Raw genomic sequence first — 72,089 nt, 5'->3', positions numbered from 1 at the left:
AAACAGACGACGCCGGACGAAGGACGCAAAGTGAGCTAAAAAGACATCTTATACGGTCAGGTATTTCACATCCAATCTTTTATGGTAATATTCTTTACAAAGCACAAAAATGACAGTATTCACCTCAAAAGCTAACAAAACCTTTAAACAGATTTATTAGGAAGGGATATAGTTACGATATTGTTGTCAGGTCATTAAAGATTGCATATTTTGGCTTTAATATTGATTCACTTTAGTTTCTTTGCATCGGAATTAAACACATTTATTCTAAAACCAGTTGTTGGCATGACAGGGGTTATGTTCTTCTCATATATTCCATGATGGTATAATATTAACCACTAACAGGAGGGATAGTGCCTGATATTCATATGATGAAAGACATACTCTTTCAATCATTTCAATTGAAGTCTGGAGCTGGCATGTCAGTAACTGCTAGTAGTCTGTTGTTATTTATGTATTATTGTCATTTTGTATATCTTTTTGTTTCATATTCTGACATCGGATTCGGACTTCTCTTTAAATGAGTTTTACTATGCGTATTGTTGTGCGTTTAATTTTCTGCATTGATTAGAGGTATAGGGAAGTGTTGAGATGTCAAAAACATGTTTAACCCCGCGGCAATTTTGCGCCTGTCCTTAATCAGGAGCCTCTGGTTTTTGCTATTGTTGTATGATTTTTAATTTCAGATTCTTGTGTATTGTTCGGAGTTTAATATGACGTCCATTATCAGTGAACTAGTATACATATTTGTTTAGGGGCCAGCTGAAGGACGCTTCCGGGTGCGGGAGTTTCTTGCTACACTGAAGACCCATTGATAGCCTTCGGCCGTTGTCTGATCTATGGTAGGGTTGTTGTCGCTTTGACACATTCCTCATTTCCATTCTCAATTTTATTGATTAATTTATATTTAAACACATTTTAACATGTATTTCTATTATTTTTTTTAACTAAGTAAACGATAATTATTTGTTATTTGATGAGTTTGTATTTAGTTCTGACAGGATATTTATTCATATCTAAATTTACAGAAAATATTTCACGGATAAAGAAGATTTAAACAACCCATATAACTATTATAGTTAATATAGGATTATAGTTATGAAGAATACATCCGGTGCATCATAAAGTAGATTCAAACAATATTGACATCTCATATCAACAAGTTTGTTTTGGAACACAAGAAAAAGACATATCCCTAACTACAACAATCAAAACCAGCAATTAATCGGATTTCTTGGAATAATTCCATTAAATTGTAATGTGCTAGAACTCAGGGACAAGTTTGAGTCAAAAACAAATATAAAAATTTCAAATATACACCAATTGAGGTATTGGGACACCAAAATTTGTATGCCAATCGAAAAAATTAAGTTCAGATCAGAATGTGATTTACAAAAAACAATAAAGCTAGGATTATTCAAGCTTGTTGATGAAAAGAAAGAAGTTGTTGAAGGTAGGTACACTCGATTTGGATCTTCCATCGTCTGTGAATATTTATGCAGTTTGCTAAAATTATAATCTGATAATGAGGGTCAATATTTCTGGAACTTTATTTGTGCAAGTGTAAATGTGCATAAAGGATAATGTTCTTTTCAACCTGGTATGACTTAGTTGTTCTAGTTGTTCAGACAACTCTAATGATCGTTTTGCTATACTTTTCGTAGCTAATAGAGACAATCTACTCAGCAACAAGAATGCTGAAAGCACCAAAGCAGTCACGACTATTTATGATTATTGCATGACAGCGATGAGTTACCAGACGACAGTGGCCATTGACCTGCTACCCGACATAAATTTTGATGAACTGCGTGCAAAAGTCTATCCATCACTGCGGAACAAAAATGGAGAAAAATATGCAAAAATATTTAAAGCTTGAGGTCAATACGGGCCGGCATTTAAAGGTAGGTACATTCGAGTTGCATCTTCCATAGTCTGAATAGTTTGACAAAATTATAATCTGATAAGAAGTGTAAAATGTGTTTGAAGTGTTATAGGTATGTTTATAATTTTAAATATTCGTGCATTTTGAACCAGAATCAATTTGTTTACATGTTCCGAACTTAGACATAAGGCAGAGACCATTTGATTTTCTGTAAGCCTGGGTTTTTTTAACAGCTCAAATTGAATAACTTGTTTAATTTATGTACATTTTTTTAATATTCTATGAACATGATAAATGTACAAAACATAGCAATTTGAATATGTATTTATAGGTGCACTTAATTTTTCGGGTACGTCACTGTACCGCCACGTAGACGGGAGATCAAAACCATCAGCGGCGAAATACCCGTAGTAAGGCTATGTTCGAGATTGTTTGTGTAGACCTGAACAAACAGTGGTCTTGATGATGTAACCCACACACCTGTGATAAACAATGAAGATATGGAAAAGATATGTCACTATTTCAAAACTTAGAAAAAACAGATCCAGTATACCTAACGCAAAAGGTTTGGTTTGATCTCATGATTGTTTGCTGCCGTAGAAGAAAGGGAAGGGCTGAGAAAAACTTCATATGCTGTTGATTTAGTCGGATTAGGTCAGCGAGTTGTGTCCAGTTGGATTTTACACTTTTGTTTTTGGAAATTTAACCCTATCTGTGATGTACTTTTTCAGCGTCCGCCAACGAATTACAAAAATAGAGGATGAGACATGTTGATAACAAACCATTTGGAAAAAATACTGTAGGTGTATTAAAAGTGGAAATCTCTAGTTGTGCGGGATTATCAAAAGTATACGCATATCACTAAGTAAGATCTACATCTACCACAACTCTGACTGAGAGTGGTTTCGAGAACAAAAAAATCAAAACTGTATCATAGCACAATCTACTTCAAAGTATTAACAGCTACTCAAGGGACTCTTCACTCCCTTAAAAGAAAAAGATGTCCAAAAGCTCTTGCGTTGTTATTATATAATACTAAGGCATAGATACATGTACCGTCTACAAATCTAAAACAATGCAATAAGTACTGTCAATAAAATTTCTCCATTAGAGCAACAACAATCGTTGCAGTACCAAAAACTATTCAAGACATAAAGTGTCTTGTACATGTTTGCAACTTGAAGACATTGTTTTCTTAATGACAGTTTCTTTAATGAATCCACAGAATTTGTTAAAGTACTAAAAGAAATAAGTGCATCACAAAACAATGTTCAAAACAATATTCAAGAAAAGAGTCGATGTGCAACAGAAATGACCAAAAGGTATCGGGTGGAGTGTTCAATTTCTATGTTTCTAAAGACTACATTTATACATGACTTTGTATAACTATGTGGATTTTTTCCAGTTAAACATTTTCCTGGTTTAATTTCTATATTGCAGTTGTTTATCAGATTTCTTTGTTAATTATAAAATTATAGAAAACTTCATTTAGTATTCAAATACTGGTAAATTGCACTTAAATGAATGGCAGGGACTTAACAGTTATCAATATGACTGGTCTTCACTCTTTCCTATTGCAATCGTACACTAACTCGAGTTTAATTTGAACAATTTGAAATTTTTGAATTTGTTTAAAACCATGGTTCCTCAATGAAATACACATAATTATGATAATAGCTAATGAAGAACTGGTCAGTCATTATCGCTGTCTCAGTCAATACTACTGACTGTCCTGTAGACAGTCCATATATCACGATAATGACCAGTTTTTCAATAACCATTATGTAAATAGTGTTTGATAGAGTAAAAACCAGAGTCTAAAGAAAGTAACAGTTAAACAGATTCTTCATAAATTTATCTTTTTTCCCCCAAAAAAATTGGGAAACACTTCCCAAATCTTTTAATAATAAAAGTATAAATTTTATTTAAAAATATACTTGAAATGTCTGAAAATTGGTTTCATTTAACTTGAGGTATATTGTCTCATTAACACTTCCCTCACTTTTATTACAGGGCCGTAACTACATTGAGACAAATGCCTCAGTAGAAAATTTCAAACCAAACGCTTGTCTCCATATTAAATTGTGCTCACCGTGAGTGCCTTGCAAGAAGCAAGTTCTGTTCTCTCTCAGACGTAGCCCTTGATTTTCCGGGATCAATGTTTCTTATTTATTTGTCTTTTGTTCATTGATTGCTCTTCTGTATTCTGTTATTCATTTTGTAATATAGTTATTTAGTTATTAACTTGATTATGAGTTAAAAAAAAAAACGGCAGCCACAGACTTAACTCTTTGAATTATATTTTTACTTTATCATGCATATTGGTCTTTTGATGTTGTCCCTAGAAACTTAAGTCTTACACTGAATCTATACATTTTGCTTTGAGATCAAAATATTGTCAAAACATTATTAACACAGAACTTGTATTTTCAGATTAAGAAAGGATCTTGGGAACACCCAGAAGCATAATTTTGCATCATTTGTTCTATAGCTTCTTGGGCCTTCAGCAGTTCCAAAACCCTTCAAAAACAATTTGCCTCGTTCCGCTCGCCGTAACATGTTTGCCAATACTTTTAAAATAGCTTAGTTACAACTAAACTTTAATACTGTGTATGTATGCAATACATGTATGTGTTGTGGGGGATTAATTATTATATGGAAGATTCATTTCTGCAGAGGATGATGATTAATTCGGATTAAATGGTACCTTATGCCTGACTATACATGTATTATTTATAATAAACAAATATTTAAAAATTGTATGTTTTCGAATATTATAAATATAGTTATAAATAAAATAATCAGTCCCTTGCTTTAATGAAAATGAAAAATCTTGCTTCAACAGTGCAGAAAATAGATAACCTGTCCTCTTAGTTTACACAAATAAATAACTGATCCAAAACAAATCCTCCTGTGCACCCCCCCCCCCCCCCAGAATATCAAATGGTCGTCCCCTTATTTAAATTTGTAAAAAAAAAGGAAAAATCCCCAAAATACTGAACTCCGATGAAAATTCAAAACGGAAAGTCCCTAATTAAATGGCAAAATCAAAAGCTCAAACACATCAAACGAAAGGATAACAACTGTCATATTCAATACATTATTAAAGCATACACGTTCCAATTGAATATTTTGATTCAACCTGATATTCGTGATGTTGTTTATTTTAATCATCCGTTTACTTTTTATCTCAAACTGTCTTGCATACGTACAGAATCTACTTTCAACAAGAAATTTTAATCTTTAAATTATTTCAAATTCAAATGTTACATAGCTTTTGAAGTGACACAATTGACTGGAGCATTTTGTTGTATGCCTCAGTACTATTAGATATATACTGAAATTTATATATTGTAGATCATTGGAGCTTTTGAAGTGACGACAATTGACTGGAGCATTTTGTTGTATGCCTCAGTACTATTAGATATATACTGAAATTTATATATTGTAGATCATTGGATAAAGTGTATATCAGTTTCTTTTGATGCATTATCAAAAATCATTGCATTAATTTCACAACATATATCCGTTATCTTTGACGGCATCGCATTAAGTCATGAAAATGCATCAACAGTAAACTGATCTTTACTTAATATAATTGCATAACAACAGACTATGATTGTAGATTGTTCGTATATCAAACAGATTAAAAAAAAACATTTATTTCTATTAAAAATTAAAGTTTACAATAAAACATACGAATGTGAAGACGTTGTATGGAATTCACTAAATTAAAGTTCATAATATATAATGTTACGGCCAGAAATCGCCTTTAAATTGTAGCCAACAAAAGACACAAATCAATAATAAAATTTAACAATATTTATTATACAAAAATTTACAAGAAGTATTACACAAATATTACTGTCAACTTAACTGTCAAAATATGAGTCCAATCTTTTATCTTTATCTGTATCCGGATATCTTTCGGAATCCAATCTGAATATTACGGTCACAATCCAGTATGATGTTGTTTGTAGAATAAAAGTGTCAATCCAAAGGCTATGAATATTAATGTCTATCGATGTCTAAGTCCAAATCCAAGAGTAAGTCCTTCAGTGAGTTTAACTTTAGTGTCTGTATATATATATATTTGTCATGGAAGATTCTAGAACAGTCTATAATGGAACATCCTAGAAAGTTACAACAGAAGTTTCTAGTAAAATGTAGAAGTTTATATAATGCATCTTTTATTAGGATCATTCTGGAAAGTTCCAATCATTCTGTAATTGTTCCAGTGATTTCTAAACTGCACAATTCTAAAATTATTCTGTAAACAACTATCAGGCCACACAATACAAATCAGGCCAACATAAATAAATACAATAATTACAATATCATAACACCTCCCCCCTTAAAAGAAGTTTTAGTGTAACAAAAACTTATCATGAATAAAATGAACAAAAATACATAGTATATACAAAGTGTTTTAATAAGCTCTAGATAAAGCATCTGCTATTACATTATCTTTACCCTTAATATGTTTTACAATTACATCATATTCCTGTAACAATAAACTCCACCTAGTCAACCTCTGATTCTTGTTTCTCATTTTATGTATGAAGGTGAGAGGATTATGATCAGTACAAACAAGAATAGGATATACAGTGGGATTCAAATTTACATCAAAATGTTGAAGTGCTGACAACATTGCAAAACACTCTTTTTCAATAGTTGAATAATTTTTCTGATGTTTATCTAATTTCTTGGAAAAATATGATATAGGTTTCTCAACATTATCACCTGTCTCTTGGTATAAAACAGCTCCAATTCCTACATCGCTTGCATCAACGGCAAGTTTAAAGTGTTTTTCAAAGTCTGGAGTAATCAGAACTGGACTATTAATTAAAAGTGATTTGCTATTTTCAAAAGCGTTTTGACAATTTTCACTCCAGATAAATTTAGAATCTTTTCGTAAAAGATGAGTCAATGGTTGAACCACAGTAGCAAAATTTGAACAAAATTTTCTGTAAAATCCAATCATGCCTAAATATCTCATAAGTTGTTTTCTATTTGTAGGAGGAGGAAATTTGGAAATGGCTTCCACTTTAGCCATAATAGGTTTCACTTGACCTTGGCCAACTGTATGCCCTAAATAATCAACAGTGGCCTGACAAAATTCACTTTTACCAAGATTAATAGTCAAATTTGATTGTGACAATCTATCAAAAGTATCATACAAATGTGTTAAATGCTGTTCCCAGCTATCACTACATACAATTAGATCATCAATATAAGCATAACAACAGTTTAAATCTTTTATAACATTATTGATCATTCTTTGAAATGTAGATGGTGCACTTTTCATGCCAAATGGCATTACAGTATATTGAAATAAGCCATCTGGTGTAACAAAAGCTGATATTTCACGAGCTCTCTGTGTCAATGGAACTTGCCAATAACCTTTCAACAAATCAAATTTGCTCACAAATTTTGCTTGACCAATGTTGTCAATACAATCGTCTATCCTTGGAATCGGATAGGAATCAGATTTTGAGACTGAATTTACTTTTCTGAAATCAGTCACGAAACGAAAGGTTTTATCTGGTTTTGGCACAAGAAGACAAGGAGAGCTCCATTCACTGTTACTCGGATCAATAATATCATTGTCAAGCATATATTTAATTTCTTTTCTCATAGATTCAAGTTTGAGTGGATTAAGCCGGTAAGGATGTTGCCTAATTGGAGAAGCATCTCCTATATCAACGTCATGACAAACAGCAGTGGTTTTGTTTGGCAAATCTGGAAAAAGATTTTTAAAAGAAAATACCAAATTTTTTATTTCTTCTCTACGATCAAAAGACAGATGTGCAAGTTTTGAGTCTAAATTTGACAAAATTTCTGAATTTTTCAATCTAACTGTCTCTTCCAAAGTTTTAGAACTAAAAGGTGGTTCCATTACATCTGGTTTGTCATGATTGTTATCAAATTTAACCATGCCTAAAGTGGCAGCTGGTTTACTCTCACATTCATTAGTACGCTCAAAGTATGGTTTTAACATATTAATATGACACACTCTGTTTTGTTTACGCCGACCTGGAGTTTTTACAATATAATTCAAATCATTGATTTTACTCTCTATTGTATAAGGACCACAATATTTAGCCTGTAAAGGATGTCCAGGGACTGGCAAAAATACAAGTACCCTATCACCAGGCTCAAAAACTCTGTCCCTGGCATCTTTATCATACCATATTTTCATCTTGTTCTGTACATTTTTTAAGTTTTTCTGAGCAATTTGACAAGCAGTATACAATTTTTCTTTAAATCTAGATACATAGTCTAAAAGATTCAAGTCAGGATGTTCAGTAAGCCACTTTTCCTTAATCAATTTTAACGGTCCCCTTACAGTATGGCCAAATACCAACTCAAAGGGACTAAATCCCAGGGATTCTTGAACAGCCTCTCGAACTGCAAAAAGTAGAAAGTGAACTCCATCATCCCAGTCTCTGTCAAATTGAAGACAAAAAGTTCTAATCATGTTCTTCAATGTTTGATGAAAACGTTCTAAGGCACCTTAAAGATTCTGGATGGTACGCACTTGATCTATACTGAGCAATCCCTAACTGGTACACGACTTGCTGAAATAAACCTGACATGAAATTTGATCCCTGGTCGGACTGTACAGACTTAGGAAGTCCTACTAATGTGAAAAATTTGATAAGTGCTTTGACAATAGTAGGTGTCCTGATATTTCTTAGCGGAATAGCCTCAGGAAAGCGAGTGGATGTACACATGATTGTCAATAAATATGCATTTCCAGTTTTGGTCTTTGGTAAAGGTCCAACGCAGTCAATTAGAACTCTGCTGAAAGGTTCGTCAAAGGCTGGAATAGGCAGAAGTGGTGCTGGTGGTATTTTCTGGTTAGGCTTACCAACAACCTGGCATATATGACAGGATTTGCAGTATTCTGCAACATCATTTCTAAGTCTTGGCCAGTAGAAATGCTGCAAGATCTTAAGGCAAGTCTTTCTTATACCTAAGTGTCCAGCCAAGGGGGTGTCATGGGCAAGACCAATAATTTCTTGCCTATAAACTTTAGGCATCACCACTTGGTATACCACTCTCCATTTCTCTTCTGGGGTAGCATCAGGAGGTCTCCACTTCCTCATTAAAATGCCGTCCTGATGGTAATAGCGTTCGGCCACTTTGTCTGCTTCCTCCTGTGGTTGAGCCCGCTGGTTGAGCTGAAGAACCTCAGGGTGTTTATGTTGTTCTTCGAATAAATTCTTTTGGTCTAATGAATGGCTGTTTACGTTTGGCCATGGCATAATAACATTCTTGTTAACACTAGGTGGTCTTATTATGGCCTTTTCTGAGCTACCAGGACCTTCAATGTCGGCTAGGAAAGTGTCAGAAAGGTTCATGTAATCAAACTGGTCTTCTTGCAAATTCTCATCTTGTTGTTTTCTAGCCATCGCCCTAGTAACAACACAAGCTGGATACAATTCAGCATCATCTTCAGGTTATTTAACATCCACCACTGGTTCACTGGTAACAATTGGTTCAGCAACCACTTTGTTCCTAGCTAGATCATTTCCTAGCAATAATGTAACACCCTCAACAGGGAGATTAGGACGAACACCCACAACAACTGGTCCAGTTATCAAATCTGACTTCAGATAAATACGATGGAGAGGAACATCTATACAACCTAACTCTACACCTTGTAACAAAACGGAGGCACCAACAGAAGTCTTCTCGGACAAAGGCAACACACCTTCTAACAATAAAGACTGAGAAGCTCCAGCACTAGTAACCCGAATTTAGCTTGAACGGACAAAAACGTGTTAACGCTATTTAAATGAGATTAATTGTTATTTGATAAAGATTGACAAAAATTAAAAAATATTTTTACTTCATTTCAATTCATTTCAATTCATTTTAACGCCAGTCAAATAGATTTCTTTGCGGTGAATCAATTGAAATCAAGTTGCTGGTAATGTACGTCCAACTATTAGGCCACGCCCCCGTTAAACTATTTCAAACAGGCATCAATTCGTTTTAAACATCGTTGAGACCCGAGCTTTGTACAGGTAAATCACTCAAGCAAGACAAACTTTATTTATGTATCGGGTTTTTTTTTCATCCAATTTTATCGAATTCAGTTAAATGTGTGTATTCTTAGTAAAGTCGCATGCTTCACAATTGTTAACAAATGAATGAACAATAGATGTGACATTTTTAAAAGAAATTTAAATAAAAACATTAAAATATTGATGCACGGTTTAAAAAATGTGATTCTGTTGAAAATAAAATAGTAAACTTGCAAACTTTCAATCCATTTGTTCTCATCGAGGTCCGCATTCATGTTTCAATGCGATACGTAACATGAAAGTCCAATATGTTACAAATGTATAGACTCTACGATGTCCGAGTTCTGTCCGAAATAAATAATTGATAGCACTTATAAGACATAATGTTGGAATATTTGTCTTTTGTTGAAGTCGACACGTCTCCCTTTAGATGGCTTTCGGTTATTTCCGTAGTTCGGTTGCTGTCTCATTGGCGTATATCTTACATCTCCTTTTTTTCGTGCATCACTTATCTATCATGTGCACTGATGGCTGAAAAAAATCTGATCATATACCTCGATAGCACTGCCTGTCACGTTTCTTTTGCATCAAATAGAGCGGTTTAATTTGGATTTAAATGGTTTTACTAAACGTCTAGTGGCAAATATTTCACCCATAATACAGCCATTATGTCAGTGGCACATCTGACGAAAATTCAAACCACAGATTACAAATTGCATTTTTTTTCTGAAGTTTATTAACGAATGATATGCTGCCTTATACTCTAATATCAGTTACCCATTCGTGAACGTAATGGACGTATGATGAATGAAGTTCCATGTTTTATCTTTTATATAAAATTTAAAAGGTTCAACCGGGTTGAATTATTACATTTACAAAAAAACATCATTTTATTTTTTTTTTTAAATAAATTTCAACAACAATATAAGTATATTTTAAAAATTTAATTGACAGTTTATATTGACCATTATATACATATAAAGACCGATGTCGATAACTCCATTGATCTTTTTTATCGTTATATTTTAGCAGGAGTTAATCATATCATAGAAAAAATACCAAACAACGTTAGTTAAGACACGATGGATAAAATCTAATGGTTTATATTTCAGTTTCGAATCAGATTTTTTTAGGCACAAGTGCTACTACTCATTTTGATAAACAGTGAGACGCTTACTTGTAATTCGGAATTGACGAATAAACGTAGCGAAATTACCGTACTTATAGATTATACTTTTGTTTTCCATCTTAATTGTATTGTCATTTTAGGGACCGTTATAGCTTGCTGTTCAATGAGGACCAAAGCTCCGTGTTGAGGCCGTACTTTTGACCTCTAATTAAATAATACCATGTGACTTGACGGAGACTTGTTTCATTGGCACACATACCACATCTTCTTATTTATATTAAACGGGAGCAGTTTATTACATTTTCATTTAGATAAAAAAAAATATAAAAATTCAGTGAATCAAATGAATTTGTAGCAAATTGTTACATTCAAAAGTATTTAATTTTGATTGATAGTATACATTATTTTTATTGCATTGGTCCACAAATAATGCCCAGTGTCAAATATTACACATCGATGACCACTTAGATTAGTTACTTTAATTAAACTCATTTCCTTGGCTGGTAGTACACGCTTGTATTTTGTCCTTTAAAGTTAGTCTGTCGGTTTAATCATGGAAGTAATATTAAATATTAATGAATCACAGTTTAAGGAGAATTCTTCATCATTTGCAAATAGATAAAAAAAAAAGTATGAAAATTTGCTTACGACTGAATTCAGGCCGATAGAAATATGTTTTGTTTTATTTCAGATTACGATTGAATTCAGGCCGAGAGAAATATGTTTTGTTTTATTTCAGATTATTTAGTACATATACAAAAATATTCTTAATCTTTTACAATTTACAAATAAAATTTGATAGTGCTTTTTATGCACATGGTAGATGAAACCTGTATGATCTAATTTTTTCAGAGGTTTGTGAAATATTGAAAATAGTACGTTCCGGCAGTGTTTCTGGTTCCGGAAAACACAATTCGCTATATAAAATGCTTGTAAAATTCCGTTACATGTGGTACGCTCATATTTGAATACCTTCCTATAAGAAAGTGAAAAAAACAGTTTTTAAAATTCACCTAAAAAAGATTAAACGAATAGTTTAACTTACTTTTCAAATATCGAATACACAAATAAATCTCTAATTTATCCACGCTTGAAATTTGTTTTTACTGACAGGTGTCTGCTGGTATTCGATTGGACATCAGTATCAATGTAGGCGTAACAGCCTATCATATTTATCCAATCAGCTGTCTTGTGTGCGATGACATACGGTCCACTTTGTCATTGTAATGAATTATAAATTGATTGCAATAAAAATTATTCAATACACTATAAAGCAAACAATGTCTAGCCCAAAAATGACTTACACGACGCTATACTATACATATTATACTTAATAATTATTTACAAATTAAGACAGCGTAAAAATAAAATAATAACATTAATAATAATTACTATTTAACGGTAGAGCTCTGAAATTAACGGGGACTACTATGTTATTAGTATGATAGTCCCAGCAATTTAACAAATTGATCATCAAAAGGACGGTTGTGCAATTGTGGTCCAGGGACTTGCCGGTACGTCTAAAACCCACCCAGGCCGCTTTGGTGCACTAAGCCCTAAGACATTTATGGAACACTACAGCGAACTTTCTAGACAAATTTGATATTGTCAGATAAAAATAGCCAACGCTCATATTGAAGAATAAACAAGTCATGAAAAGAAATATTACTATACATTGTACGGACATTTTGACTAATTCACTAGCTTTGATACAGCGGAAGCAAAACCATCGAGCGTAGCAAAGATAAAAAAAATAATAATGCTAAAATTCTGTATTTTCAAATCAAAGGACAAAGCGTACGCAATGTCACCCGGAATCCGAATCTGACTGACTAGCAAATTACTACAAAATTAAACCAAAAAAAAGGAACAACGTATGTTAGAATCAGGAAAAAATGGATTTAGATTAGATTTGTGATCATTGGAATTTATTAAGACTTTTTAAAATATCTATTTCTAGGAACTTTTTTTAGATCGAAATTAATAAAGTTCATATATAAGTCATGATGTGGTACAGCTCACACCGATAAATATATTACGGCATATTCATATAAATTTACAAATAAACCTTTCAATAATGAATTCTTATAAGCTGATGTTAAAGCTCATAATATTAGAGATATGGGATATAATTCAATTTGACGGCAACCAAACGACAAAAACACTATAGATAAATCAAGACCGCATGTTTAGTATTCAACAAGAAACATGTGTCTACACGAAATGCCAAGCTCTAAATCGTCATGAACTTGTAGATACAATATTCAAAAAACAACAATATTAAAGTCTAAATAATATAAATATTCATTATTCACACATATTCTAGATTTTCTAAATCGTTTGAGACACGTATGCAACGCCCATGTATTTTCCGTTCACATAATGTTTTGACGGTTTTCCTTTTTTATTTATAACGTCCTACAAACATTGCTCAGACTAGACAGCATGAAAGACTAATTTTAAAACACTTTTATAAGTCAGCGTATAGGTTTATTCCTTGAATGCCAACATCCTTTGATCTACCGACAATTTACCTATAAATAATGTTGGCTTTCGAGGAATAGGTGCAAAAAGTGATCACAACACGAGAGCATGCTTATCAAAAATGGACATTTAGAGGTATAGGGGGAGGGTTGAGATCTCACAAACATGTTTAACCCCGCCGCATTTTTGCGCCTGTCCCAAGTCAGGAGCCTCTGGCCTTTCTTAGTCTTGTATTATTTTATTTTAGTTTCTTGTGTACAATTTGGAAATTAGTATGGCGTTCATTATCACTGAACTAGTATATATTTGTTTAGGAGCCAGCTGAAGGACGCCTCCGGTGCGGGAATTTCTCGCTACATTGAAGACCTGTTGGTGACCTTTTGCTGTTTGCTGTTTTTTTATTTGGTCGGGTTGTTGTCTCTTTGAATGCGAATCGAATTCGCTAATCGCGTACATACACGCTTCTTTTTTATTCGAACTAAATGTCCGTGTGAACGAGGCATAATTAAATTAAATCTAATTCATGTTTGTTACGTTGTTGAATTTTTTTTCTGATGATACTACTTGAACGAATATGGATTCTCTTAAAATGAAACTTTGAAAAGTGTTGCATCACATGTGCATATTGTGAGAAATTCCAGTTTACACAAATGTGAAGCCTCTTTGGACTTTGAAGGTTTTTTTCAATATTTCTATAGTTGTGTGTGCTGTAACATCCTACCATATTACTTGATTAAATTTCTTGAAACTTTGTATCACGTGTTAGAATACTATTGATGTATTATGTTCAGTTTGTTCAGGATATTTTTCTTGGTAATATTACTACACACTTTTTTGCAAGTGATTCATAAAATGATACTGGTAAGTAACCCGAATAATTCAGTCGTTATATTCCGCTTACTACATTAGTAGGAGAGATCGATAACGGGGAGGGACTGAATTATTCGGGTTAACTGGTAAGGGGTTTATCGTGTTCGCAAATCATCGGTGTTCTTATAAAACAAAGTAATGTAGTTTGATTGGAATTGAGACAAATTTCCACAAGAGACCAAATGACACAGAAATTCACAAGTATAGGCCACCGTACAGTCTTCAACTATGAGCAAAGCCCATACCACATAGTGGAACTAACTATACACATCAGATGAAACCGGTTTAACTTATCAGATGTAAATAAATAGAAATACTACACAGAATTGACGTGGTCAGGTTCTTGTATATCCAAACAAACAAAAAACACTTGTAAAGTACATCCTCTGAGAAAACTTGCAGTTACTGGCAGCTAGTTCAAAGCCACAAACAACTAAAAAAATCAATCCGCTATAGACTAAATTCTTGTTACCCTATTTTATGGTTAATTGTTTAATTAAAATATTCATATAATTCATGTATATATACGTAACAAATAAATATTTATAATAATATGGAACAAAATAAATCTGTAATATCCTCTTTTAGTTTGAAATAATTATATTTAACTAAATATAAATGTTATATTTATATATATGTCTTATGTTAATAAAACTTGTTCATTCCCAAATTTATTTATTTTTTAATAAATAGTAACAAAAATCATTTTCTTTCTATCTTTATATTCATAATTATCATGATTATTTAACCCTTAAATTTTGCTACTTTTCTTATCAAAATGGGATAAAATGTTACAATTTCATCAAGTTCACTAATTATTTTTTTAAAGTTAAATACTTATAAAAACAGAAATATTTGTGTTGGCATTCAAGGAATAGGTAACATATAAAATGTTGGCATTCGAGGAAGACACCAGCGTAAACACGGTGTTTTTTTTTAACAAATCGATAATTTCGTTGCCCAGGGATATGAATTTGACATTAAAAGTCCCTCAAACCTTTACAATACCCGGCCGTGTCATTTCTGTTTTAATAGATCGAGAACACGACCTTTTAGGATATGCATGAATTACCATACGTATGTCCGAGCATCTGTTATAATGTATTAACGTGTGACGTAATTTATTTTGAACTCTTTTTTGGGGGGCGCTTTTTTTACCAATCCACTAAACAAGAAACAATGCATGATGGGCTACAACATGTTTACAATCAAACGAAAACAAGTGTTATTTACTGAAATACAACACATTTATTCATGCTTTGCGGTATTATCAATTTCGCTTAGATTTTTTTTTGTATCCATATTTATATCTTGTGATATGAAGTATTCTTTCAATGCTCAGATTAACGAAGAATTATTTCTATGCAAAGAACAGAGTATTAAATAACCAAATAACCCGATATAAAGTCATTTCTGTATGATTGCTGATGACACAGAGATTTCGGGTATTCGTCCGCAAGACAGCAACGTAACGACAGTTTTAACACAAAGCCAATTATCTTTAAGACAAACTTACTAGTGTAAAGCTAACAGTCGGTGCTAACTTTCATAAAGACAGTTAAAAAAATTAGGGATCCTTGAATTTTGTGCTCGTAAACACAGGAAAGATTAAGAGGGGTTCAAATTTATATTGGGGTCACTAAATTTTCATCGCTTTTCACAAAATTGATTTTATGATATTGTACCCTCTTTTATGATGTAAAAAATAATTTAAATCGATAATTTATTTCTCTATAGGAAACAACAACGTATAATGATCAAGCGGGACAATTTAAAGCCGATTATACGTTATGTTTTCTTCTCATTATTGAAGGCATTGCGGTTGCCTATCATTACTTACATCCATGCACTTCATTTGAAACTTTAAAAAAATTTATTCACACAGAAATCACAGCTTATATTAGTGTGGGTGTAAGGGCAGGAAAGTTATATAAAATACAAAACTATTAAACCGTTGTTTTCCCCGTTTGAATGGTTTTACACTAGTAATCATGGGGCCCTTTATAACTTGTTGTTCGTTGCTAGCCAAGGCTCCGTGTTGAAGGCTGTACATAAGCCTACCATGGTTTACTTTCATTAATTGTAATTTGGATGGAGAATTGTCTCATTGGCACTCACACCACATCTTCCTATATCTATTTTCTATACACCTTAAGGGCGTTAGCCTGAATGTGTGCGTCTTTCTTACGCCAAAATAATGCAGAACGACAAATTGAATTATTAAGGACAGGGATTGATTGAATGATTGATTGATTGTTTGTTGCTTAACGTCCAGTGGCAAATATTTCATGCATATTCAGGACGAGAACAAGTTCACAATATATACACTATGTATGTTGATACGATAGAGGCCATCTGGGATGATGGTCAGGGAAATTTGGACTGCCACTGGAAAATGAGGATACCTTATATAGGGACAGACATTTTGTCTTGCAACAGGCCACCTACGGACCCCTCAAAAGAGTTGTTGCAAGGATTCTTAACGTGCAAAGAGCAAAGAGCGTTGCAGTCTCTTTACACGAGGCATCAGATTTCACGTCCCCCTTCTGACCGGACGTGACTGCGAACTTGATACATCCCGCACAGCCAAATGGACGCCCCATTTCGGCAAGCGTTTTACTGCCGGTCGGGAGAAGACTTGCCAAGTGACCATATTTCTATACCCCATTCACCCTAAAGGACAGGGGGTTTCAATACTAACGGATTCCCTGTTAAGAAAATGTAGGTGATCTTTCAGCAATTTGATAATATGCTATTGAAATGCATATTCAATTTATTTATCGACAACTTTATGTCAAAAAAGGTAAATCATTTTGACAGAAAACAAAGACACTTTTCCTTGCATAATTTAATCTTAAATATTTAAAAATTGTTATAATAAATGGGTATTTTTTTTAACATTTTGATCACAGCCAAATTTTGTACGGTGTGTAGAAATACCGCAAAGGACTTCTTAGTGCACTGAAGGACTATACAAATCATTGGTGCATAAAGAACAAAGTTTTTGCACTAAGGACATTAAAACGATGTTATTAGACCACAAACATGGATATGAGAAGATATAAGTATATAACTCATAAATATAAATTTGGGTATCAATATATATCATAATTTTGAAATTGACTTTCTTTTTTATCAGCGCATGCCATGTGACCGAAGGCTTATTGCAAATTCCCAAACATCAATGTTCAGTCAACCTTATCCAATAAACAATTGTCATTTGATCGTTACTAATTGATAAGTTTATGATAGTTGTAGAATAAACTTAATGATTTAGCGTAGTTTATTTTCAACTTGATGAAAGAATAATTTTATTTTATGTCCATCTTAACAACACAGGAGTTTACATTTGTACATACTTTCATAAGAGATTGATAGACATTAAGATGGGAAAATGTGGCATTCGTGGGGATCTTAAAAACCCGATTACATCATTATTATATTGTGTGGGAACGGAACTGTACGGTTTCTACATTTTCGACATTCGAAAATATATCAAGTTGCAACATGGAAAGTTTTCCAATAGTGAATCAAATGATACAATATAACGTTTCTTCTAGACATTCAAAACATTCTATATGTATATATGAACCAATCAAATAATAAACGACGTATGCATACAAACGTTTTTCGTCGAATGGAGGAGCTTTTAATATATCGATCAGAACTGTCACACAACAGCGATAAAAATGTCAATAATCATTGAAATACACATCGTTGAGTCCAGAAATTTTAAAAGTACTATTTCTGATGTATGGTCTTACCTGTCTGAAAGTTTAAAAGCCATTGCACCAGTAGAGATTCACAAATTATATTTTTTTCAATATCGGATAAATTAATTGACTGTACAATCGCTTACGAGTTTACTGTACTATCACTTGGGCCTTTCCTGTACAATCGCTTGTCCAACTTATCAAAGCTTATATTCAATAATGATGTGATATAATTTGCAATTATACAACTATCCATCAAATTAATTGGATGTACACATGTAAGCTATATTAGGCGACCATACCTTATAATCGGCTATATATATATATAAAAGGTCCCAACATAAACAAGTTTTGAACAATTAAATTCGAAAACTAACGGCATTATCTAGAAAAAACAACAATTTACAAAAACCAAAAATAAAATAATATGCCAGACATGAACCAACGGCAACCACTGAACTACAAGCCACTGACTTGGGATTTTCACAGAAAGAAGATGACGTGATAAGCATGCATGTGTGTGTACGCTCAACCTCCTAAACTGAAGTGGATATAAGCAATTATAGGCAACAATCAGGCCTTCAAAAACGAGAAAACCCCTTCCATATAGTCGACCGATCACTAAAAGGCCCCGACTGGAAAATGTGATTTTTTTTAAACTCTAACCAGAGTGCATGTTTATCAGCTTACAGAACTTGAAAACCAAAAAAATCAGTTATAAATAAAAATACGGATAAACATTTTTTTTAAGCTATCTTAATCATAAACAAGCTTCTGTCCTAGTTTATTAGAAATCCAGGATAGTGAAGAAAGTAATTTAAGTTTCAAACACTTTACCCACAGAGTAATTTTTTGTGGTTTGTAGATAGCTATTGCAACAAAAGTCGGAAGGCTCAACAAAAATGTAATAAACTATTATACTTTGCGAAATATGTGTATCTTCTATTATATCAGTATGTGTTGGTTAAAATAAAATCTCTATACATTTTTTACTATTTCAAAATATCTTTATAAAACATTTCAACAGAACTTAAAAAAGTGAACTTACGGAACAAGCAAACGAACTTAAAAGAAACAAAAATAAGAAGAAAATACACTCTTACATAGAAGTAAAAACTATAACAGTCAGAAAAGCAAAATAGATATGACAGTAATAACTATACCATAAAAAAAACAAGAACAACATGAAATAACATAATATATACATTCTTTATAAGTATACTAGTGTATTCAAAACGGGTCAAGGTTGAATGAACATGAATTTCTATATATTACTGTCAACTGAGTGTGGCGCGTGTCGATAAAATATAAAATAACTTTCTAAATGTGATTATAAAATTGTTTATTTTTAAAACGTTGACTTATATATGCAATGCCTTTTGTGTCAATTGTATCATTCCATCAGGTCCTTTAGTGCAATTTTTTGTTCTAAGTGCACTAAGGGGGACATTTGCGGTATTTTAACGGACACCCCAAAAAAGAATTAAAGGACAAAACGTTATTATGTGGATTTTTTTTCGGAAAATGTTTCATTTGTCAAATATTTGAGAACAAATCTATTCTTTTTCAATTCAATACATTTTAGGTAAACACTTAGAGTTACACATACACGACCCTACATTTTTGATAGAAAAAAATGCATTTTCAATATCGTATAATCTTTTTAACTATATTAAATTTGCGGTTTTGTGATATGTGCATGTAGTTTGAACAACGTCGTCAATAGTGTTTGAAAGAAGCTATAAAACATGATTTAAAACCTTATACACCACATACGGAGGTACATGTATGATACCATTACGAGTGAACGTATGATATAAATGTGAAATAGCCATTGTAATTGCCACGTTATTTTATGGATCGTTCATTTTATTACCTTTAGATTATTAACAAGTGCCATCGAACTTAATCTTTATAGACCGTATATTCAACGCATACATACGCTAATTTTATAGTTTAGAGGTAGAAGACGAAGAAGAATTATTTATAATAGTGCAATCTGAACAAGCAAATAAATAAATACATATTTATATTTATATTAAACAAGTTTTTTATTCAAATGAAAGATAGGATAAGCGCATTTACAAACAAATGTACATATACTCAATGCTACACTTAAATTTAGGTCATACATATGTATTGTTTAAATCTATGAGGATCTTGACGGGGTCCTTCATTTCTGTTTTTATTATAGTTTTATCACTCTCACTTCACGGCCTAAGAGCAGTTTCAGAAGCTTAGTTCAAACGGAGACACGGTTCCTTGATGCGGCCTAAAGAGGATAACGAAATTAACTATATAAATGATCTTACATATAAAATATTTGTATTTTGCGTTATTGATCGTTCCTGATGAAGTAAAATCCAGAAACGTGAATTGGACGTATGAAATTTATAAGATAAGATAAGATAAGATAATTTTATTAACCAATCAAGGTGCCCAAAATTTGAGCTATACAATCAAATGAATGAATTCCTTTTTTTTTTTTTTAAATAATATCAACGAATGATTTTATGTTTCATAATTAAAAATAATATACTTTTTTTATTTTAGCATTTATAATACAATGTATCTTCCACATAAAAGGGCGTAACTCCTAATATCATTCTGACACACTAAACGGATCTTGACCCGATCTGAAACTTTTAAACGTTACTTTTTATGATTTGTCTAGGTTTGTCCAAAACAGTCTTAACAGACTGGATTTAACGCTAGAGCATATCAAAAGGCGTAAGAGAATGCCGACTAATAGCCAGTCAAGATCGTTTAACTAAACCTACCCGTTGTTATCGCAAACTAAAATTTATCTCATATATATATACAGGATACATGTTCATTTATTACAAGAATTTTTGTACGTCAAGGTGTATGATAGCACGATAATATACGAATCGTAACAACGCTTCAATATGCTCGTCTACTATATGCTCTTCCACAATTTACGCCTGTTATGCTCCAGCGACCGGTATTACAGTTTAACATAGTTTAAAAGCTCATTGATCTGTTACTTTATTTACAATTTTGAGCAAGACTTAACTGTTTATTATCAAATTCAACAAATGTCAACATTATCTTCATCAATTTTATTATTTAACAAAACATTGTTTTTCATTACAAGCAATTTCATATATTAATATACAGCTAGTGAATATTTGTTGTCTACCGAAAATATAAGATTTAAATTATATACGCAATCAATAATTTCTGTGATGTTACTTTTATTTCCGTTACATATCTAATTTACGAGTACAAAATAGTAAAACAGAAAAATAGAAACGATAAATATTCAGGAATACCTAAAGTTTCGTAAGCAATTGCAAGGTATCACACGTTACTTAGATTCCACGAGTTTTCATAGCAATTAGCAATTTTTAAAACGAATATGTGAGATAAAGATCTACTGCATTTTGGCAAATTCAAATTATGTTATACTACTATTTTATTTTCAACAGATTCACATTTCTTAAACCGTGCATCAATATTTTAATGTGTTTATCTAAATTTCTTTTATTCATTTGTTAAAAATTGTGAAGCATGCGACTTAACTGAGAATACACGCATATAACTAAATTCGATTAAATTTGATGAAAAAAAAAGATAAATAAATGAAGTTTGTCTTGCTTGAGTGATTTACCTGTACAAAGCTCGGGTCTCAACGATGTTTAAAACGAATTGATGCCAGTTTGAAATAGTTTAACGGGGGCGTGGCCTAATAGTTTGTCGTACATTACCAGCAACTTGATTTTAATTGATTCACCGCAAAGAAATCTATTTGACTGGCGTTAAAATGAATTGAAATGAATTGAAATGAATTAAAAATATTTTTTAATTTTTGTCAATCTTTATCAAATAACAATCAATCTCATTTAAATAGCGTTAACACGTTTTTGTCCGTTCAAGCTAAATTCGGGTTACTAGTGCAGTGTCCCGTAAAATCTTAATAGGCTGAAGAGTGGTATCATCAACAATAGAAACAAACCCATCAGACATAAAGGGTTTATATTCCTCCATGTAACCGCAAAAACTGGACTTAAAAGCCTGACTCGCAGGACATTCCAACGTACTGGTAATATAAGGTGTCGTACAAGCACTGGACTTCGGCTTATTATCTCGTTCATTCTTCTTCTGGAGTCTAAAACAATCAGCCATCAGGTGACCATTTTTCTTACAATAAGCACAAGTCAGTTACTTCTTCTCAAAGGTATCAAATTTTGGACTAGACATATTATAACTGGACTGACTCTTATTCTGTGCAACAGGCTTACTATCAGTACGCTCAGTACTTTGATTTTTGTAATTTCCACTTGAAGTATTAACATTTTGACCCTTGAAACTTCTTTTATGTGAAAGGGTATAATTATCTGAAATAACAGCTGCATCATGTATTGTCCCAACAGTTTTGTCGTCTAAATGTGTTTTTAAGTCTAAATGAACACATAGTTTGAACTCTTCTAATAACATCAATTGTCTTAGGTTAGCAAAATTGTTATCTGTTTTCTTTGAAGTAAGCCATTTATCAAATAGATCTTCTTTTTCCCGAGCAAATTCCACATAGGTTTGCGAATCAAACTTTTTATAAGATCTAAATTTCTGTCTATATGCTTCTGGTACTAGCTCATAAGCTTTCAAAACTTCCTGTTTCACCATGTCATAATCGGAACTTTTTTCTGATGGAAGTGCTGAGTATATTTCAGCGGCCTTACCCTCAAAAACACTTTGTAGCATTGTAGTCCAATATGGCTTTGGCCAATTCAAATTATGAGCAATTTTCTCAAACTGTGGAAAATATTTATCGACTGTTTTTTCACAAAATCTGGGAACCAAACATATTTTTTGCTGCATCAAAATATTCTGATTTCGACTGGACTTTAGTGTTGCTTTCTTCTTTGACCATTTCAATTTTCAGTTTTTCCATCTCTAGCCTTTCTCTCATTTCAAGTTCTTTTATTTTCTCCGTCTGCTTCATTTCCAGTTCTTTTAATTTAAGTTTATGTTCTAATTCAAGCTGTTTTAATTTAAAAGCGTCAATATTTTCGACCTTAAGTTCAAGAGCCTCTTCACCTAAAATTTCTGCATCAACTAATTTGTCTATAACCAAATTTTTTATAATTTGTTTTCTCATAGATACTTTAAAATCTAATTTCAGATGTTTAGCAAGCAACACTAATTCCTCTTTCTTTAAATTATCAAACCCCTCCAGGTCTGGCGTTTTCAAAAGTTTACCGGCATCAAATGCCATTTTGTAGAATTTTGTTGGCTAGTTATAATAAAAATATTGAATAAATTTAGAATAAGATATTTTTGTTATCCCGGACGAGCCCCCAATTTCTGTTACGGCCAGAAATCGCCTTTAAATTGTAGCCAACAAAAGACACAAATCAATTATCAAATTTAACAATATTTATTATACAAAAATTTACAAAAAGTATAATTACACAAATATTACTGTCAACTTAACTGTCAAAATATGAGTCCAATCTTTTATCTTTATCTGTATCCGAATATCTTTCGGAATCCAATCTGAATATTACGGTCACTATCCAGTATGATGTTGTTTGTAGAATAAAAGTGTCAATCCAAAGGCTATGAATATTAATGTCTATCGATGTCTAAGTCCAAATCTAAGAGTAAGTCCTCCAGTGAGTTTAACTTTAGTGTCTGTATATATATATATTTGTCATGGAAGATTGTAGAACAGTCTATAATGGAACATCCTAGAAAGTTACAACAGAAGTTTCTAGTAAAATGTAGAAGTTTATATAATGCATCTTTTATTAGGATCATTCTGGAAAGTTCCAATCATTCTGTAATTGTTCCAGAGATTTCTAAACTGCACAATTCTAAAATTATTCTGTAAACAACTATCAGGCCACACAATACAAATCAGGCCAACATAATAAATACAATAATTACAATATCATAACAATAAACTTGAGAATATTATCGTTACTGGGGGACAACGGTGTCTTAAACCATTTAAAACATTTGATAAAAATATAGTCAACCTATGCATACAAAAGGTGTTGTTATAACAATTATTAATTAATAAAAGGTCAAATACTGTCAGTATGTTTAACCATTAAACATAACTCTATTAAAATTCAGAAACAAAATAAAGTATTTGCAAAATTGTGATGTAGTAAAAATGGAATTATAAAAAAAAATACAAAAAAAAAAAAAAAAATAGAACCATTATTTCTAGAAAAATTATGTTGAAATACATATTAATTTAATGATAATAAAAAAATAATCTAAAATAAACACTAAAGTATACCGGTATTTGAGAAAAAAAATGTGTAAAAAAGCTATTTCATTTGTGCAAATTTTATAATTTTTGTTCATTATTTTGTGGTATTTAATATGAAGCCTATAGCGCTACTCAACAAGCAACAAATTTTATATAAACAAACTTATGACTATCCTAAGACTATCATAAGAAACTTCTTATATAGTCCTTATGTAACGTGTTTGGCTTATGAACTATATGTTCGTATCTGTTTGCACAGAATCTGTCTGAGACACTCCAATATCAATCTTTTAATTAACTCGAAAACCTAACTACAACTTGGAGGCTTTTCTTAAAAACTACAAGACCAGTTTTTAAACTTTGAAACTTAATAAAGAATTAACACTATTTACAGAAATAACTTTATATCTACAAACTATAACCTCAATTTATCCTTGATCCTTTTACTGACTCCGAGGTTCCAACTGGTTTGACGAACAATTATATTATAACCATTTAACCACTATTAAATAAGAACAAGCTTCAAAACTCCTATAGGTTCCTGAAACACCTAGTCCTGAGACACCCAGTCTCTAAAACACCTAGTCCTGAAAGGACTAGTCTCTGAAGCACCTAGTTCCTGAGACAACTAGTTTTGAAGCACCTAGTCTCCGGAGCACCTAAGTCACCAGATTATTACAAGCTATCTGTTCGAGGGACTGCGACCATTCCCGAGGGAAATTACAGTTTCGGAACAACGCGGTAGCTTGCAATAATTGTAAAACCTAGTCTCCGAAGCACAAAAGTCACCAGACTGTAACAAACCACCTGTTCGAGGGACTGCGACCATTCCCGAGAGAAATTACAGTATCGGAACAACCCGGTAGCTTGCAACAATCGTAAAGACTTTAAAAACCGCTTGCCTCAAAAACACAACGCTTTCAACTCAACTAGGTTTACAAACTTACTTTCCAGCTTCAAATTCTAATTCTTTAATTTCTGGTTTTTCCTTTCAGAAGCGATTATTTTTCGTCGACAGCCAAATAATAAACGACAAACTTACACAATGAATCGGTGTCTTTATATACCAAGAGCGCGGACCTCGAAGAGAGCACCCTAGCAACAATTAACGCGTCTCATAACAACCAAGGATAAAAGACTGATTTTATATGTATTTTTCGTTAAAGCATTGTGCAAAGGGGTAATTAATTATAGATAATAATTCAACGATAAATTACAAACGTTGTCTTATGCCTAAACTGCATTTTTGTCACACTTACTTCATGACCAACTTTAAAAGATGTCCAATTTAAGGACAACTTTGTGAAACCAACTAAGGACTAGAATATGTCAGAAAACCACATGACACCAATTGATTGTGCAGATGCAGCATCATATCTTATAGTATAACTTTTGAGACAAGCATACTAGTGGAATTTGTCTTTTTCTTTGCATATTTTGAAATTAATAGTGAACATTAAAATTAGATATTTTACAGTTGTCAGTATTATGAAATACATGAGTTTTAATAGTGTTGTATGTCATTGTATTTTAAGGAATATATTTTATATGAAATTAAAGAAACACATGAGTTTTGATAGTGTTGTATGTCATTGTATTTGAAGGAATATATTTTATATAAAATTAAATGTTTTATCATCTACCTTTTATAATATTCATGAGAATGACTCTGATAGATATTTAATATGACTCAATGATTGTTCCTTTAATGAAAAAATATATCTTTTTTTACCATTATTTCATTACACTAATCAGTCAAGGGTCTTACTTAAATAAGTTATAAGAGAAAAATAACATACATGTGGTTATAGTAAACTAAAATAAACAAAAAAATATAATACTCATTCCATTATGAAATAGAGATCATCATCAACAACACACACACACACACACACACACACACACACACACAATTACCTACATTTTCACTTAAGCTAGTACTTGTAAAAGAAATTGTATATTGGTATACTTTAATGCTAGATTTAAACTGGTTGTGAATTGATTAGCTCCTAATTAATTTATGTTTATATAACACTTAATTATAATCTGTAACAAATTATTCAACCTATGCCAACACCAACTAGCATTGATAAATTGTATATTGAAACTAAATGGGAAAAAAAATACCCGCAAGAAGATGCAACCATAGACATGATCGAATAGTCATTTTTCGAAAAAATTTGAATAACAAACACCAGGTTATATTAGAAATTATATTATTATAATAAATTATATCAAAGTAGTAAAGTCCCACATTATAAATATGTAGGAAATCCATAATTTGTGTTTATTAAATTCTAATCTTTTTCTTCGGAATTATGTAGACTCTCCAAACTGCCGTTGAAGTGACTTGTTTTTTTTAATGATATTAACATAACGTGGCTCTGTACTTATGCATCCTGTCATTGTGTTGTTCGTATTATCTTTCATGTTTACTTTGTCCGTGAGACTTTTTGTGTTTCTTTGATACATATGACGTGGAACGGTACTTAAACATCCCGCTATTATGTCATTGTTCTATAACTATTTTTGTATTGAGGTCATTAATATTTGCTAATGCTTGGACTTTATGCCCCTTTGTGTTTCTTTATACACAATGAGGTGGCTCTTTTTTTAAAGAAGAAATACACGATAAGCATATATAGATCAGCGAAAAGAAGGAAAAGTAAAGTTCTTATTTACATTCTGCAGAGGATATACCTAAAAAAACTATATACTATATTCTTTACATACTATAAGCGACTAAATTATTTTATATCTCTACCTGTGTGACGTTTACATTCTGACGTCAAAAGCGCGATTCTACATCAGTGTTAATGTTAAGGATGTTCTTAGGTGAGGCTTAAAGAAATTAAAAATTTATAATATTGATACTATAAGTCAGAAGAGCATTTGTTATGGAACAAAATAAGCTAAAAATATTTATAGGTCATGGAGCTCCTTTTCGAGATATATGATTTTTTAAAAGCTGACTAGGACTTTTACCTTAATATATTTGCATTGGTATTATTTGGGTCTCAAATCAAAAGAATGAACATGAAAAATCTGTTTATATTTTTGCCAAATGACCCTTTATGAGCTTTTAAGTCTTGTATGAAAAGATAAATGGGTGTTATGGGGGGCAATTTTTTTAAATTGTATTGTATGGAGAGAAACCAAGGAGTCCGAACATTTGACATAAATTCCTAAACCTCATCTAAGTACATCCTTACTCGAAACATTCAGTCCCAATGCTTTTTATATTTTGAAATTGAAAAAGTGAACAAAACTGCATACGAAATTGAAATAAAACATATTATTCCACAATATGTAAATACTGATAGCTAAACGAACATTTCATTGGTTGAGACTGTCCCATGTGATTTTGAACCAACCATTTTATTCCCCTCTGAAAATCATATTCCATTATTCCCCTTATTCGAATTTCTCAAGATTATACTACAGTTATCCTTCTGATATATGTTTTGGTATTTCGCAAGATACATGTATATGTTATTACTTAGAGTTGATGTTTGGACTAATGTGAAGCTAGCCGTTGATAGCAGCCGGCATTAATATTCATGAGGCAAACCTTCAATAATATTCATGAGATGACTTGCGTTCGAAGAAGTGTTGTTAGAAACTATGAACGATCATTGTGATTAAATAACGTTCCTATTTATATTTGATATTGCTTAAAACAGGCAAGTCAATCGGTGTCTTCTTCGAGGTCCGCGTTAACTTAATCAACTTTGGGTCCTCTGCAAGGTCTGCGTCTTTAAACATCATTGTAAATGTAATAAAAACAATGTTAATGCTTCCATAAATATAAAACCAAGTCTATTAAGATACTGTGATTAGAGAAATAATGTAAACTGAAGCAATAACAAATAAAAATAAATATGATTAAATATAGAAATTTAACGGGATATACACCGAACAAATAAAGAAAAGAACAGTTCTTATAAATATTTCTGTCTTCTCAAAGTTTTTACATAAATAGCAACTTTACATGACAAACTTTAAATTACAAACTGAAATAAATAAAAAGGAATTCATTGCCATATGGGCATTCCTTAATTTGTTCGTTGTCAAATGTAGTCCCATCTCAAAATTACTTCATATCGTAAATGCTATCGATTGTCATCCATATCAAACAGACAAGACAGAAAAGAAAAAAAAAATAAAGAAAAAGTGTAAAGAAAACCCTGACAATTACTTTATTAATGGCCTTTCTTTATTTAAAACTACGGCGACTAATTGGAGTCTTAACTAAATAAAATAAACTGCCGTTCAGATGTAGTCTGTTATAATAACCCATATTAATTATTCCCTAGACCATTACGAGTGTGTCAGCAAAGGGTAAGGTGAGGACTCTTGTATATCACAAAGTCCGAATAAACTATTACCGGATGGTTAAACGAAGCGATTCTACTTTTGGGCCACTATACCAGAGGTAGAGGTAGTCATCCACTTTAAAATGGCTCATAGCACTTACGCCCTCGACCCGTACTAGTTAGTAAACAAAGGGTAAAGGGGGTACTCTAATATATTACGAAGTCGAAATAAATTATTGCCGGCTGGCCAAACTGAGCACTTCTCCGCATTATACCAGAGGTAGATGTAAATTATGCCTCGAATATGACTCATAGCACAAATGCCCTAGACCTCAACGAGTTAGTCAGTAAAGAGTAAGGTGGGTACTCTGGTATATAACAAAGTCGAAATAAGCTATAGGCGGCTGGCCAAACTAAGAAATTCTCCACATCGGCCATTATTACAGAGGTAGAGGTAGGTATCGCCTCTAAAATAGCCTATTGCACTTATGCACTAGACCTGTGCGAGTTAGTCAGGGAAGGGAAAGATGGATACCCTGGTATTACCCTGGTATATCTCAAATTCGAAATGAACTATTGCCAGCTGGCCAAACTAACAGATTCTCCACGTGATACCAGAGGTAGAGGTACTTATAGCCTTTAAAATGGTCAATAACACTTATACCCAAGACCCGTACGAGTTTGTCAGCAGAGGGTTTTAAGAGGGATGTGTTTCTTGTTTTACAACGAAGTCGAAATGAACAATTGTCGGCTGGCCAAAGTAAGAAATTCTCCACATCGGCCGTTCTACCAGAGGTAGAAGTAAGTATTGCCTCGAGTTAAAAGATTCTCCACGTGGGCAATTATACGAGAGGTAAAGGTGAGCATTGCATCTAAAATGGCCCATTGCACTTATGCCCTAGGACCGTAGTCAGCAAAGGTAAAAGGGGGGGGGGGGTACCCTGGTATATAACAAAGTCGAAATAAGATATTGAGATTCTCCACTTGGGCCATGATACCAGAGGTAAAGGTACTTATTGACTTTAAATGGACTATAGCACTTATGTCCTAGACCCGTCCGAGTTAGTGAAGAAACGGAAAGGTGGATACCCTGGTATATCCAAAATTCGAAATGAACTTTTGCCAGCTGGCCAAACTAAGCGATTCTCCACGTTGGCCATGATACCAGAGTTAGAGCTACTTATTGCCTCTAAAATGGCCTTGAGCACTTTTGCCCTAGACCCGTACGAGTTAGTCAGCAGAGAGAAAGGTAAGTACACTAGTTTATCACTTATTCGAAATAAACTATTGCCTGCTGGCCAAACTAAGAGGTTTTCCACATTGGCCATTATACCAGAGGTAGAGGTAAATATTGCCTCTAAAATGGCCCGTAGCACTTATGCCCTAGACCCGTACAAGTTATTCAGGTAAGGGTAAGGTGGGTATCCTGGTTTATCATAAATTCTAAATGAACAATTGCCGGCTGGTCAAACTAAGAGATTCTCCACGTAGGCCATCATATAGGAGGTAGAAGTACTTATTACCTTTCAAATGACCAATATTACTTATACCCTAGCCCCCTACGAGTTTGTAAGCAGAGGATTTAAAGGGGGCGTGGTATCCTGATTTACAACGAAGTCTTATGCCCTAGCACCGTAAGAGTTAGTCAGCAAAGGTAAAGGGGGATACCCTGGTATATAAGAAAGTCGAAATAAGCTATTGGTGGCTGGTCAAACTAAGAGATTCTCCACTTGAGCCATGATACCAGAGGTACAGGTACTTATTGACTTTAAATGGCCAATAACATAATACCCGTTCTAAAAAAGGGTTTAAAATGGGATGTGGTATCCTGGTTTACAACGAAGTCGTAATGAACTATTGCCGGCTGGCCAAACTAAGAGATTCTCCACATCGGCCATTATACCAGAAAACATGTAACAGCAACAAAAGACCACCACTGATTTAGAGGCTCCTGACTTGAGGCAGACATATACATACATTATGCGGCGAGTTAAACATATACGCGGGATCCCAATCCTCCTCTAACATAGGGCAGTGGTGTAACTGTACAACATAAGAACGAACTATTCTATATCTCGTTAGATGGATATAAAAAGAAATACATCTAAACAGTGTGGATGTTGCCGGGTACTTGTACATCCCATACACAAAACGACACTAAGTACAGATATGAGAGTATTCGCAGTTAATGACAGCTATTTCACAGACAATAACAACTAATATAATAAATCCAGCATCTATGATAAAAGCAGTTATCATACACATCAAACATCCAATGGATTTAGTGTAAAGACGTCATAAACTCTCGGACAACAACATGACCATGTGCAATGCCAATTATTCTTTTTGATCTATCTATTTTCAATTGATATTTCATAGTGTGTCATATTCCCAGTGAAGGCAAATGGTGATTCCCATAGTAAAGGCAAGTATAGAACGAACTCCAGTTTTGAATAGATATCAGTAAATAAGCAAATTCAAGCTTTACAAAATAAAGCAAACAAAGGCAATTTGATGTAATTTGAAGAGTCTAAGCGACATAATTGAAAGCGTTAATACTAACAAAAAAATCGCTCTTTTTCCCCGTTTTTTTTTTTTTTTTTTTTTTTGGCAGTATGCATTTTTAAAGGTTTTTCTTTTACGTTATCAAGGAACTTAATTTTAAACAAATATATCAATGCAAGTATAAAAATCGATAGAATAAAACGCACATATCATTTAATTAATCTTCATACACGTTAAAAGATGTATATATATATATATATATCTTTATTCTCATAAACCAAAGTACAATGGTATAGAGACATATACAAATAAATTAACATAGTATAAACTTTAAATACAAACGTAAAATAGAGACATAAAGTGATTACCCAGAAGATTCTAGGCATTTACTTGCACAGATTGTTTAGCTCAGACGGGTTGCTACTATTCATTAGATCTTGAAATTTTAAAATATTTGGTCTGTTTACAAAATGATGCTTTAGTAGCAGTTGTCTACTATCGCCTATTGCCGAGCATTCTAAAATATAGTGGAATTCGTCGCCAATGTCACCGGAATTGCACAAAGTACAAATACGATTTTCTCTCTGAATGTTTTGCCATCTACCAATTTCGATAGGAATTTTTGTGTTCAACGTTCTAAATCTACAAAAAAAGAAGCAATGTTTTTGTCATCTAAAATATCAAAGTAGGTTTCGAAATTTATACTATTTTTGAATAATTTATAATTTAAAGCTTTTGGAGAATTCTGTACAGTAGCATACCATGTCTGTCTGAACTGGTCAGTTAATCTTAATTTAACAGTATCATACAACCAGTTTTTATTACTTATAAAATATTAAGAGTTCCATATATTTGATAGTCCACAATTATCAAGCACAGATTTTACATGCTTACACCAAGCTATATCTCCATTATAACTATCAGTAACAAGATTGTATAGAATAACAGGAAGTTTCTTATTTTCCCCAGTTACAAGCTTTTCCCAATAATTAATAGTACGTAATTTAATAAATATATCCACTGGGAATCGGCCAAGTTCCCCATATATCATATAATCAGGCGTAGATTTTTTAAGATTAAGCAGTAATTTACAAAATTTTAGATGAACACGTTCTATAACAGAGGTGTCCTTCTTTCTTTTGGTATCAACATCAAAGAAAACGAAGAAAACTTGCCATCATTATACTGGATACCTAAATTACACAAAACTCCATATAAAGAACGATACATAGCTGGGTCTTCAAAATGTTCGACTAAACATCTTTCTAAAGTACTGACTACTATTATTTCTACAGTTAAAGATGGGCTTCAAAAATATTGTGAGGAGATATATTCTACCAGTGGTGTTAACCAGATTTGGATTCTCAAAAATTCGAAAGATCTACTGCTTAACCTTCGATCACAATCTTTGCAATTTTGCAGCAACATAAAAACCTTTGATTTTTCTACGCTATATACTACTATTCCCCATGCTCAGTTGAAAGATCGACTTCACCATCTCATAAAACAGAGCTTTTTCTATAAAAATGGGAACCGTAGATACAAATTTCTTGTTTTGGGTTACAATAATTCATATTTTGTGAAGAATCACACTGAATCTTCCAGAAAATATACTGAAGATGATATTATCAACATGCTGGACTTTTTGATCGACAATATATTTGTTGAGTTTGGAGGATTTATATTTCAACAGACAGTCGGTATTCCAATGGGTACTAATTGTGCACCCCTGCTTGCTGGTTTGTTTTTGTACTCGTATGAAGCAGAATTCATTCAGAACCTTCTAAAAGACAAAAAAGAAAAAGCACCTTGCAAAATTCTTTAATTTTACTTTCCGATATATTGATGATGTTCTATCATTGAATAACCCATATTTCAGCCAATACCTACATCTCATATATCCCAGTGAACTTGAAATGAAGGATACTACTGATACTAGAAGGACTGCTTCATACCTTGATCTTTTTCTCAATATTGACGTAGATGGACGACTTCACACGAAAATCTATGATAAACGGGACGATTTCAACTTCCCAATTATCAATTTCCCATTTCTCAGCAGTAACATACCCTCTGCCCCTTCGTTTGGTGTTTACATATCACAATTGATACGTTATTCTCGTGCTTGTTCACACTATACGGACTTTATATACAGGAGTGTGCTCCTTACGCAGAAACTGCTCCAACAAAGTTATGAGAACAGATTAAAATTGACACTCCGTAAATTTTATGGACACCATCACGAATTGGTAGATCCATACGATGTGTCTTTCACCAAACTAGCTAAGGACATTTTTACCACATGGTAGATTGTGGTTTGTCATTATGTCGTCTAATCTTTTAATTACCGAACGTGACTTATTCCCGATTGTGACTGTTTTGCTGAGTGTGAATTCGCATTACTATAAGACGTGTTACGGTACTTGTCTATCCCAAATTCATGTATTTAGTTTAAATGTTTAATGTTATATTTGTAATTCTCATCGGATTTTGTCAAATGTGTTGACGTCTTTTCTATTATATTTATGTGTTATGGTTTAAAACAAATTTATCACCGCATTCATTCATTTATAGATTTCATTTTGTTCAACGTAATCAGTACGATATTTTACGTTTGAAGTTAGATCCAAAACAAACCGGACATAGCTTTATAATAAAGTTAATTGCTACCTTAGTTTGCTATTAATAAGTATTAAAATGTGCATTGTTATTATTAAAATGCTATATCAGTATTTAGTTCAAATATGATCTTAAATCAATCCTAATTCTATCTTATTCATTCTAATGTGACGTCATTGTTCATTTTTTGATGATTTGTTTTACAAATTCAAATGACGTCATTTTTTTGTCATTTTTAACCGGATTTTTATGACAAAAATGTCGGTTATTGATTTGGGGATGTACGGCGGGCGGCCGGCAATCAAATGTTGTCCGTGCATTAACTCATGAACCGTTCAACCAAAGCTTTTAAAATATGTTATTACTGACAACTATACGAAGGTCAAGTTCAATAATGGCGATTTTGACTTTTACCGTTCAGGAGTTATGGTTCTTGAAAGATTGAAAAATGGAGTTTTCAGTCGTGTCCGTGCATTTACGCATGAACTGTTCTACCAAAGCTTCCCAAATTTCAATATGTTGCTACTGATGACAGAATGGATGTCAAATTCAATAATGACGATTTTGACTTCTATCGTTCAGGAGTTATGGTTCTTGAAAGATTGAAAAATGGAGTTTCCAGTCGTGTCCGTGCATTTATGCATGAACTGTTCTACCAAAGCTTCCGAAATTTTAATATGCTGTTACTGATGACAAAATGGAGGTCAAGTTCAATAATGACAATTTTGACTTTTACCGTTCAGGAGTTATGGTTCTTGAAAGATTGAAAAATGGTGTTTCCCGTCGTGTCCGTGCATTTTCTCATGAACCATTCAACCAAAGCTTTTGAAATTTTAATATGTTGTTACGGATGACAAAATGGAGGTCAAGTTTAATAATGACAATTTTGACTTTTACCGTTCAGGAGTTATGGTTCTTGAAAGATCGTAAAATGGCGTTTCCATTCACGTTGTTGCATTTACTCATGAACCATTCAATCTAAGCTTTTCAAATTTTAATATGTTGATACTGATGACAAAATGGAGGTCAAATTTGATATTGACGATTTTCACTTTCACCATTCATCAGTAATGGTTCTTGTGATATTGCCAGGACACAAATAAATGTTAATAAATCCGGTTTGCTGTCGTTGTGACAGCCTCTTGTTTACAATTTCAAATATGACGTCACTTGGCGTTCAGGTTTAAACCTATTCGGATTTGTCTACATTTTGTGTTACAAATGTCTGGTTATGTAATGTATTTCAGTTGTTTCCTGTAATTAGTTAATACTTCAGTCTTATCATGTACATCTTTTGTATATAATTTTATAAATTTACTGTTTGCAAAAGTATAAATTATTCTAAATAATAGGGATGTTCTGGTAACTAACAGAAAACCCTGGCCGTTTTTGGCACAACTTTTTTGATCTTTTGGTCCTCGATGCTGTTCGACTTTGTGCTTGTTTCGGCTTTCATTCAAACATTTGTATCTAGATCTTGTGTGGACAAAATGCACTTCTGGCGTATTAAAATTTTGAACTTGTTGCCTTTTGTTGGCTGTTGGTGTGTTTCTTTGTAGATTGTGTTCTCCAATTTATTTATATTGTAGTCCTGTGGTGATGAGTTGTCATTTTAATGTTATATTTCACATGGCTATAAAAGAGAGAGGTTTGGCATGCCACAAAACCAGGTTCAACCCACCATTTTTTCCTTTTAAAAATGTCCTGTACCAAGTCAGGAATATGGCCATTGTTATATTATAGTTCGTTTCTGTGTGTGTTACATTTTAATGTTGCGTCGTTTGTTTTCTCTTATTTTTGAGTGTAAATTCACATTGCGATAAGACGTGTCACGGTACTTGTCTATCCCAAATTCACGTATTTGGTTTTGATGTTATATTTGTTATTCTCTGGGGATTTTTTCTGATGCTTGGACCGTTTCTGTGTGTGTTACATTGTAGTGTTGTGTCGTTGTTCTCCTCTTATATTTAATACGTTTTCCTCAGTTTTAGTTTGTTACCCCGATTTTGTTTTTTGTCTTTGGATTTATGAGTTTGAACAGCGGTATACTACTGTTGCCTTTATTTACCCATTCCCCAGACTTAACACCCGTATAATAATATAGACTTAACTACTTTGTCAAATAATTCTAGTTGACATTTAATATTCAAATTATGTAATCTCCCCTTTTTTAGAATATCGTACATAGCTCTTGTTGCTTTATTAGCCTGTGCCTTTTTTGCTTTTGTGAAACTTCCTGTTCTAGAAAATAATACACCAAGATATGTAAATTCTTCAACAATATCTAACTCAATACCAGCATATTTGAAACTAACATTTTGTAGTGGTCTACCTTTAGAAAAAAATACTATTTTGCTGTTAGGGACATTGACTTTTAATTTCCATGTATCACAATATTCTTTTAAAGCTTCTAATTGTTTTTGTAGGTCTGCTTGTGTTTCTGACAAAAGTACAGTGTCGTCTGCGTACAATACAACGAACAGTTTTAAATACATACTTAGTTCGTTCTCTATTTGATCTAATAAAGATTTCAAACCATTTATATTTTTGTTCTGAAAAAAGCTTTCTAAATCATTTAAATAAATAGAAAAAAGTATGGGAGATAAATTTTCTCCCTGTCTTACACCTACATTACATGGAAAGTAGTCTGAATATTCCCCATCACTAAAAATTCGTGATTTCACATTTTTATACATATTAAATATAGTGTTATACATTTTCCCATTCACTGTATGTAAAATGAGTTTTGACCAAAGACCAGATCTCCAAACTGTATCGAAAGCTTTAGCAAAATCAATAAAAACACAAAAATGTTTTTTCTTTTTTTGTCTCAGTAATTCAAATAAAATATGCAGAGTAAATATACTGTCTATAGTGGAATAGCCCTTTCTGAAACCAAACTGGTTTTCGTTTAACAACAAATATTCTTCCAAAAAGTAACTCAGTCTTAAATTCAAAATTGACGTAAAAAGTTTACCCATACAGCTTAATATAGTTATTGGTCTGTAGTTTTGAGGATCTGACTGGTCACCTTTGTTTTTATAAAAAGGTATAACATTACCAACAAGCCAAAGTTCAGGCACTTTTCCAGTATCAAATACAATATTGAACAGTTTTACATAGATTGGCATGAACATCTGAGTGGTGCTCTTAATATATTCATTAATGACGAAGTCATCGCCACAAGCTGTGCCATTCTTAAGATTTTTGATGCATTTAAAAATTTCATTTTCCGTAATAGGACTGTTTAATAGTGAATTAAGTTCGTTATGAAAAGTATATAAAAAAGTGCAATATCCGTGAGTAACCTCCTCCATAATCGATAATGTCATGCATCAACTGTATGCAACTATAATTTAACCAAAATGTAGGAGAGGCCAAATAGTTAAGCAGAAATAATAAATCAAGATAACAAAAAAAGCAGAAGATAAAACAAAAAACAAAACGTGGATGACGGAACTATTAACAGTGATATGTACTGTACCAAGTCAGAAATATGACAGATGTTAGCTATTAAATTGATGTGTTTGAGCTTTTGATTTTTGCCATTTCATTAGGTACTTTCCATTTTGAAATTTCTTCGGAGTTCAATATTTTAGTGAATTTACTATGTAATGGATTTTATCTCATTTTGTCTAATGCTTAGTTCGTTTCTGTGTGTGTAACATTTTAATGTTGTGTCGTTGTTCTTCTCTTATATTTAATGCGTTTTCCCTCAGTTTTAGTTTGTTATTTTCCCCCCATCGATTTATGAGTTTTGAACAGCGGTATACTACTGCCTTTATTTTACGCTTAGCGTTGAAGAACTCTAATATGAAGTTAACCTACATCAGTTTTGAAATTTCAGACCACTTTCGAGTTCATCCGTCACCGGAAAAAACTCGTCAATTAGGCGCGCCTTTGTGACGTCATTTACCAGATAGAGGGGGTCGCCTGTATCCCTGCACTATCAACGTTCATCAAGCGTCTTAGTGATCGTCATTGTGGAGAATAAACTAGAATTAATTTTTGTTTTGTAAGTAATCACAATTCCCTAATGACAGCAGTGTTGATTGTTAATTTTGAGAATTTAGTTTGCCGAATAAATTGTTCAATATAGTATTTTAATTTTCCAACGACTCGCTCAACATTAGAACGGAAGTGACGATGCCCCTAAACGCACGAATGATGTTCTCTAAAACCAGAGTTTTTGACGGAAATGCATCGAACTCGAAAGTTGTCTATTATACAAGCGTTGTTCGGTTTTCAATTGTATAACTGTAAAGATGGTCATAGTTGTATCAAAATGGATGGCTATGATTCATTTCCGGAGCACCTGAGATCACCCCTGGTTTTTTGGTGGGGTTCGTGTTGTTTATTCTTTAGTTTTCTATGTTGTGTCGTGTGTGCTGTTATTTGTTCGTCTTTTTCATTTTTAGCCATGACGTTGTCGGTTTGTTTTAGATTTACGAGTTTGACTGTCCCTTTGGTATCTTTCGTCCCTCTTTTACATCATCATAATTGAATTGATAAGGGACGACATCAAAAAATCAATGAAGGATGAAAAACTTAATTCAAATAGTTTGGGGGTGAGGGTAAAAATTGCTGCAAGTTTGGGTTAATTGACATCGATTTTATATATATCCTTATTGGTCAATCATTTTTTCCCAAATTAAGTTAAGAGGGGGGTAGGGGGGTCAGTGAAAAAAACTATATGAATTAAGTTTTTCATCCTACATTGAACTTTTGATGTTGTCCCTAAAGAATATCTGAAATATTTATAGATTTTATATTTAATGTGTCTTTTTTAAGACTTTCCTTAACGATTTGAACTGATCTCAGCGTTCCAACACATTTTCAAAAATTTGCAAGAGACCGTACCTCGCTCGAACTTATTTAGAGCGTTTTTAATATTTTTTACTGTACGAGGAATTATAAAAGTTGCAGCCGTCAAAAGACAGGTAACGGAATGAAAATAGTTCAATATCATAGTAATATCGCTACAATACTGTCGAAGACAAAAGGTCAACACACAAAAATCAGTAAAATATTATTAAGCATGCTGACAACGAAATTTTAAAGTAGCTGGAAAATAAAGTAAACTTTTATGAACACATGTAAAGACTTACAACGTCTCTCTGTGTGACATGAAGGTACTGGTGCTGCATATTGACAATCCCTGAAACCAAACTATCAAACTCCTGGCATTTTGATTTAAGAATTGGGAGACTGCAGGTTAGTTTTAGAAAAAAAAGTTTAATCCTTAAAATACTAATCTCCTTTGAAAATTCTAAATTTTAGGTCCCTAATCAAATGGCATAACCAAAAGCTCAAACCCTTTAAACGAATGGATAACAACTGCCATAATCCTGCCTTGGTACATTCTAATGTAGTAGATTATCTCACTTGTTTGATAGTCGCCAAAAAAACTTATTATATTGACAACGATGTGTGAACAGAACAAACAATAATTATAGGTAAAGTGTCAAAAATACAAGGACAACATTGTGTTATTATCTTAATCGCTATATAAACAAACATTTACAACTGCACAATGACGGGATGTATAAGTACTGAGCCACGTTAAATGGGTACCATCAAAATCATGATAAACAGTAAAAGTAATTTCTATAAACTAATTAAAGAATATGAGCCAGTCCATGCGAAAAGGTACAAAAAGTCCTTTTGGTAAACTTTACAGGACACGTTATCAAAGTTTGTTATATTATTTTTGAAAAACGATTTTATCCGAAAAAAAATTACATTAATGTAAACATTCATAAGATTGTCAATTCTATCCCGAATTTGTCAACTAAAACCGAAATAGACGTAGAAATATCTGAATTTTTGGTATTTGAGCAAGTGTAAAATCATTTGTTCCCCGGACTAATGCTATACCGACCAGAAACTACAAAAAATTATGACACTTCAGAGACAAAAGTCAATAATTTCCGTCAGTTTTACAGGTTTAAAGAAAGAAAGAAAACATTAAAACATGAGGGAAAATGCAAAAACTATGACATCTTGTGTTTTAGAAATTGAAATTTAAGTTAAGTTATTTAATATTATATAAATCAACCTTAGTTGCACGGGATTCGAACCGTTGCCCGGTTAAGTTATTTAATATTATATAAATCAACCTTAGTTGCACGGGATTCGAACCGTTGCCCGGTTTGATTGCATTGATATCAGCATCGTAAGCGAGAGCCTTATCCCCACTGCTACCAGGTTTAACGTTATCGATTGGCAAATCAAGCCATTTAAACTGTACTTTGAACATGATTGAAATATATGAAATAATTCACTAAAAATCTTGATAAAACTAGGGGGGGTCTCAACACTCGCAGGTGCGTGTAGCTCACAGCTTGATGATATGAGGGAAAGTAAATGTGTTTTATAAATCACAAGTCTACTACCAATAATTATGCACACTTTTTATAATTTCGTAAATTTTTCGTTTTTGTACCTTTTCGCATGGACTGGCTCATATTATAACACTTATAACACGTTAAGATGATAAACAACGTCAGTGCCCAGAATCTATAATTCAAGACCATCGTGTATTTTTTTGTGAAAAGAACAAGGAATATTTATCAACAAGGTCTTGTTACCTTCGGATGGATTTTTATAGAAAGAGAATGAGATGGTTTTTGACATACCCTGGATTCGTCAACTTTCTGCTCAGATACTGGTGACGTTTTACAAAGTCTGAGTAGTTGCTGCGTTCTCTTGAATACTGAATAATTTGGGAAATTAAACCACTATATACAGGTGAAGTTGGTATATTGGTACCAAGGTGAGAGAAATTAATAAATTCAAAATTTAAATCATCTAATGTGTCATAGATCCTGGTAATAAGATGACCGTGAATACCGAATTCGAGGTACAAGTGAAAAATGAGATGGAGGAAGCCGTGTGGGTTGTTTGGATAAATTCTAGTTCTTGGGATATAGAAATGGAAGCCAATCAGAGAAATTTGAATTGTTAATGAAATGAACACTATCAATATATATGTAGGACTCTAAAGTGCGATGGTCTTCGTTAAAGTACGATGGTGTCTCACGCTAAAGTGCGATGGTTGTTTTTTTTTTTTTTGCTAAAGTACAATGGTATATGATGTGATAGGCTTTATGATTTATCAATAGACTTAATTGTATCTAAATTTAGAGGTTTGACCACGTAATAAAGGTAAATTATGTAATATTTCAAACTTTATTTAAGTGCGGTGTTCGCCAAGCTTTACCCTTTTTCGTAAGGAAAACAAATACATGTTATAATTTCTTGACCTAAAATGAACAAACTGATATATCATATCTTGACTTACATCTAGATATTGACAATGAGGGTCGGTTGAAAACAAAACTTTTCGACAAAAGAGATGATTTTAGCTTTCCAATTGTGAACTTTCCATTTCTAAGTAGTAGTCTCCCAATTGATACGATATTCCCGTACTTGCATTGATAGAGGGTTGCTGCTCACAAGGAAGCTATTAAACCAAGAGTTCCAAATGGTGAAGTTGATATCATCCCTTCGTAAATTTTACGGACGCCATCACGAGTTGGTTGACCGTTATGGAATAACCGTTTCACAAATGATATCGGATATGTTCCTTACGTCGTAACTACAATCCCCTTCCTTCCCTTTCATGAATGTGACCTACCGAATTAAGACTATTTACCGGATTTGTTATCACATAAGCAACACGACGGGTGCCACATGTGGAGCAGGAACTGCTTACCTTTCCGGAGCACCTGAGATCACCCCTAGTTTTTTTGGTGGGGTTCGTAATGTTTATTCTTTAGTTTTCTATGTTGTGTCGTGTGTGCTGTTGGTTGTTTGTCTTTTTCATTTTTAGCCAAGGCGTTGTCAGTTTGTTTTAGATTTATGAGTTTGACTGTCCCTTTGGTATCTTTCAACCCTCTTTTAGGTCACAATAATTTATATTACGCTTGAAAGAAATGTACCTTTATTTTACCGACGTTACTTTCCAATCAAAGCGACAATATTTTAACGGAGACCGCAAAGTATACTGCAACACAAACAATGATTTTAATGTATTCGTTCGCTTCCAATAAAAACAAGATACAGGATATTTATGCGAATACTATAAGATACAGGATATTTCTGCGAATACTATTTAGTATCTAAATAGAAAAATGATCGACTACAGGATACAACTTATTTTTTCCAACATAAAAAAACTCATTTGCTTCAGACGACAAATCACGGTTATGTTTTGAATAATTTAAAGTCATTAAATATTGGTTTATTTAAAAATATTTGTAACTCATCTTCAGGACCGTTAATTTTTAGTTTGTATAAACGACTGTTATAACGTCATAATCAAACTACGTATTTACGTCTATATTTTCCCAGGCCATCGCACTTGAGCGTATGGAAGCATCGCACTTTAGCGTGACCATCGTATTTTAGCGTCCCCATCGCACTTGAGAGTCCTACATATATAAATGTGAAATTAAATGACCTGGCTTCTTTAAACCTCTTGTTGTTTACAAGTGTCGGAAGGAATTCCGAATTATATGAAATAAGGAGAGGCGCACAGTTCGTTCCCATTGGAATGCCGACAATTTGCTAAAAAGTCTACCTCCAAATTCAACAAATATGCTGTCTATAGAAATCCTCCAGCATACTGATCACTTGTTCTTCTGCGTTCTAACTGTTTGATGAGTTAGACTCCACAAGAAAATCCTGTCTGCGTTGTATTTCAAACTTTAAAGAACGTCTGTTGTAGCTTTTGGTTGTAGCAGTAGTACTTTATCTACTGATCGGTTTATCGGCACAATCTACGTACCTAGATGTGTCATCTACTATGATTTTTTGACATAGTATATCTGCTTTATCAAATTGTCCTTTGATTTGATTTTGACGTTGAATTTCGGAGCTAGAATGGTCGGGAAATGTTGGGTTTTTTTCAATTGCTGCTACAACTGTTTTGTTTTCTTTCCATACATACACGCGACACCCAAGATGGAGTCTCTCGAAATGAATTTCATATTCAACCTGTTATCGATATCAACAGCTGGTAGACCGCGTCACTTTTTGGAGGATTGTTCTACATACAAGCAGTGTTAACTTATCAAATTGGTCTTTGAAGAGTTTTGAAGAAGAAAATAAGTGGTTAATATACATATGGTATTCCTGTCCAACAATATCAGCTCTTTCTTAACGTTTCTTAAACACCATTTAGTCGGTTTGGCTGGCGTGTAATGCTAACATTTGAGGATCACACATTCGTCTATTGAGACCTGGCGGATAGGGGAAAATTCTACCTTTAACAACGTATTAAACATATTTCAGATGCTATCATATGACGGATGATCTGTTTGTTGGGCATTGTGGTTGTCATTGGAAAGAATGTACCTCATTATTGGCATCAACCTATTTCTGGGCATTGTTTTTCGGAATATTTGAGATTACACAAGTTGATCAGTAAAGTTTAATTTATGGTTTTCATCATTTCTAATCAAAAAGCAAATACGAATACAAGCTTTTATTTCTGGCAGACTTGGTTTGGACCAAGGAAATTTATTACGGTATTGGTTTTCTGCAATTTGTTGGTTGGCATATTCTTTTTGTTCATTTATTATGAGCTCAAAAATCATGTCTTCAAGTAGAGTTTGTAGAAATTTATTGTCCTCTTATCAGCCGTTTAAATGTCAGCTGGGCATGTTGGGCTTTAAACTGGACCTCGAGGTTCGTATAAATGACGTAATCCCTTTTCTTAATAATAAAATTGTTATTCCAGGTATTTTCACCATTATCTGGCACGACCTATTGGTCATTGACATTATAAATAGGAATGGTCGGTCCTGTTTCTCAACCTTTATACTCGTTTCCTGAATTATAAAATTCAAAAGCATCCCTAATTCCTTGATCAAGTTATATTGTTCGTTCCGTTGAACAGTCTGTTGAATTTCATCGGCTTCAAATCCTAAGAATTCATCGTCTGTTTACAGTCGACACTTTTAAATCATTTCAGGAAATTAACAAGGAAATTCCGAGTTTTAATTGGATGATAACAGGTAAGAAGTCACGTGGATACCCTCCAACTCTCAATGCAAGGAAATAATAAAAAAAAGTTAAGAAAATATAAGAAATTCATAAGATCTTTGCGGGACATATTCAGTTTGTCAGTTAGAATCACAGATATAGTCTAAGTTATCATTTGTGACATTAAAATCGTAACAATATGCAAATGAGTTACAATTATTCTCAACGTGACTTAATCACAACTAGGAAACACGTGGTTGAATGAAAACATTGAAAGTGTTATTAATATGGACACCGATTGAAATACAAGATATGTATGTCTTTTGCATCTACATTGATATTTAATAAACTATTTTACGCTTCAAATGTCATCTATGAACTAATCAAATAGTTGTTACGATGGATGCACATGCAACATAGGTTATTGAATCCAACATGCATTTACGTTACGTTTTATCGTTCATAAATAAATTAATTTTACGATGACTTGAGGCATCGTTGGGGCTGTAATTGGTCTTGTTTGGCACATTTTATGAGGGTTTGTATATACTGTGTACAGGTTTCTCGTAACTATATATAGCTATACAGCGCCTTTGTAAGATATATCGTTGTTGATAATTATCTATACCATTTATATACATGTATATCGACAAAAGGGATGATTTTTCTTTCCCTATTGTTAATTTCCCTTTTTTGGAATGTGATGTCTCTGGCATTTTATGGTGATGAAATGTCTAACTCGATCGTTTTGCCAATGTCTGTAGTGACGTTTTGGATTTCAACGAGCGATATCTATGTTTTACTAATAAATTAATAAATCAGGGATCTCGTTGCTCAAATTACCGAAAACCTTTACTTAATTCTTCCATAGAGACACATATGTATTCCAGCAGCACCTGCATACGGTGTATATATCTCCCAATTGATACGATATTCTCGTGCTTGCATTTCCTATCTTTCTTGATAGAGTGTTGCTGCTCACAAGGAAGCTATTAAACCAGAGTTCCAAATGGTGAAGTTGAAATCACCCCTTTGTTAATTTTACGGTCGCCATCACGAGTTGGTTGACCGTTATGGAATAACCGTTTCACAAATGATATCGGATATGTTCCTTACGTCGTAATTACAATCCCCTTCCCTTTCATGAAAGTGACCTATAAGACTATTTACCGGCTTTATCACATAAGCAACACGACGGGTGCCACATGTGGAGCAGGATCTGCTTACCCTTCCGGAGCACCTGAGATCACCCCTAGTGTTTTTATGGGGTTCGTGTTGTTTATTCTTTAGTTTTCCATGTTGTGTCATGTGTGCTGTTGTTTGTTTGTCCTTTAGTTTTCCATGTTGTGTCATGTGTGCTGTTGTTTGTTTGTCCTTTTCATTTTTAGCCATGGCGTTGTCAGTTTGTTTTAGATTTATGAGTTTGACTGTCCCTTTGGTATCTATCGTCCCTCTTTTTTGATTTGAAAGTTTTGTTGTACCGGTAGAAAACTTATTTCAAACTGAATAGTAAATCCGAGTTAATTTCACGGTGATGTTAACCGAGCCATAAAACTTAATTACGATCCGGATAAACTTATGAATCCTTTATGGTTACCTCTTTAACACTGTAATTAAATCTTGTGTTTATTGATATAAATACTGATTTTTGTTGTAATCGATAAATAAAAAAACTATACTAAATATTAATATATGATTTCACGGTTATACAATCTGTTGATAACTATATATTATTATTGCACAAGTTCATGTTTTTTCTGATAAAAAAAAACACCGAAGGATATGGCTGTTAGAGAAGTCTTTACACTAGATTACTTTAGTTGTTTGATGTACTTATATTTCAGTCTTTGATACATATTTTTTTTTCTTTGTTATTGACTTTCAAATAGCTGTCAGGAAATGAGAGTCGTCGCAGATTCGTACTTGGTGTCTTTTTTGTTTATTAATATAGATGAGGAATTGATAGATACCCAGCTACGTCTAGTATGTGTATTTGTTTGATGTTTTTTGTATCAATATGATGAGTTAAGCCATTTCAATTGATTGTATCTAACATCAAACATGTCATGTTAATATCCTGTAAAAGACCAGTTTAATATTCTGTATTATTAGACTTGTATTAATGACATTTCTCAAGACATATCGAATCGTATTAAATGGCCAATTTATAATGTTTTGTAAGTCATTGGTTAATAAATATATATAAAATCGATTTTTTCCCCACATATACTAAAAGAAAAACATATCACTTTCCACAGAAGCATTATTCTTCCTGCTTTAAATGTCTCATTCGGTGATCTCATATTTGAGGAAAAGAGAACGTTAACCAATTCGTGATGGTGAATGATATTGTGTCACAATACATTTGTCAGATATAATATAATTTTTTGGCCCCGCATATCACATATAGTAAATTTGAATGAATTTTGTTGGATTTCAGACCCCAATGAAACATCCGTTGAAAGAACTGTAGTATCTTAAACTAACGTTGAAAATTAAGAACAACTAAAACAGCTTACATAAATTATCCGTCATATTATGTGCCTGCTTAGTCAAATGTCTAACGGAACAAATAAACGGGAGTCTTTGGTCAATATCATTAGGAATACTAAAATATATGAGCCAGTCCATGCGAAAAGGTACAAAAAGTCCTTCTGGTAAACTTTACAGGACACGTTATCAAAGTTTGTTATATTATTTTTGAAAAACGATTTTGTCCGAAAAAAAATTACATTAATGTAAACATTCATAAGATTGTCAATTCTATCCCGAATTTGTCAACTAAAACCGAAATAGACGTAGAAATATCTGAATGTTTGGTATTTGAGCAAGTGTAAAATCATTTGTTCCCCGGACTAATGCTATACCGACCAGAAACTACAAAAAATTATGACACTTCAGAGACAAAAGTCAATAATTTCCGTCAGTTTTACAGGTTTAAAGAAAGAAAGAAAACATTAAAACATGAGGGAAAATGCAAAAACTATGACATCTTGTGTTTTAGAAATTGAAATTTAAGTTAAGTTAAGTTATTTAATATTATATAAATCAACCTTAGTTGCACGGGATTCGAACCGTTGCCCGGTTAAGTTATTTAATATTATATAAATCAACCTTAGTTGCACGGGATTCGAACCGTTGCCCGGTTTGATTGCATTGATATCAGCATCGTAAGCGAGAGCCTTATCCCCACTGCTACCAGGTTTAACGTTATTAATTAGCAAATCAAGCCATTTAAACTGTACTTTGAACATGATTGAAATATATGAAATAATTCACTAAAAATCTTGATAAAACTAGGGGGGGGGGGTCTCAACACTCGCAGGTGCGTGTAGCTCACAGCTTGATGATATGAGGGAAAGTAAATGTGTTTTATAAATCACAAGTCTACTACCAATAATTATGCACACTTTTTATAATTTCGTAAATTTTTCGTTTTTGTACCTTTTCGCATGGACTGGCTCATATGTGTATTAACAAAAATGGCGGAAGATATCAAGGGGACAGTTGGCCACAGACCACAATTAATTCCTCTATCGGTTCTTTATAACGTTTTGTATCATTAAAAAAATTGCATCATACACTTTTGTCATATTTTGTGTGTGTGTAATGTATAGTCTTAGTCCAAATATATATCCAAAATTCATAAAGATTGAACCAATCACTTTTTACAAATTTAGCCAATACACATCCATACCCCTATTGACAAGTCAAGAGAGGTTTCGAAAACTGTAAATATGACCTTTTTTTCACGTGGCCTAATCACTCATTCCATATCAAAATAAGCTTAATTACAACATCCAAAAACTTATTTCACCTCTCTTCTTTCATTTCCACCCAAAAAAATCTAAGAGATGAGTGAGGAAGGGAAAGAAAAAAAATTAAGGAAAAATACTCTATTTAAAAGGAACTGTATTCGTGGACAACGAAAAGCGGGGTCATTAATTGTGGTCTTGGGCCTATTAGGGCCTAAATCTTGACCAATTCTAATAAAAATTAGCACGATTTAAGCTTAGTATATTATACAACAGTTTACAAAGTTTCAAAGCCATATGATACCAAATGAAAAAAATATGGCATTTTTTATATCTGAACTTTGGGGGCTGAATTGTGGCGTTGAATAAGAACAATTTCAACTATCAAATTTGAGCTTCTTAAAACCAAAAGATACCAAAATTAACACTTTTTAATGTCTCTATGTATAAGTCATCATCTTTTCAAAGCAACAGATAGCATACTTGATGTATCAGACTTATGAAAAATGGCCTGAAGTTAATTTTATATGAGCCTGTGTCAAAAAAAAGAGGTTTTCAAATCAAGTGAGGCCTTATATCAAATGTAACATTTTCACTTACCATAATTTTCTGAAGTTGTTAAGTTACCAAAAAACTATATCATGTTATAAATGTACTTTAAATGAAAATATAAGTTTCAAATAGCATAACACATGTGGATAAAATGGTCTTTAGCAATGTCAAGCTTATAAAAAAAATCGTCAATTTGGGCCGTTCCCCACATTTGCATATTAAAAAGCATATAATTGATATGAGAGATGGAGATATGCTTCTTTTTGCTTAAATCTGTGCTGTAATATATAGATAAAACATGGAGCCTTGATGTAACAAGACTGTCACTTTCAACTATGTATGTAGACATTATGGTCTGATGCAAAGTTTATTAACTTTACTGTTTAAAACCTGAATGAAATTTCAGCCTCAAAAGACCAATATTTTAACTACTAGCTATCCAACAGAAGAAAATAAAGGTAGTCTGTGAAACAGAAATGGTTAAACAACCATTAATAAGTGTTTTTGATATAGATTCAGTGCAATCTGTTTAGGAATACAACTTTTAAGTGCATAGAACTTCACATTTCACCTGCTGCGTATACTGACCGTTAGATTTGGACTATTAAAACAGCACATTTTGCACTCTTTTTATGTTTATATCTACTTTTTTGTGTTGAGAGTTCACAAATGAGTAAAACAACTGTAATAAATACCACAAACACAAATAAATATCATAAAAAATCTGTCAGAGAGAAATTAAGCATGCTGTTTTTGCAAAAATATTGAAAAAAGTGAAATAGCTACATTTTGGGCATTTTACCTGAAAAGTGACTTTTTCATGAAAGTGAAAATCATTTCTTCTCATGTAGTTTGACAAATTAATACCAATAGATCATTCAGAGAAGATGTCAAAGTAAAAATTCAAATTTGCTGAAATGCACCTCTTAGGCCACAGACCACAATTAATTCCTCTATCAGTTCTTTATAACGTTTTGTGTCATTAAAAAAAAATGCACTATGCACTTTTGTCAAATTTTTTGTGTGTGTAATGTATAGTCTTAGTCCAAATATATATCCAAAATTCAGAAAGATTGAACCAATCACTTTTACAAATTTAGCCAATACACATCCATACCCCTATTGACAAGTCAAGAGAGGTTTCGAAAACTGTAAATATGACCTTTTTGCACTTGGCCTAATCACTCATTCCATATCAAAATCAGTTTAAATAACGCATCCAAAAATTTATTTCACCTCTCTTCTTTCATTTCCACCCCAAAAAATCTAAGAAATGAGTGAGGAAGGGAAAGAAAAAAAATTAAGGAAAAATACACTCTATTTAAAAGGAACTGTATTCGTGGACAACGAAAAGCGGGGTCATTAATTGTGGTCTTGGGCCAGTTAATAAAAACTCGTTGTTGAAGAGAAATTTACAAAACCATATCAAACATCGAATGACGACGAAACAGAAACAATTTACAATACACCTCATAGAAAAATTAGGACTGAGCACCACACACCTGCAGTTTAAACAATATATATTAATGGAATATAAAGCGAACAGACGATTTTTGAAGATTTAAGTGAACGAATTTAAAACAAAAACAGTTTATCTATAGACTTTGAACAAGGAAATATAACAAGTAAATAAAAAGCCGTTCCATTCTGTTTCATCTCACTGCTATATGTACATGTAAAACTGGAGTAATTGTCACTTTTTACAAAACCTCATAGCATCAATAATTAAAACAAATAATACAGGCACACTTATTAAAGCAACACCGGTGTAGCCCATCATTGCTGAAGACTTTCTGTAATCTGGAGCTGAAATCTTACGATTTCGAAACGCAGAAGTTGTTTTAGCGTCAATTATCAAATTTTGACGAATAGCGTCTAATTCACTTTTCAGGATCAAAATAAGATCGTCTCTCGATAAATTAAGTCCGTTCAAATGACCCCATTTACCACATATACAAGCTCTGAATGTACAATTATTGTTTACTGTAAAAGGTGTTATGGTCTCTTGCTTTGTGCTTTGTGTCGTTTGAAAGTCTTCTGTAACGAGAAAATATTTACTTTATAAAACAAAAATGTGTGTGTGATGACCTTCTTATTTTAGTATTATAGAAGTTGTTAATGTGAAATAAACTGATTACTTGCTCTTTTACTGTAGCTTGATTTATTTTCTGCTTCATTTTTTAAAAAATGTGTCGAACTGTATTCAATTGTTAAGTTTATGTATTGAATACAGACAATGTAGTCTTCAATTTTGTAAGACCTGGGAATATGGTAGTTTTGAAGTTTATCCTTAATGTTCGTACCATGTCGATAAAAAAAATACTAATTAATGTTTGCGTTATAATTGGTAGATTTATATAGATCGTCCATCTGACGAGGAAGCCCTTTCAAAAAATAATAATGCTGAAAACGTTACATATAATTTAATCCTTTCATTGACTGGTCAGGTCGTAAAGATAATTATACCTTTTAACCTGATATAACTTGTAATTCGTAACAAGAATTAAAAAAAATAAAGAAACGGGTTAAAGGGTATTAATATTATACAAACGTGTTTTGTTGAACCGAAAAATGAAAGGCAAAAAACTCAAGTCCGGGTACGTCGATATCTATAATATATATTGTTTCAGTATCCACAAAACGCCTTTTTTGTTCTAATAGTAAACATCTGAATCACGAGCAAACATCGGATAGGATACCTATTTCCTGCATTGTCTCTCATCTCTATAATTTGTTCATCGATTTTATTCTGTATTTCACAATTTTTAAAATATTATCGACCCTCAGAAAATGTTGACACATGGTATGTGTCGGATTAACCGGATATATTAAATGTATATAGTATTGGATTTGATTTCACTTACTTCGCTTGAATTGTGTGAACTGAGTTCATTGGAAGAATTGATGACAATATGTCTTAATTTGTAAGCATGTTAGTATTACAATGATACACAATTTTTATAAGCAGGCATTTTAAAATGATTATAAAGTTACTAACTTGTATGTGTTGAATTAAAATCGGTTGATTCTTTTATATTAAAACTGGTCTTTGGATGCGTTGTTGTATGGTCTAGGTTCGACGAAGTTGTACGTGTTGAATTGAAATCGGTCGATCTTTCTTTTATATCAAAACTGGTCTTTGGATGTGTGGTCTGGTCTAAGTTCGACGGAGTTGTATATGTTGAATTGAAATCGGTCGATCCTTCTTTTATATCAAAACTGGTCTTTGGATGTGTGGTATGGTCTAGGTTCGACGGAGTTGTATGTGTTGAATTGAAATCGGTCGATCCTTCTTTTATAATAAAACTGGTCTTTGGATGTGTTGTTTTGTCTTGTATGTTTGAAGAAGTACTATGTTCTAATGAATAAGTTGATTTTCTATTAGTACTTCGGGTCGAACCATTTGTTTGTTCCAAAAGTACTTCTGAAGTTTCAAATGCCACTTGTTTATGAGTGGTCGTGAACTCTTTTGTAAATTCCGTGGTGATGTCGTTTCCGCCTAAAGTTACGGGGACTTTTAAGCCAGCTACAGAACAAAAAAGAATAAACAAATGAACTAGTACTACTTTGTTTTTTTTTAATTTAATAAATAGATATATCAAACACTGCTATCTTAAAAAACAAAACCATGTATTATCAGCATCGATTTTGTCTAATATTCTTAAGTGCTCGTTCAATTGCATATTCAATATTATTTTGCAATAAGTGACTAGTTCATTTAATTTAAATAGACAAACTATAACATTGGAATTGCCATAATTCAGAAGATATGTTTTTATCCGATAGAAAGATTTAATTCATTTTCATTGGTACTGCGCACTACCTAATGAAGTTGTTCGAGAAGTGGGTTTTATACCTGCAAACAATCCATACGATTTTGTCTTAGTCTATTTTGTTTTGTCAACCCTAAACTCCCGGTTTTTAGTGGAGTTCGTGTTGTTTCTTATTTATTATTTATAACTGTTGATATAAATGTCCTTTGGGTTTATGAGTCTTTGTTTACTCCTTGGTTTTGATTGTTATAGTCTCTACAAAGTTTGCATTATGTGTTGGACTATTAAACATTTGTCCTTCAGCATCACGAAACAGACAGTTATTGTCAAAATGCCCATAAAGGAAGTCTCCACTTTAATTTGTAAATGTACTTTTGATATACACCGACATTGGTATCATACATCCCTGATCAACTCCCCATGTCTACAGGTGGGCTATCATTCTACACAATACAAGGAGCCCCCTTAACGTTGACTTATGTATTGGTAACATTCAAATAAAACATTTTGTATGTTTTATGTGACATACTTTACAACAAATTTGCTGTAGTGTTTTATGTTTAAAACATTTGTTTAGCTAGAATGATATAAAAATATACATTTTAAGATGCACATGTTCTTACATATTTCGTAAACAGCTAATCTATAGAATCCACCACAGATATCCAAAACTACTACTGGACACGGTGCAGAACATTCATCATCGTGAAACACTCTGGTAATTGCCTGACTATGAAGTGTTAAGCCACAGTAACAGCTCTCTGGATTCTAAAGGCAGAATATAAGGCATGTAGGATTTATGTAGGTTCAATATTTTCTGAAAACTTTGAATTAATTTCAATAATCAAGACTGTCTTGAACATCTGGAAAGCTAATAGATTAAATACGTAATTTTTTGTGTACCTGGGGTTTAGAAGGTCGTGACACTCGTACTGTACCTACGTTAGTGTTACTGAAATATAGTACATGGACCTTCTAATATTCTCACTATCCAGTACAGTTTCACTTTTCTTACAGAAATATTTATCTATAATGCCTTCGTATATAAATTTTGATTGTTTTTAGACATTTTGTTTGGTAGACAATAATTGTTAATACTACCAAAAGCATGCAGGTGCATATTTGTTTCGTCAGAAAGACTTTGAAGCAAAGATAACACTTATAACACATGTTTTCGGACCCTTAAAAAAGACTTTGACTAATTTCTTTTAGTAGTCCGCACATCATTTGATAGCAAGTGCATACCTTTTGTGTTCCAGCATATATGTAGCTCGGATTTACTGTTAGGCAAATATGTATGCAGTCAACCGTAGATGTTGCAGTTATTTGTTTATCTGGCAACGTGGTGCCATCATCATTCCAGTAACAGCCAAAAAGTGAAAGGCTTGCTCCTGTGAAAAGTAAAGACGTATCGGACTTCATAATAACATATATTTGTCATTTATAAATGTAGAATTTCACATGTAAATATCTTAAGAAATTTTTATTGTACATAACGAAATTGAAAGACTGACATTCGGTACTTTAAATTTGAGTTTGTATTTTGTTTCATAAGGTGACTACTAGAGGCTTTTTATGGGATTGCTTGTTGGATTCGAATCGTCGAATGGCGAATATTTCATTCATGTTCAGGACGAGAACAAATTAATGATAAATATAAGAGGTAGTTAAAAGGTATCTGCAATAGAAACCTTATAGTTATAGGATAAAGGTTGGGGGAAATTTGGAAAATGAGAGTACATGTATATTGGATAGAGATATATTTTGCCTTGAAAATAGCCACTTAAAGACCCCTCGAAGTGTTATCGCAATGATTCTTAACTTACGGAGAACGTAGACTCTCTTTACAAGCGGCATCAGATTTTAAGCATTCCATTCTGAGCGGATGCGGCTGCATACTTGTAAATCTCGCCCAGCCTTGAAAAAAGTACACCCTACTTTGGAAAGGGGTTTACTCCTAGTCGGAAGAAAATTATATATATTTTTCGAATTTGTCCTTTGTGCACTTTGTAAGGAAATAAATAAAAAGACAAATGTAGAAATAAGATGTGGAATGATTGCCAATGAGACAACTCTCAACAACCAAATATGTCACCGTACGGCCATTAACAATGAATTAAAACCATACCGCAAAGTCATTTTTAAGAGGCACCGAAATGACAAATGTCAAACAATTCAAACGAAAAAAATAACGGCCTGATTTATGTACTAAACAATTATGATATACAGCAACAAACGATAAACACTGAAATACCGACTCCTTGTGTGGGACAGACACATGCACAAAATTTAGAGGTTATCTTGTTAAAAGTCGCACTGTATAACATAAAAACAAACTTTAAAAATCAATTGAAAAAGGTTAAATTCAGCAGATCGATACAAAGCAGAATTACATCTTACAAAAACACAGAATGGACGTGGCACGGTACTTATACATCCCCACAACAAAAAGACATGAAGTTTATATCCGAGAGTACTCGCACTTACTGACAGATAGTACCAAGCCAAACACAAACAAAAAATAACAAAGCATATTAGATTTACGTAACTCAGATAAAATCCAACATGAATGGATTAAGTGTAAAGACGCCACTAACATTCAGAGATAAATGACTGTCCAATGCATGGATACAGGTATCGACAAATTGTAGAGCTATGAACGTGCATGTGTGTTTTAAAATTATATTTAGTTTGATTTTTATTTGCTGATAACAAAATCAATATTAATACCTTCGTCAAAAAGTTATGATGTGTAGCTCGGGGATTACGGATTATGACCTTTTCTAGTTCACTTCATTAAGAAGTTGGTATTAGTGGCCTTCGGCTGTTGTCTACTCTTTGTCGGGTTGTTGTCGCTTTGACACATTTCCCATTTCCTTTCTCAATTTTCTTACTTTGTTTCTTTAAAAAGAATGGCGAACGTTGATTCAAGTATCTTGTCTTGGGGAGGAATACATCTTTAACTAAAAGTTACTTTGTAAAGAATCACTCTGATTCGAATAAAAAAACTTCTCTGAAACTGACATTATCAAGATGATTCATTTCTTGATGGACAACATATTTGTTACGTTTGGAGGACATGTTGATCAACAGACTGTCGGAATTCCAATGGGAACCAATTGTGCCCCTCTTCTTGCCGACTTGTTTCTTTATTATTATGAGGCTGACTTCATACAGGAACTTCTTAGGAAGAAAGATAAGAAGCTAGCAATATCCTTTAACTATCATGATTTCCTTGAGAGAGGATTGCTGCTCACAAGGAAGCTATGAAACCAAGAGTTCCAAATTGAGAAGTTGAAATCATACCTTTTTAAAATTTTACGGATGCCACCACGAGTTTGTTGACCGTTATGGAATAACCGTTTCACAGATGATTTCAATATATACCTTATGTCGTAACTACAATACCCCTCCCTTTTCACGAATGTGACCTACCGAATTTATTTACCGAATTTGTTATAAAATAAGCAACACGACGGGTGCCACATGTGGAGCAGGATCTGCTTATCCTTCTGGAGTACTTGAGATCACCCTCAGTTTTTTGGTTGGGTTCGGGTCGCCTAGTCTTTAGTTTTCTATGTTGTGTTTTCTGTACTGCAATGAATAATTATTTGTCTGTCTTATTTTTCAGCTATGGCGTCGTCAGTTTATTTTCAATCTGTGAGTTTTACTTTCCCTCTAGTATCTTTCGTCCCTCTTTTCAAAGTATTTTGTTTTAGTAAATGTACATTTGAAGCGATGGCAACATCAAGTCGATAAAATATTCTAAGTAAAAAAGTTTTTCAGCAATCGGACTATAATGGCACAAATGTAAAACATGGTTTCTCTAATTCTTCGTCAATTTATCCCTCTCTACATCCATTGTATTAGAAAATTTAATCAACGTTTGGTTTCCACCACCAAATCTCGTATAATACGATATTAAACCACTCTTGACTTTACATTTTATATATTTAAAACAGTCGGCGAGCCTCGCGTTTTAAATTTGAAAAATTAACGGTCTCGAGAGGATAAATATCGAATCACACTCGATGCAGTGGTAGAATTTATATTTATCGCTAACTCTTTGCTTAATGTTTCAAAAAAATAATAAGTTTGATTTTAATAAACATGATTTGAGGAGAAAGTAAACCTGACAGCACGTAAACTGCATTATACAACATTGCTACGCCTTATCCAAAGGCTCCGCGCTTTAGAAATGAGGAGTTAAAGGCAAACAATTCAGTTTTAGAACCACGATGAGGTGTTAACGAAAATAAATACATACATACAAATTATGTTTAACAGAGCCTAATAAAATAGGACCTCGGAGTATTATTTTCTATTTCTATATATTCTGATATTTTCTTTTTAACTTATTTTACTGTTATCTCCCTTTTTTTATTATTTTTATTATCAATGTACCTACAAAAAATATATAAATATCAGTTTACAAACGTGAAAAAAATTAATAAGAATGTGAAGTCATATGACATAGGACTATGTATAACCTAGTCAACTGAAATAAGTACATTTATTACATTGGTTGCAATGAATAAACTCATCATAGATACCAGGACTAAATTTTGTATATACGCCACGCAATACATTAATTTCCCAGTTAGATAAAAACCGATACTTTCACATGTGAAATAAATGTGGTTATATCACTCTCTGACGTCATACAACAATAGGCGTTGTCAAGACGTCGATAACGGCGGATCAAAACAAATTGTGAATGCGTAGAAAAAAGATATATTTCCTTACATGTTTTACCATTAATTTCATTAAAAAAAGCAATTTGTCAATGTCATAAAAAGAATAACTAATTAAAGAATTCAAATATCGAAAAATATTCAACTCCTGACCGAACAACACGCGCATGAGTTAATTATCAGTGTTGTTCGGTCACTCGTTGAATATTTTTCTCTATTTGAATTCTTCGATTAGTTATTGTATAATTAATATAAAAAAATATATACTTTCACGTCCAATATATATTGGCGAGAAATTTTATACATTTTTAAGTAAAGATAACAGCACACTGACATCACGTTGAGCAAACTTATAACTAACGACAAGTCAAACCGACCCAAAGATTCTACTCCTTCTTTTCTGTACTTCTTCTTAATCATGAGGAGCTCATCCAATTAGGATTTTAACAAACTGATGAGGCACATTTCTTGTGTATCATCAATGACACTTATATTACACAGGTACAAATTGGCGATAGAATGCACATATCAAACTAATTGTCTCCCTCCTTTTTAATATTATTCAATATAATATTATAGTATTTACATGATAAAAGGTAAAAACCTCCGACTGAGATTTGTAATTTATTTTTGTTGGCTATTTAGTCAACACAACAAATACTGAGCGACAAAGGAAGGGTACACTTTTTTTATTATCAAATTTAAAAATAAAAAAAGATTTACAACAAAATTAACAATAACAAATGTATGAAAGACTGACAATGCAGTATACATCCCAAGTACAGCTGAGTTACAGTAGATGAGGTCAAATATCAGATGTTTGACGATTGAAAAGTCAATATCTCGTGTGTCCATCATTGACATTAAATATAGCTTAATGCTATGAGGCATAGGCAATTGTAAATGGTTATCAAAGGTACCAGGCTTATAATTTAAAACGCCAGACGCGCGTTTCGACTACATAAGACTCATCAGTGATGCACAGATCAAAATAGTCATAAAGCCAAACAAGTTCAAAGTTAAAGAGCATTAAGGCATGTTGTTCCACTACTGTTGTAATGTTCGTCTTGCAGTGTACTAGTAACAGGTTGGCGCTGCCTTCCAGCGAACTCTTCGGTTAAGTTCATTCCATTTGTGCTGGATGGGATTCAGGTCAGGAGATTTCGATGGCCATGGTAATAAATCGATGCTTTGATGCTGAAATTGGCATTTAAAACACGAGCCGTATGGGGACAGGTTTTGTGCATAAATGGTGTTCCAGGTCCGTATCTGTTACTGAAATTTACCACTTCGGTATCATGTATCATGGGTAGCCAAATTTATAATTTTTTTCATTTGTTTTGAGTTCATTTCTGCTTCTGATATTAGAAGAGATGCCATGGAAGGAGATAAACCTGATGTAAAGCCGAAGTGTAGAGCTGATTGATTTTTCAGTTTTTCCATAAGTTGGTTCAGTAGGTAGTGTTCAAAACTTTTTCCGTATATTAACGAGACGGTTATACCTGCATATCTGTTAAGCAGGCTACAATATTTTACCTTTTTACAGACAGGGGTTATAATGCCTGATTAAATATGTGCGGTGTTCTCTCATTATTGGATTGAGTATACTTAGTAAGTTTAAATATAGGTGTCACTTGTATATATAGACTGTTTAAATCTCGTATTTAAATTTGAACTATATTTCGATTTGAATTATGCACACAAAGACATGATTATTAAACTTCGACTAATGCACGAAAATTAGAAATAGAAACATGAAGATGCAATAATATTAAAGATATTACATCAATGCCCAAAATATATAGAAGAGCGCAGGCAATTTCTAGCATGTATAGAAGAATGGGTGCCAAATATAAAAACATAAGAAAAGACATGAACTCCTACAAGTACCATAGTAAATCCACAGATTGTTCTTTTTTTCAAATAAAATTGTAGCTATCTTTTGTTACAATAATAATATATAGTTAGAAATGGCAGGTAAATTTGGTCCAGATTGTCAGTATTAAACAACTGAGTCCCTGTACCTAATATATTATTTAATGTACCAGCTGTTGGTCTTAATGGAATAGTTTGAATTTCTTTGTTAGTTTATTTGTATTGTTTTCCTTGTGGGTTGTTTTCATTTGCAATTGTTTAACACAAGTATTGTAAGCATTGTATATATTTAAAATTATTCCGCTGAACCTTCGGCGCTATGTTTAGTAATACAACATTATTCTATTCATGACATGGATCTTATTCTTATGCAAATATACAATAAGATTTTTCAGAAACATTGTATAGGCGACAGATAAGCATGTATTGTCCGACCGACTTCCATTTAGAACTACCTAGATATATGTTTCAAGTTACGAGAACTTGAAATTATCACTCTTTAATATGTTGAATTATTAATTAGATATATAATGACGGTTTTTCAATACATTGTTTCAAATTCCGAGAATGGAATTCTTTGTTCAGCTATGCGTTCATATCAATTTATATAGAGAAATTTCCAAGACGACTTTCGGAAATTATTCTTTTCAAACATATACATTTTTTTAAGTATTGAAGACGGTATGAAACTAACACTGGGATTATGGTTATTGTGCTTTTTTTTCTTCGCATGTGACATTGTGGTTCAATCTGAGGTTGAAGGATCGAACAATACATAAACATTCATATATTTCACTGTTATCGAATTTGCTTTCACGTACCATATGTTATATGCATTTGTTATTACTTTATAGCTTTCACTTGTCAAATCCCTGTGGGTGTTGTGATCTAGTTGACTTCAATATTGTTTTTAGGACTTCAATATTGATTTTATGATTTCAAATACATATTGAAATGATTTTCTAGATCAGCTATCAAACTATGTTATAAGATAGGTTTCAGCAGGCACATCATACTCAATTTTGGGTATACTCAATATGGTAACATGCGCTGGTAATATTACGTTGCATATTTCGTCGTCTAGGGTACTAATAATACTTTTGGCTGAATAATTATTGCTCCCCACCAAATTTCCTTAGTAGTTGGGATGCATATGTTATGTGCTTTATCTATAAGCCATTTTGTTTTGATTTGACATATATATACGGTTGGTTGTTTTTTTATTTGGATAAAGATTATAACACAATGTTGACTGCTGCTATTATACTCTTATTTGTTTTTACATTTTCTCTTACTTGTTTGTTTTGTTTACACATTGTTGTCAATATAATGAAATTGTATTCTCCAAACAGGGTAAAAGTTCAGATAAGATCGGGAAAAAATATTTTACAGATGTTATCTAGGAACAGTCAGGATTCTACTTCGTCAAAATTATCTCCCCCTTACGCCATTTAATTTTCACAACCGTAGAAATGGAAGCCATTGTTAAGGATGACGCGCTACCAATTTTGATCTTGAAAACCGATAAATTTATCCTCATTGCACCATTACGATCCTTATATGTTAGTTGTATTTTAATAGTCAAATTTATCAACTAGCTAATGAGCATCAGTTAATGATCTTGTCTGCATTGATTGAACTTAAAAACTATTGTCTGATCGGTAGTCAAGGGGCATTTTCGAAAATTCATAAACATGTAAAAAAATTCTAATTAAATATTTCGTGGAAGGGCAGACTAGATTTTGTTAGTGGTTGAAGATTATAAACCTTAGTTATCATACACAAAAATTATAATTTTTCAAAGATCATCCAACTTGAAAGACTGTCGTCAAGTACTTTCAGTTAAAACATGGATATTCGAACATACCTATTCTGTTTTTGTGATTCATTAGATAGATATTTCACTTGACCCATATATTTCATATTTTAGTACTGTGATTTTTATGTAATAAAGTCAACCTGTAGCTTTGATATATAAAAATGATAGAATCTGCAGCGAGACGATAATAATAATTCTTGCTTTGTACGATATATTAAACTCAAACACGCCCTTATATAAAAAGGTGCACTCGATTTTCTCTTTTCGATACAATTGTTACCCATTTTTGGGATTTTTTTTTTTGGGTCACATAATGGAAGGGCAGACACGAAAATTACTGAACTAATAGATTGATATGTTTTCCGTCCGTGGTAATTTTTTAAAAACAATCGGAGGTTATGCATTTTCTATATCCAACTTGAAAGATACCCATGTCGTCGACTTGATATCTAATTGTTCAGCTTAACTATATGTACTAGATAAATTGAAAACTTATGCAAATGGTGTATTTAAAATAAAACACTTCGTAATTGAAAAGAAAATTGTTATTCTGATTGTTTCTATTAACTTTTAAAATTGTTGTCACTATATATATGATAGTAAACATTACAGTACACATTTATCGCCTTCTCTAACAAAGAGCTTCGATTCTTTTGTTCTATTTCGACCGGGTTCCGATTGGGAACGTTCTTTTCTACTTTATTTTTTATTTCTTACTCTAAATTTTAAATGTTTAGTTTTATAAACTGTCTGTAAACGTTTTTAAATGCAAGGTTGATTTTTTAAAAATCTTTTATGGGTAAAAGAAACATATAAATAATATTAGAATATGAATTTGTTACTGTAATGTACTTTTAACAATCTAACTCTCTTTCATCTTGTAACAGTATTAGAACAGTTGACTTTTCTACTCTTTACACAAGTATTCCACATTCCAAACTAAAAGACAAATTGAAAGAGTTGGTATTACTTTGCTTCATAAAAAAGAATGGCCAACGTAGATACAAGTATCTTGTCTAAGGGAGGGATAAATCATACTTTGTAAAGAATCACTCTGATTCAAACAAAAAATTCTCTGAAACCGATATTATCAAGATGCTTGATTTCTTGATTGACAACATATTTGTAACGTTCGGAGGACGTGTTTTTCAACAGACTGTCGGCATCCCAATGGGAACAAACTGTGCCCCTCTACTTGCCGACTTGTTTCTTTATTATTATGAGGCTGACTTCATGCAGGAACTTCTTAGGAAGAAAGATAAGAAGTTAGCAATATCCTTTAACTCTACTTTCCGCTATATAGATGACGTTCTTTCACTAAACAATTCAAAATTTGGTGACTATGTGGAACGCATCTATCCCATCGAATTGGAGATAAAGGATACTACAGATACAATTAAGTCGACTTCATATCTTGACTTACATCTAGAAATTGACAATGAGGGTCGGTTGAAAACAAAACTTTACGACAAAAGAGATGATTTCAGCTTTCCAATTGTAAACTTTCCATTTTTAAGTAGCAACATTCCAGCAGCACCTGCATACGGGGTATATATCTCCCAATTGATACGATATTCCCGTGCTTGCATTTCCTATCATGATTTTCTTGATAGAGGGTTACTGCTTACAAGGAAGCTATTAAACCAAGAGTTCCAAATGGTGAAGATGAAATCATCCCTTCGTAAATTTTACGGACGCCATCACGAGTTGGTTGACCGTTATGGAATAAGCGTTTCACAAATGATATCGGATATGTTCCTTACGTCGTAACTACAATCCCCTTCCCTTTCATGAATGTGACCTACCGAATTAGACTACCGGATTTGTAATCACATAAGCAACACGACGGGTGCCACATGTGGAGCAGGATCTGCTTACCCTTCCGGAGCACCTGATATCACCCCTAGTTTTTGGTGGGGTTCGTGTTGTTTATTCTTTAGTTTTCTATGTTGTGTCATGTGTACTATTGTTTTCTGTTTGTCTTTTTCATTTTTAGCCATGGCGTTGTCAGTTTGTTTTAGATTTATGAGTTTGACTGTCCCTTTGGTATCTTTCGTCCCTCTTTGACGAAATAACCAATGTATTATGTTATTTAAGCGTTAATGTATTTATTAAACTTTTAGATATTTCCAAGTATCTTTTTTCTGCAATTATATATAATGGATTTGTAAATGCTATGCTGGTGCATTTCCCCGTTATTTAGGGACTCAGCGTTTTGAATTTTTCTTGGAGTTGAGTATTTTTGCGATAATACTTTTTTTCACAATAATATATTTATTATATATATATATATACAACTCGTCTAAACATCAACCCAACAATGTTAGATCTGTAAATTTGCTTTTGCAAATTTTTTGTTCTTCCCTCCCCGGGATTGGAACCCATGCTACTGAGATATTGTGACACCAAATCGCCTGCACTGTATCCGGTGCGCTCGACCACGACCTTGGCTTCACAATAATAAAGCTTTCGGTGGTCGGGTGTTACCTTTCCTCGTTAGTTTTAATCTAGCGTCGTAATACAGTACATGATATATAAGGCATGGAGATGTTATTGTTACAGATCAGCTCAATAATCTATAGTAAAGGATCCTTCAAATTAATGCAAGATACAGTCACAGAAAATAATTATATTTATAAGTACGTCTGAGTCAGTGACAACTCTACAACAGATTTATCCATCGGATCACCAGCAATGACTGTGATACATGGCTGTGTACATTATATATATACAACTCGTCTAAACATCAACCTAACAATGTTAGATCTGTAAATTTGCTTTCGCAATTTTTTTGTTCTTCCCTCGCCGAGATTCGAACTCATGGTACTGACATATTGTGACACCAAATCGCCTGTACTGTATCCGGTGTGCTAGACCACACGACCACCTTGGCTTCACATATATCTAAGTACGTCTGAACCAGTGACAACTCTACGACAGACTATTTTTTTCATTGAATCACTAGTGATGGTGATACAAGGCTGAAAACACATTTTGTATATAGAATTCGTCTATTAATTAGGCAAACAATGTTAGATCTGTAAATTTGCGGAAGCAAAGTTTTTGCTTTTATCTTGCCGGGATTAGAACTTATGTGAACTAATGTGGCACCAAATCGCCTTGCACTATGTCAGACGCGCTAGACCATTAAACCACCAAGGCTCTACAATAATAATGTTTTTTGGGGCCGGGTGTTACCTTTCCTGGTCAGTTTTTATCTAGCGTCCTAACACAGTACATGATATATAAGGCATGAAGATGGATATATATAGTTTTTAAACATAAAGTTCATAAAATGACCACATTATTGATATGCGATATATAAATATATATATACGACTGTCATACAAGTGACAGTTGCGGATTCAGAAATGGTGTCTGGGGGGTTGGAACCCCCTCTTTGTTTGGTAATGCAATAGGGACATATAGTTGGAATCCCCTTTTTTTAATGGCTGAATCCGTCCCTGAGAGATGTTTTAAATCTTGCTATAAAACCACGTTCAATCTACCGTTTTCACATAAGGAAATGCCTGTACCAAGTCAGGAATACAGTTGTTTTTTCCAATCGTCTGATGTGTATAAGCATTTTATGTTGCCATTTGATTATTGACTTTCCTTGCAGTTCGGTATTTTTGTTATTTTACTTCTTCAATATAATTGGATTATTTGAAATTTAAACAACAATCAAACAAGTTAAATATTAGTATAAAAAACACGAGACTGGTTGCTTCAGTTACAAAACAAATTAGTTGACTCCAATTTTTTTCATCATATTTTGTTGGCAATATCATGAAATATAAAATTTTCAGAAAAAAATCACTCTGGTAGAACTGAATGTAAATAGTCTGTTCGTTCTAAAAGATTTCAAAAATCAAATGGAAACTAGCAATTGTATTTTCTAAAATCCTTTGAAAATAAGAGAGTGAGTTGACAACAGGATACAAACAACCCAATTAACCTAGATAATCCACATGATATATGCTCAGGAATAAAATTAAAAGCTTAAAAACTTACCAAATCTTACTTGAGTAGTGATAAAGTGAAGAAAAAACAAACTACCGATAACCATCATATACGACAACACATGATATCCCTCTGCCTATTAAAATAAAACTATTGTGTCAACTAACCCGGCAGATAAGGTATTGATCAATTAATTAAAGTGTTCCTAAAATTGATAAATTTTCATCTGTATCGATATTGCAAGTTATCACAATTGAAACTGTTAAATCTTTAAGACGACTAAATTCCAAAAGGGAATCATTTATGAGACGAGTTTTCAGTAAACCGCAAATTTATAATACGGGTAGATTTTGAGAACTTTTTTATCATGATTATGTATTCGATGCTAAGGTTGACAAATTAGAATTTAAATGTGGGTATCTTACATGTACCAAAACACATTAACAAAAAATAAATTACCTGTTTACTTATTGATTAAACTGCATAGTACTGATGTCTACGTAGGTGTGTTCCTAATAATAAAGTCATGGATGAGAGAAAAATACCTTATCCAGCCTTGTAAGGCAAAGCTTTACATTTTTCATTCCTACGTTTTCAAAACCGATAACCATTGCCTTTTTTGCTTGGGGCTTTACTAGGTCCGAATTTTTTGATTGATTGCATACTATTAAAACGAACTTTATTATGATATACTTATAATAAAACTTATTTTTTTAACATAAGAGCTTTAACACTTAATATAATATATGTATATACATGTACACCCACTTTAATTGATACAGTTTGGATATTTTGGTAGTTTTAACTTCATAAGAAAGACGAACTTTATACAACAAATTAAAACTGACACTTCTATGGCCTCGCTTCTACTATAATGTGTAAGGTGTTTGTCCTTTCACTGCATTGGTTAAATAAACAATAATTATTATTATTTCAATTTAAACTCTGCTAGCATCCACAATATTCATCCAACCTGAACTGTTTTAAGGGCTATTATATTTATATAGTTTTCCAACAGTTTCATCCTCATGTACTTTGTAATAAGAACAGGGGAGTTGAAATCAAAGGAAACGACAAAACAAATAAAGATGAAATTTCCCTATGGTAAATCTTTTGTATTTGAAATAGATCAAAATACCTGAAAACATAAATTTTGAATCAAACATTTAATGTGTGAGAATACAAAAGAATACAAACAAACGATTGCTGTTGATAATGTCAATGAAGCAAACTGCTTGTTAATTAACAGGTTTAATTTTGTCAGACCAACTTTTTTAAAAGTCGTATGAAACTTAAAATTGAAAAAAAAATGTACACTTTTTTTAACTAAATGTCTAGTTTTTATTTTAAATCTTATGTTTAATACTTTTTTCTCAAAGAAAATTCTATAGTTTGTAAAATTAAGAAAAAAAATACTTTATTTGATTGCCGATTCCAGTAAACAATTCGCCGAAAGTCTCCCGTATGCAGTGAACTCAGTGTGGACTTTCTTGTAAAAATCCGGTGATCGCAATATGCATCGATCTGTCATTGAAATAAACTATTATAATCGTATTGTACATGTTAAACACGTGCTAACTTGCAATGATTCTTTGTTAAGGTGACAATCGGTAAACTGCGACTTCATAACACGAGTGATTTTTGTTTTGACGATTATACGATATGGATGCGTAAAAAAATATATAAAACCGTGAACAGAAGACTAAGTTAAATATATATTCATGTATTGGTTCAAGAATTGGATTACTTTTCACCAGTCACTCGTTTCATGTAGTCATGTAATGTTATCATGTTAGTGTTATATTTAACAATGCCATAAAAGCGAGAGGTTTGCCTACATGTTGCCACGAAACCAGGTTCAACTCACCATTTTGTTTTTATTAAAATGTCCTGTACCAAGTCAGGAAAATAGCAGTTGTCATCTCATAGTTCGTTTCTCTGTGTTGCGTTCTCGTTTGTTATTGGTTACACCTCAGTGTTTCTATTGTTTCGTTGTTTTCCTCTTTGTGTTTACCTCAGTTTTAGTTTGTAACCCGGATTTGTTTTCTCTCAATCGATTTATGACTTTCAAACAGCGGTTTACTACTGTTGCCTTTATTCATATGACTTTAAATAAGAAGTTACAGTGTATAATTGTCATCGAGAAAAATATCAAATCAACGTAAAAAAAGGAACATGTAGCATTCGCAATGAACGAAAACCATACTTAATGGCAAGCTATCTCCTTTTTTATATATAGTGCTCTAAAATATAAAAAAAAATGATAGAATTCAATTGAGAAAACCAATGACATAATGTATTGATTATTTTATTTATATTGTATTAGTAAAAAATATTAAATATTGAAACAACATTGAATTTCTTATCTTTTATGATTCTCAATATCATTGACTCGTATTGTCTTGTGGGAATATCACAATTCATTTTGCACCAATAGTCGCCAAGAGCATTTTAAATTGAGATGTAGAGAGGCGAAATTAATGTAAACTTCTGCAGTTCTGGTGTAATAATTAATGTGCACAATGATGAATCCCACAGCAAATCTAGTTTCTATCATGTGATCTACTGCATATAACAATGTGAACAACCGTTTCTAACGTTTCCATAGTGTTTTCATTATTTAAAGCGTCGTTATCCTGCAATCGACCTTACTGCTATACTAATACAGGTGTACAGATAACACAACGCGATCAACATATACTAGATGTTTATGGTATTTTGGTAACCTGCTTCTGTTGCGAGCGAATGGTTATGTCAACTTACTGTTTACATCACAGTTTAATTTGGGGTCTTCAATGTGGTTCGCGTTTACGGCATGACGATATCATTCAAAATCAATTTCAACGATTGGAATTGAAAAAATGTAGAAAACTAATTGTAGGACAATTGCATTGAATAAGCATACATTTATCTTTTAAATATATTTTTGGGATTTTTTCTTGAACTTGTGTATATATTTTTGAATTTTTTTGAACTGGTATATATAAAGTAACTTTATAAATAAAATTAATTTAAAACAAAATTCCATCAAAATCAAATAATCGTCAAGAAAACGATGTGTCAAAGTTGCCTGGTACTTATATGGCCTAATGGCGCCACGAAATATATCCTTTGCATGATTAAAATTTGATAAAGTCTTCAGTTAAGTATTTCAAAGGAGTAGGTCCGGTAAGGACCGATTTTGGCCTCAAATTTCAGGTTCATCTGACGAAAGATTTTGACCACTTTTTAAACACTTAAGTGTCTTTTTTATTTGAATTAATTAGTTTATGTGAAAGATTTTAACAGATTTAGTCATTAAAAACGATCCGATTCAAGCTCAAATATGAAAAATCTACCTAATATGCCGAAAAATGTCACTTTTCAGATGGTTTTTGGTAAAAATGAAAGTGGCCGCATCCGTGTTCATCCTCAACCTTTATATATGTTATGTATTATCATAAAATACAACTTAAATTTCAATATTAAGGAGTAAGGGGGTACCCTGGTATATCACGAAGTCAAAATGAACTATTGCCGGATGGCCAAACTAAAAGATTATCCACATCGGCCATTATACCAGAGGTAGAGGTAGGTATTGCTTCTAAAATTGCTCGTAGCACTTATGCCCTAGACCCGTACGAGTTATTCAGGTAAGGTGGGTATCCTGGTATATCACAAATTCAAAATGAACAATTGCTGGTTGGTCAAACTAAGAGATTCTCCACGTAGGCCATGATATAAGAGGTAGAAGTACTTATTAACTTTTAAATGACCAATAATACTAATACCCGAGACCCCTACGAGTTTGTTAGCAGAGGATTTAAAGGGGGTGTGATATCCTGATTTACAACGAAGTCTTATGTCCTAACACCGTATGAGTTAGTCAGCAAATGTAAAGGAGGATACCCTGGTATATAACAAAGTCGAAAAAAGCTATTGGCGGCTGGCCAAACTAAGAGATTCTCCACATCGGCCATTATATCAGTGGTAGAGGGAGGTATTGCTTCTAAAATGGCCCGTAGCACTTGTGCCCTAGACCCGTACGAGTTATTCAGGTAAGGGTAAGGTGGGTATCCTGGTATATCACAAATTCGAAATGAACACTTGCCCGCTGGTCGAACTAAGAGATTCTCCACGTAGGCCATGATATAAGAGGTAGAAGTACTTATTACCTTTTAAATGACCAATAATACTTATACTCTAGACCCCTACGAGTTTGTAAGCAGAGGATTTAAAGGGGGTGTGGTATCCTGATTTACAACGAAGTCTTATGCCCTAGCACCGTAGGAGTTAGTCAGCAAAGGTAAAGGGGGATACCCTGGTATATAACAAAGTCGAAATAAGCTATTAGCGGCTGGTCAAACTAAGAGATTCTCCACTTGAGCCATGATACCAGAGGTAAAGGTACTTATTGACTTTAAATGGCAAATAACATAATACCCGTACTAGAAAAGGGTTTAAAGAGGGATGTGGTATCCTGGTTTACAACGAAGTCGTAATGAACTATTGCCGGCTGGCCAAACTAAGAGATTCTCAATATCGGCCATTATACCAGAAAACATGTAACACAGCACCAAACGACCACCACTGATTTAGAGGCTCCTGACTTAAGGCAGACACATACATACATTATGCGGCGAGTTAAACATATAAGCGGGATCCCAATCCTCCCCTAACATAGGACAGTGGTGTAACTGTACAACATAAGAACGAACTATTCAAATCAGTTTAAAAAGGCTCATCTCGTTAGATGGATATAAATAGAAATACATCTAAACATTGTGGACGTTGCCGGGTACTTGTACATCCCATAAACAAAACGACACTAAGTACAGATATGAGAGTATTCGCAGTTAATGACAGCTATTTCACAGACAATAACAACTAATAAAATAAATCACGCATCAATGATAAAAGCAGTTATCATACACATCAAACATTCAATGGATTTAGTGTAAAGACGCCGGACAACAACATGACCTTGTGCAATGTCAATAATTCTTTTTGATCTATCTATTTTTAATTAATATTTCATAGTGTGTCATGTTCCCAGTGAAAGCAAATGGTGATTCCGATAGTAAAGGCAAGTATAGAACGAACTCCAGTTTTGAATAGAAATCAGTAAATAAGCAAATTCAAGCTTTACAAAATAAAGCAAACAAAGGCAATTTGATGTAATTTTAAGAGTCTAAGCGACAGAATTGAAAGCGTTTATACTAACAAAAAATCGCTCTTTTTCCCCGTATTTTTTTTTTTTTTTTTTTTTTTTTTTTTTTTTTGCAGTATGCATTTTAAAAGGTTTTTCTTTTACGTTATCAAGGAACTTAATTTTAAACAAATATATCAATGCAAGTATAACAATCGATAGAATAAAACACAGATATCATTTAATTAATCTTCATACACGTTAAAAGATGATAAGTATATAAAAATAAGTATATAAAAAAGTGCAATATCCGTGAGTAGCCTTCTCCATAATCGATAATATCATGCATCAACTATATGCAACTATAATTTAACCAGAATGTAGGAGAGGCCGAATAGTTAAGCAGAAATAATAAATCAAGATAACAAAAAAAGCAGAAGATAAAACAGAAGCAAAACGTGGATGACGGAACTATTAACAGTGATATGTACTGTACCAAGTCAGAAATATGACAGATGTTAGCTATTAAATTGATGTGTTTGAGCTTTTGATTTTTGCCATTTCATTGGGTACTTTCCATTTTGAAATTTCTTAGGAGTTCAGTATTTTAGTGAATTTACTATGTACTGGATTTTAGCTCATTTTGTCTAATGCTTAGTTCGTTTCTGTGTGTGTTACATTTTAATGTTGTGTCGTTGTTTTTCTCTTATATTTAATGCGGTTTCCCTCAGTTTTAGTTTGTTACTCCGATTTTGTTTTTTTTTCCCATCGATTTATGAGTTTTGAACAGGGTATACTACTGCCTTTATTTTACGCTTAGCGTTGAAGAACTCAAATATGAAGTAAACCTACGTCAGTTTTGAAATTTTAGAATTATACAAGCGTTGTTCGGTTTTCAATTGAGTAACTGTAAAGATGGTTATAGTTGTATCAAAATGGATGGCTATGATTCATTTTACATCATAATAATTGTATTGATGAAGAATATCTGAAATATTTATAGATTTTTATATTTAATATGTCTTTTTTAAGTCTTTCCTTAACGATTTGAACTGATCTCAGCGTTCTAAGACATTTTCAAAAATTGCACGAGACCGTACCTGGCTCGAACTAATTTTGAGCGTTTTTAATATTTTTTACTGTACGAGGAATTATAAAAGTTGCAGCCGTCACCAAAAAAAAAGAGGGACGAAAGATACCAAAGGGACAGTCAAACTCATAAATCTAAAACAAACTGACAACGCCATGGCTAAAAATGAAAAAGACAAACAGAAAAACAATAGTACACATGACACAACATAGAAAACTAAAGAATAAACAACACGAACCCCACCAAAAACTAGGGGTGATCTCAGGTGCTCCGGAAGGGTAAGCAGATCCTGCTCCACATGTGGCACCCGTCGTGTTGCTTATGTGATTACAAATTCGGTAAATAGTCTAATTCGGTAGGTCACATTCATGAAAGGGAAGGGGATTGTAGTTACGAAGTAAGGAACATATCCGATATCATTTGTGAAACGGTTATTCCATAACGGTCAACCAACTCGTGATGGCGTCCGTAAAATTTACGAAGGGATGATTTCAACTTCACCATTTTGAACTCTTGGTTTAATAGCTTCCTTGTGAGCAGTAAACCTCTATCAAGAAAATCATGATAGGAAATGCAAGCACGGGAATATCGTATCAATTGGGAGATATATACCCCGTATGCAGGTGCTGCTGGAATGTTGCTACTTAAAAATGGAAAGTTCACAATTGGAAAGCTGAAATCATCTCTTTTGTCGTAAAGTTTTGTTTTCAACCGACCCTCATTGTCAATTTCTAGATGTAGGTCAAGATATGAAGCCGACTTAACTGTATCTGTAGTATCCTTTATCTCCAATTCGATGGGATAGATGCGTTCCACATAGTCACCAAATTTTGAATTGTTTAGTGAAAGAACATCATCTATATAGCGGAAAGTAGAGTTAAAGGATATTGCTAACTTCTTATCTTTCTTCCTAAGAAGTTCCTGCATGAAGTCAGCCTCATAATAATAAAGAAACAAGTCGGCAAGTAGAGGGGCACAGTTTGTTCCCATTGGGATGCCGACAGTCTGTTGAAAAACACGTCTTCCGAACGTTACAAATATGTTGTCAATCAAGAAATCAAGCATCTTGATAATATCGGTTTCAGAGAATTTTGTGTTTGAATCAGAGTGATTCTTTACAAAGTATGATTTATCCCTCCCTAAGACAAGATACTTGTATCTACGTTGGCCATTCTTTTTTATGAAGCAAAGTAATACCAACTCTTTCAATTTGTCTTTTAGTTTGGAATGTTGAATACTTGTGTAAAGAGTAGAAAAGTCAAATGTTTTAATACTGTTACAAGATGAAAGAGAGTTAGATTGTATGTACTCTAAAAGATCTTTGGAATTTTTAAGTATCCACATCTGATTCACGCCACCTCTAGAATAGGCAGTTTCACAATAACTTTGAAGCCCGTCTTTGATTGCTGATAAAATAGATGTTAATAATTTAGAAACTGGTTTCGTGGAGCACTTGGAAGACCCAGCAATATACCGTTGTTTGTAAGGACACTTATGTAGTTTAGGTATCCAATACAGTGATGGAAGATCCAGTTCTTCATCTTTGGTTGAAATACCAAAGGAACAAAGAACAGACCTATGATTATCCAGGATTTCCTCTTTGGTAAGTGTCGTGAGGGTATATGTTGAGTTTCCAAGTGAATTGTCTA

General features: G+C 32.9%; 1 long non-coding RNA gene across 1 annotated transcript; it reads right to left on the bottom strand.

The window, feature by feature from the left end:
• Positions 1-51,197: 51,197 nt before the first annotated feature.
• LOC143066362 (uncharacterized) lies at positions 51,198-64,365 on the bottom strand. Its single transcript, XR_012975576.1, has 4 exons — positions 64,274-64,365; positions 53,117-53,262; positions 52,495-52,639; positions 51,198-51,624 (listed from the first exon to the last, which is right to left on the bottom strand). It is a non-coding gene; the product is annotated as an uncharacterized LOC143066362 (long non-coding RNA).
• Positions 64,366-72,089: the final 7,724 nt, after the last annotated feature.

Source organism: Mytilus galloprovincialis, chromosome 3, assembly GCF_965363235.1.
Source record: "Mytilus galloprovincialis chromosome 3, xbMytGall1.hap1.1, whole genome shotgun sequence".
NCBI lineage: Eukaryota > Metazoa > Mollusca > Bivalvia > Mytilida > Mytilidae > Mytilus > Mytilus galloprovincialis.
Note: the sequence above shows the minus strand (reverse complement) of the source record. Positions and strands in the feature narration are given on the sequence as shown.